The sequence below is a fragment of the Sinohyriopsis cumingii genome, chromosome 10 (genome assembly GCF_028554795.1).
Source record: "Sinohyriopsis cumingii isolate HCF-2022 chromosome 10, ASM2855479v2, whole genome shotgun sequence".
NCBI classification, from domain to species: Eukaryota; Metazoa; Mollusca; class Bivalvia; order Unionida; family Unionidae; genus Sinohyriopsis; species Sinohyriopsis cumingii.
The window spans coordinates 117,398,105-117,470,193 of NC_142970.1; the positions used below are offsets into that span (position 1 = coordinate 117,398,105).

The 72,089-nt window shown below is 38.4% G+C and overlaps 1 protein-coding gene across 2 annotated transcripts; it reads right to left on the bottom strand.

Moving 5' to 3' along the window:
- Positions 1–10,960: 10,960 nt before the first annotated feature.
- Positions 10,961–38,060, bottom strand: LOC149791086 (BTB/POZ domain-containing protein 6-like). 2 transcript variants are annotated; one of them, XM_089973004.1, is made up of 3 exons: positions 37,526–38,060; positions 21,561–21,837; positions 10,961–18,436 (listed from the first exon to the last, which is right to left on the bottom strand). In XM_089973004.1, exons 2-3 carry the CDS (start codon positions 21,803–21,805, stop codon positions 17,431–17,433), a joined length of 1,251 nt encoding a protein of 416 aa, XP_089829130.1. In that variant the 5' UTR covers positions 21,806–21,837; positions 37,526–38,060; the 3' UTR covers positions 10,961–17,430. The 2 variants fall into 2 exon arrangements, with proteins under 2 accessions (XP_089829130.1, XP_089829131.1); XM_089973005.1 differs by lacking the exon at positions 37,526–38,060 and adding an exon at positions 27,676–27,792.
- Positions 38,061–72,089: the final 34,029 nt, after the last annotated feature.

Consider the following 72,089-nt stretch of genomic DNA (forward strand, 5'->3'; position numbering starts at 1 on the left):
TTTCTGTCGTAGACACTATGTAAATCAGGTAATAAGGGGATCAAGACAACTACTGGGCACCCAATTTCCCCTGCGAGCACTGCAAAAATATATATATATATAAAATTGAAGGTCATGGACAACGGTTGCTTGGAATTTTATGTTATAAATTTTTTTAAACATTTTGGAAATTATAAATTTTGAAGTTTAAAATGTTTTACAATTTTCATATACAGGAAAAAATGTTGCGAGATTCTCGCACATTCGTAATGGGTGAAACAAATTCGAAGATTTTGGCGGGAACCCAATGATCACTCAAGCCACTGCTATTTCTGCATGGTGGACCTTTCCACACGTTGGATTGGCAAGAATGCAACTAATATCACGTATCCGGACCTTCCTTCATTCATCGCCCCGGTGCAACACTGCCATGAACTTTCTGTACCAATTCCTCTGGAGAGCATCAAGTCAGAGAACCAGAAAGACGTTGTAGATCCTGATGACAATTTCAGAGGTGGGTTGAGCTGAAGAGAGTTATGGCATCTCTAAAACAAATCGGAAAGGTTCAAGTCTCATTGGTTTAGTTGTCGTTTCTCGAGATTTTATGGGTATTAATCTTAATTTCTTTAATAAGTTGTATCATAATATTCCTCTGCTACTTGTATTGCCGTTAGTGTTGAACTACAATGCCCCCGGTATTCTTCGTCAGGCAATCCAGACGAAATAATCCAAACAGATTTGCGAGATTTAATGTAAAGTATATCGATCCGTTTCTTCATATTTAGAGAGAAGCTTATATGACCCGTCTTCCACGGGCTTGTTGGTGCCTGCTTGACACACTGGTCCACAGCAAAACAAAAGTTGATCTGATCTACAGTTGTTGCTGTGTCTTTGATATCGTTTATTATCACGGCTTGACGTTACATTTCAGTACTGATCTTTGCTAGAAGCCACAATGACATCAGTAATGAAGGTATTCCATGAACATTTACAAAAGTCTAACTCGACAAAACAGGAGGACTGCATGCTATCCTGAACATGGATCAGCTTAAACTTGTCTGCCAATTTTTTCAGTGTCACTGGTTGTGAAAAATTTGACATTTCCTTGCAATGTATTCTGATAATAAATATCAAGACGGTTCCTGATCCCACAATAGTCCCAGACATTCCTCCAAAACATAAACCTAGCAACACAAGTCTGGGGCTACAGTGCTCGAAGAGAATTAGTCCCTGTATTACTAGTAATCAACGGCGATTCTGTGAATGCTAGGATCATAGAACAGGATTTTGCGTAATCCTGGAAAATCGATGATGTGCTTCATTATACTAAAAACTTAATCGCTATTTTGGTTGACCTGAATGAGCTAGAGATGAGCAAGAATTCGTTATCAAACCATATTAAAACTTCCAAAGTACCCCAACTTTCAACACAAAAAAAGGTAAAAGTAAAATGTGGAGTTCCGTTGTACCACTTCCTTCTCCATGCAGCCATATTTCAAACACCAGTTGACGGATGATTACTCAATTTTTTTTTTTTTAATAAAAACAAGAAACATGAACCGTCTACACCGGTAGGATAAAAACAATGAAAGTAGAATTGGGAGATCCATGTTGAACAAAGTTAAATATGTCACTTTTTCCAGTCAACCGTTATCTGTTGACTATCTATTGGATTTTTTTCCTGATAAATATGTTTAGAAATGGAATGTAATTTGAAGTGTGAGTGCTAGTTTTCCTGCTTCTTTCTGCAACTGATTAGTTGCAGCTCGACGTGTTTACCTTTAAGCACAACAATCAAAAGGATCATAGCATAGAGAAGTCAAGATTACCCCCACCCCACCCCCTTACAACCGCCATTTCGTCCTCGCAAACAGACGGAATAGCTATGTTTGAAAGTTTAGAATGGGCTACACCACAAATCTTCGTGAAGCTATTCCGCAGTGTTAAGATAAGTAAAGTACGGTGATCTTTCTTATATTAAATTTTTTGTACAACCAAGACTTGGCAAGAGAATGTATTTAATGTCCGTTGCCTGACTATTTACTGTAAAACATCGTTTATTTTAAAATAATTTATGAAGATATGTAGTTAATTCTATAACAAGTTAAACTTTAAAAAAATGTACTTCAATACCACGTAAACAAATATGGTGTACTGTGATAATGATGATCGAACGTTAGACTCAGTTCTGGGCATTATTCTAAATATAAATGCTTAGCGCTCAGAGTAATTGTCATAGAAAACATAAATGAGAGAGCGAACAAAATAAACACGAAACAAACTGCTATATTTTAAGAACATAATTGATTTAGCAGAAATATTTGTTCAACGTGTGAACATATCGCCATATTGGTTTTATTCCCGATGGTTGTGTAATTCTCTTTGGTTTTGACGTACATTACATTAGCAAATTCGCCATCTATATTTTACTATCAAGTTAATTATGCCGTGGATTATATCCCGGATAATTTATTCCATGTTCGATAACATAACTTTAGTACTAATATCAACTCGAACACTGAAGCAAATATAGGTAAGTACTCAAATAATTAACACAATGAACCAACATTGTTAAGTATTAAGTATGTGTGAAAATGTATATAAGTTTGTTTTATAGTACCTCAGCACAAAGGTAAGACTTGACAAATACTGATTATTTTCTTATCATTCTATTGGCGTGTGTATGCCTTTCCAGACTTGATTTTAACCGCTTGTTTTCAGTGTTTTAAGAGGACTTATCCAAAAAGATTCACTTTCTTATCTGGTTTCCGGAACTTTCAATTGTAAGTTTTTATTTTGCTTCAGCTTTCTGTTCAACGTTTTTGTCAGCCAATCAGATCTGTGAATATTGTTCATAGTGTGCAGTTTTTCTGTTCACCGAGTTATTGAAGCCCGAAAGTCTTACACGTTATGAGATAAATTACATTGTATGTTGACCGCTCCGGTGGCCTAGTGGTTAGAGCGTCCGCCTCGTATGCGGGAGGTCGTGGGTTTCTATCCCCGGCCGAGTCATACCAAAGACTTACAAAAATGGTACTAACAGCTGTTTCGCTTGGCGCTCAGCATTAAGGTGTTAGTGTTACTACTGGTCGGCCTGGTGTCAGGATAATGTGACTGGGTGGAACATCATGCTACATGTCTGCGGCAAGATGCTTCAGTGCTAGACATCACTATAAACTGTCACGCTGCAGACATCGTAGCGATATGACTGAAAAATTGTTAAAGCTACGTTAAAAATCCAAATCACACACACACACACAACCACACACACACACACACATTGCATGTTATTTTGGGACATCGATTTATGTTCATGTTTTCGCTGCCTAAGAACATTTAAATTTAATGACTTGTGTTGATAGTTTCGTAATTTGCCTTTGGAAAAATGAGCATATGCTGATATGATTTTCCTTCACCCAAAGAACATCCATAATGATGATTAGAAGGCCCTTGATAAAGATAAAAGATTTGCAAATTTATATCATTATTTTCATCCGACATGTATACCTAGAGAGTTGAGCTGATTCACTTTTCAGTCGCGTCAGTTTTAAGCCAAGGATAGTCGACACAAAATGTAATACAACATAATCCGTTGACTGGGTCATTATTAACTTGTTTCCTTTTTTTTAAAACTACGTTCCAATCCTTAATTAATTTTGGATCGGATCATACATATTTGGGTAGAACATGTATTTGAATTAATTTTAAAACTGTCCATATACCACATAAATGTATCTAGAATCATTATCAGACCATTTGGAAACTGTCAAAATTTGACCCAGATATATCCAGATCTATTTACAAACACCGTATGGAAGCTACTAAAATAGGACCCAAATGCATCAAGAATATATAATCATATGGAAACGACCAAAATATAACTCATATGAAGCCAAAATCTATACATCTATATTAGTCACATATACTATATGGGAGCTTCCAAAATATGATCCAAATGAAGCAAGAATATATTCATATACACCATATGGAAACTCAAAATATAACTCAAATGAAGCCAGAATCTATTCATATTTATGGAAAGTGCCAAAATATAACCCAAATGGAGCCAAAATTATATTCATATACATGGAATGGAAACTGCTTAAAATATGACCCAAATGAAGTAAGAATATATTCATATAGATCATATGGAAACTGTCAAAATATAACCCAAACGAAGCCATAATCTATTCATATATATGGAAACTGCCAAATTATGACCCAAATGAAGCCAGAATCTATTCGTATATATGGAAACTACCAAAATATAACTCATATAAAGCCAACATCTATACATATATATTATTCACATATACTATATGGGAGCTTCCAAAATATGATCCAAATGAAGCAAGAATATATTCATATACGCCATACGGAAACTGTCAAAATATAACTCAAATGAAGCCAGAATGTATTCATATATATGGAAAGTGCCAAAATATAACCCAAATGAAGCCAAAAACCTATTCATATGTATGGAATGGAAACTGCTTAAAATATGACCCAAATGAAGTAGGAATCTATTCATATACACCATATGGAAACTGCCAAAATATGACCCAAATGGAGCCAGAAATCTATTCATATATATGGAATGGAAACTGCTTAAAATATAACCCAATTGAAGCCAGAATCTATTCATATACATCATATGGAAACTGTCAAAATATAACCCAAATGGAACCAGAATCTATTTATATATATGGAAACTGCCAAAATATAACCCAAAAGAAGCAATAATATATTCATATACACCATATGGAAACTGCCAAAATATGACCCAAATGAATCCAGAATATATTCATATAAATGGAAACTGCTAACATATAACCCAAATGAAGCCATAATCTATTCATATCACCATAAGGAAACTGCCAAAATATAACCCAAATGAAGCCAAAATCTATTCATATACAGCATATGGAAACTGTCAAAACATAACCCAAATGGAGCCAGAATCTATACATATGGAAACTGCCAAAATATAACCCAAATAATGCCAGAATATATTCATATATACGGAAAGTGCCAAAATATAACCCAGAATGAAGCCAGAATCTATTCATATATATGGAAACTGCCAAAATATAACCCAAATGTTGCCAGAATATATTCATATATATGGAAACTGCCAAAATATAACCCAAATGTTGCCAGAATATATTCATATATACGGAATCTGCCAAAATATAACCCAAATGAAGCCAGAATCTATTCATATACAGCATATGGAAACTGTCAAAACATAACCCAAATGGAGCCAGAATCTATACATATGGAAACTGCCAAAATATAACCCAAATAATGCCAGAATATATTCATATATACGGAAAGTGCCAAAATATAACCCAGAATGAAGCCAGAATCTATTCATATATATGGAAACTGCCAAAATATAACCCAAATGTTGCCAGAATATATTCATATATACGGAATCTGCCAAAATATAACCCAAATGAAGCCAGAATCTATTCATATACAGCATATGGAAACTGTCAAAACATAACCCAAATGGAGCCAGAATCTATACATATGGAAACTGCCAAAATATAACCCAAATAATGCCAGAATATATTCATATATACGGAAAGTGCCAAAATATAACCCAGAATGAAGCCAGAATCTATTCATATATATGGAAACTGCCAAAATATAACCCAAATGATGCCAGAATATATTCATATATACGGAATCTGCCAAAATATAACCCAAATTAAGCCAGATTCTCAATCTGATTACAATCAAATCTCCACTGTCCTACATGAATATCCGACATCAGCCGATTTGGGGTCATGTAACCTCTGAATTAGCCAATGGAAATGGAAATTTAAAGAGAATCAATCCTTCGATGCACATTGATGCTGTTCAACCACACTGCTCAGTTTTCCTAGCACAAAGATATTACTTCATCTGATTGGCTGATAAATTTAATGATTATGATAATAACATGTTATCAGAAAATGACCCCTAATCGTTCGCTGTCAGATCAATGGACATTGGAGATCTTTTTTCAATAAGATTGGACATAATCTATTTAAATGCACCAAACAGAAACTACCAAAATGGGACCCAAATGTATCGATAATCTATTCATAAAAACTACGGAACTATGCATAGCTGACCGCTTAAAAATGGACCTATTTCATGGACTGATTTTCTACGAAGAAAAAACATTTACCATACGAGTATTTCATTTAAACACTAAATGAACGTTACATTTATTTAATTTTAAAAGGTATCAGAAACATTATAGCGCGTTTTTTAAAATAAGAAAATGATGCATTTCAATTAGTCATTTATACAGACTGGCGCTTTTGATGTATTATTGGAAAATTAAAAAGTCTCTTGGTTACATCAAAAGTTATAAGTGTGTTTATGTGGGCTTCACATATACTTACGTAATACAAAACTCTGTATTTGGTTATATTTGAGCGTATCTTGATATATTTGGACGTATTTAAGCGAATCACACTCCTGTATTTCAAATGGTAAAATAAAATTCAGAAGTCCGACTGATTATAATGTATCCTTTCCTATGTACTGTATCAGCGATTATTTGGATTGCAACATAAGTTTCAAATACACCAAATTGTGAACATAACATTATGTCTTTCAGTAGCAACTTGGCTAGCTTCTATCTTCATGACTCAGCATGTAAAGATACGATATTTTGCACACCGAAACGGCTAGGTTATTGTCCAACTGTATTCTTCAGTAAAGCCAATGATCATTATGATTGGATTAGTTTTTCAAGCAGCATCCAATCAGATGGTGCAGCGGACTATACTGTTTCCACTAGTTACGAATGCCAAGTTCGAATGTGGAGCACACTGGATGGGCGGGCTTTAAGTAGCAACGTAATTAATTCCATATCACTCAATTTTTTGCTAAAATAATTTGCAATCTAAAACAAAGGAATATAAAAGAACTTTTTCAGCATTGTAATGTCTCTACCTCTCTCTCTCTCATACTGATATATTTGTCTGACATTTCTTTATTTCTGGTGTGTTTGGATGTAGTGTAGGCCACTCTCGCAGATTCACGACATAGTCGTCTCCTAACTGCTGTATAATCCTTTTGACATCCAGAAATACAGCATCTTTAACAGTGAATCTGAACAGTCAATTTATTATGCACTTCAGAATTTTGTTTCTTTTCAGATTCGTGTTTTTTTGCATTTTTTGTTGAAAATTTGCGAGATGAGTTATTATCAATCCAAGTAACTTTTTAAAGATTAACAAAGACATAGGCTTAACAGAAAGGACTTTTGTATCATTGAGCTGCTAGGACAATCTAAAGCAAAAAAGACAAAAAAAAAAAAAAAAAAAAAAAAAAAAAAGAACAACCCATAACCCCCAAAACAAACAGCTTATATCCATAAATTGTTATTTACTTTCATGCTGTATATGATGATACGTTGGTGCATACTGTCCTCAAACCACTCAACGCACAAATTATTTTCTTATTTCACCATGGCACTGTGTACTATATATATATAGTTATGGCGACTCCGCTTGATACATTGACAATAATGCATCGACAGTTCTGTCATTCACTTACACTGGCGATTTTGCACAACAAAATGGCGATACCGTCGAACAAGGTATGCCCTTAGAAATTACAACTATATGCTTCACTACCACCTTACTTCAGCTACCCTCGTGTGGAGGAGTGGGAGACCCAATGAATGCAAAAGACATATGCTTAAATTATTTTTTAATACAAGAATAAGTGTTTGGTTCATAAAATAAATTGAACAGATTACACCTTGAATGTTTTTTCTTATTCTTTTCCATATCTTTTGTAAAGTTAACCTATCGGTCAGTCCAGCTATGAGAACATTAGTGGTTTACCTGTTCATCATTCTATATGGCTGACATTGTGTAAAGTCAGTCAGTCCAGCAATGAGAACGTTATTGGTTTACCTGTTCATCATTCTATATGGCTGATGTTGTGTAAAGTCAGTCAGTACAGCTATGACAACGTTAGTGGTTTGCCTGTTGTCATTCTCTATGGCTGATATTGTGTAAAGTCAGTCAGTCCAGCAATGAGAACGTTAGTGGTTTACCTGTTTATCATTCTATATGGCTGATATTGTGTAAAGTCAGACAGTCCAGCTATGAGAACGTTAGTGGTTTACCTGTTCATCATTCTATATGGCTGATATTGTGTAAACTCAGTCAGTCCAGCAAGGAGAAAGTTAGTGGTTTACCTGTTCTTCATTCTATACAGTTGATGTTGTGTAAAGACAGTCAGTCCAGCTATGAGAACGTTAGTGGTTTACCTGTTCATCATTCTATATGGCTGATATTGTGTCAAGTCAGTCAGTCCAGCAATGAGAACGTTAGTGGTTTACCTGTTCATCATTCTATATGGCTGATATTGTATAAAGTCAGTCAGTCCAGCTATGAGAACGTTAATGGTTTACCTGTTCATCATTCTATATGGCTGATATTGTATAAAGTCAGTCAGTCCAGCTATGAGAACATTAGTGGTTTACCTGTTCATCATTCTATATGGCTGACATTGTGTTTAGTCAGTCAGTCCAGCAATGAGAACATTAGTGGTTTACCTGTCCATCATTCTATATGGCTGATATTGTGTTTAGTCAGTCAGTCCAGCAATGAGAACATTAGTGGTTTACCTGTCCATCATTCTATATGGCTGATATTGTGTTTAGTCAGTCAGTCCAGCAATGAGAACATTAGTGGTTTACCTGTCCATCATTCTATATGGCTGATATTGTGTTTAGTCAGTCAGTCCAGCAATGAGAACATTAGTGGTTTACCTGTCCATCATTCTATATGGCTGATATTGTGTTTAGTCAGTCAGTCCAGCAATGAGAACATTAGTGGTTTAGTTGTCCATCATTCTATATGGCTGATATTGTGTTTAGTCAGTCAGTCCAGCAATGAGAACATTAGTGGTTTAGCTGTCCATCATTCTATATGGCTGATATTGTGTAAAGTCAGTCAGTCCAGCAATGAGAACGTTAGTGGTTTACCTGTTCATCATTCTATATGGCTGATATTGTGTAAAGTCAGTCAGTCCAGCAATGAGAACGTTAGTGGTTTGCCTGTTCATCATTCTATATGGCTGATATTGTGTAAAGTCAGTCAGTCCAGCTATGAGAACGTTAGTGGTTTGCCTGTTCATCATTCTATATGGCTGATATTGTGTAAAGTCAGTCAGTCCAGCTATGAGAACGTTAGTGGTTTACCTGTTCATCATTCTATATGGCTGATATTGTGTAAAGTCAGTCAGTCCAGCAATGAGAACGTTAGTGGTTTGCCTGTTCATCATTCTATATGGCTGATATTGTGTAAAGTCAGTCAGTCCAGCAATGAGAACGTTAGTGGTTTGCCTGTTCATCATTCTATATGGCTGATATTGTGTAAAGTCAGTCAGTCCAGCTATGAGAACGTTAGTGGTTTACCTGTTCATCATTCTATATGGCTGATATTGTGTAAAGTCAGTCAGCCAGCTATGAGAACGTTAGTGGTTTACCTGTTCATCATTCTATATGGCTGACATTGTGTAAAGTCAGTCAGTCCAGCAATGAGAACGTTAGTAGTTTACCTGTTCATAATTCTATATGGCTGACATTGTGTAAAGTCAGTCAGTCCAGCAATGAGAACATTAGTGGTTTAGCTGTTCATCATTCTATATGGCTGATATTGTGTCAAGTCAGTCAGTCCAGCAATGAGAACGTTAGTGGTTTAGCTGTTCATCATTCTATATGGCTGATATTGTGTAAAGTCAGTCAGCCAGCTATGAGAACGTTAGTAGTTTACCTGTTCATCATTCTATATGGCTGATATTGTGTAAAGTCAGTCAGTCCAGCAATGAGAACATTAGTGGTTTGCCTGTTCATCATTCTATATGGCTGACATTGTGTAAAGTCAGTCAGTCCAGCAATGAGAACGTTAGTGGTTTACCTGTTCATCATTCTATATGGCTGACATTGTGTAAAGTCAGTCAGTCCAGCAATGAGAACGTTAGTGGTTTGCCTGTTCATCATTCTATATGGCTGACATTGTGTAAAGTCAGTCAGTCCAGCAATGAGAACATTAGTGGTTTACCTGTTCATCATTCTATATGGCTGACATTGTGTAAAGTCAGTCAGTCCAGCAATGAGAACGTTAGTGGTTTGCCTGTTCATCATTCTATATGGCTGACATTGTGTAAAGTCAGTCAGTCCAGCAATGAGAAAGTTAGTGGTTTACCTGTTCATCATTCTATACAGCTGATGTTGTGTAAAGTCCGTCAGTCCAGCTATGAGAACGTTAGTGGTTTGCCTGTTCATCATTCTATACGGCTGATATTGTGTAAAGTCAGTCACTCCAGCAATGAGAACATTAGTGGTTTACCTGTTCATCATTCTATACAGCTGATGTTGTGTAAAGACAGTCAGTCCAGCAATGAGAATGTTAGTGGTTTGCCTGTTCATCATTCTATACAGCTGATGTTGTGTAAAGTCCGTCAGTCCAGCTATGAGAACGTTAGTGGTTTGCCTGTTCATCATTCTATACGGCTGATATTGTGTAAAGTCAGTCACTCCAGGAACGAGAAAGTTAGTGGTTTACCTGTTCATCATTCTATACTGCTAATATTGTGTAAATTACGCATCTGATTAATAATGAACAAAAATTTATAGAAGTTTATATTTACAGCACAAATGGAAGAAGTAATAAATTTTACGTGAATTTGATGAAAACTGAGATAGAATTTATAGAAAATGTTCAATTTAAAATGTCTAATACCAACTTCGTATGTAAAGTAGCCATTGTTGAATCAGCACTGGGAGTAGTAAAATAAACAAATCTGAAATCATTCATACATTCTGAATCGTTTGAAAATTCTGACAAAGAACACTATTTAAGCCATCTTTACTACGATCCTGAATGTCCTGTTGCTCACACAAATATCAATCCACTATGGAAACAAATTAAATGGGACAGAAACACTATAAAACACATTGCATTGAAGGAATGTTTAATCGAACGATCTATCTGCATATTCCACAAGCAAAATTGTTTCTATACAATGGTATATGTTAGTTGCAAATAACCAGTGGCATGGTTACATTGCTGACATTCAAGCATATGAAAATTAAAGTGATAATTACAAAACACATATTCACAGATAATGTTTCTTCTCAAAATATGTTAGGCATGGCAGTGTGAATACGAAAAAGAGAAATCATATACACAATGCTTTGAGAACAAACTTAAAAGAAATAAAACCTCAACAAATACGTTTGATGAGGGACAAGCTTTTTTCAAGAGAAAAGTTCAGAAATTGCTGGGAACTTTTTAAAAATACTTTTCAAATTACTCAAACAAAACAGCATGTGTACTGTATAGGTTAATAAAGCTATTTATGTGGATGCATTTCCTTACAGATGCATCCAAAATATGGGTTGATGGTTTATACAAGCTATCTTATGGATAAAAAAGCACCAATCACATGTCAGTTGACCCGGCTCCAGTTTAAGTGAGAAAAATACATATAAAACATGCAGTTCATTTTAGTTGGCTATTGGGAAACTGATAAAACTAAAGCTACTAAGTCCATAATTTTGGAAAGCAGTTAGAATTTCAGAATATGCCAACTGTCTATCTTCACTTATTCTGTTAAGTGATTTTAGGTTACAAAACTGGAAGTAAAGGGAGATAATACAGGGGGCCTGTTTTATGACAAAGGGTTATCTATGTATGGCAAAGATCATTATAGAAGTTTAACTGATTTGGAAGATGATAAGAATGTACAATGAACAATGAATTGTGTAATAAAGACGATATGACACATGGTTTTATGGTTAGGAACCAGCAATAAATATGATTATTTCAAATAAAGGGTGGAAGCACTATGTAAGACCCAAACATCATGAAAACTTAGAGTTTTCGAAAGGCAAACATTTTCTATATTGTAACAGATGTAAACAAAATAATGCACTACAACTGATGGGGATGAAATGTACTCCTCATGTGAACTTTTTTTATTGATCAGAAAAGCTGATTTATGTTGTTGTTGTTGTAGGGTTTAACCCCATTTTTCAGCACACGATAGGCTAAACATGGCAGCCAGTATTAATGGTGGAGGAAGAACCCGGGAAAACCCCCAGAAAGAACCACAGACCCATGAGAAGCTACCAGCAAGCTTTCTCACATATCCACATTGGCCGAGCCCGAGACTCGAACCCACGCAGACAGAGGTGAGATGGCAGTGATCCATGATGGATAGTGCTTTAGACTGCTCGGCCACTTGGGGACCCCCAGAAAAGCAGACACAAAGTACATCCAAAAGCATACAGTTAAAGAACCAAATGGTGCCAAGAAAATGTGATAAGGCGAATGCAATGTAGACAATGTCCTCGAATAGTAAGAGATTGAAGGTTCATTCCAAATAAATCTCAAAGAATAAGAAAAAGAAATACAATGTAAAAGACTAAGAAATTTTAAATGATATATAAGGGAATATTTTATACATAACAAACATGCTGAGCAATCATAAGTTTTAAACCTCTTTAAACTTTCAACATCATTCAAAGTAAAGACAATAGCGCTTCACCCAAACACCCTATTTACTGTGTAGAATTGTAAAGAATAAAACCTTCAAACACACAAAAGTAAACCAAAATCAATTAATATAGAAAGAATTTGTACACAGCCTTAGAAGTAAAAACGTGTTCATCTTTCACAGTGTGTAGATATACATCTGCATTTTGTGCATGTGTGTGTGTGTATATATACATATACACTTACACACAGAGGATGAACATTTACTATTAAGTGAATTTAAACTAGTAAATTAAATGTTAATCACCTCCAGCAGGACTGTGTTCGGAAGGAACGTTAGCTGTTACTGATGAGGTACAATTAAGGACCAACGTTAGTTGTTACTGATGAAGTACAATTGAGGAACAACGTTAGCTGTTACTGATGAAGTACAATTGAGGAACAACGTTAGTTATCGATGAAGTACAATTAAGGAAAAACGTTAGCTGTTACCGATGAAGTACCATTATGGAACAACGTTAGCTGTTACTGATGAAGTATGATTAAGGAACAACTTTAGCTGTTACTGATGAAGGACGATTAAGGAACAACGTTAGCTATTACTGATGAAGTAACATTATGGAACAACGTTAGCTGTTACTGATGAAGTACGATTAAGGAACAAAGTTAGCTGTTACTGATGAAGTACCATTAAGGAACGTTAGCTGTTACGGATGAAGTGAAATTAGTAATTGCAAACTACTAAAAAGGCATGATACATTTTATGTTGAAATGTTGAGCAAGATATAAAGACAGAATTATAGGTTCCTTCATTTGCGTGGGAAAATATGAACAAGTTTTTTTGATGGATAACTGCATGAACATGGGAGTGTAGTATATCTATCCGACAATACAAATTCTTATTTTCCCATACAAATGCAGTAACCTTTTTATTATATGCTCATTTTTCTTATTCTACCTAAGTCTTAATTATATAAATAAAATACACTACAAGATACAAAGTAACTGAATGTATTCCGAACTCAATACACAAGCACCGATTCATCATTACACAACAACATTATTAATGTGCACATAACTCTGCCCAGATAAATTTGAACCTAGTCGCACGCTAGACATAACTTTTGAAAGAAAATGGCGTTTTGGTTTACTTAAAATTGAAATTTAGATTCATATTGTGAATGAATATGCAATGCAACAACTTTTCCATTTGATCTGGAATGAAAAGATTTTGGTAACTGTTTCAATTCTATGGACTGGATTCTTCTGTTCAAATTCTACATGAAATACATGGGATTGAAATAGCGAAGGAGAAGCATGTTGACATCTTCAAGTATGTTTCTGTTCATTCACTGAATATTTGAAATCATAATGTGGCAAAAAAATATGAAGTTGTTGTTGTTGTTGTGGGGTTTAACGCCATTTTTCAGCACACGATAGGCTATACATGGTGGCCAGTATTAATGGTGGAGGAAGAACCCGGAAAAACCCCGGAAAGATCCACCAACCCACGAGAAGCTACTGGCAAGCTTTCTCACATACCCACATTAGCCGAATCCGAGACTCGAACCCAGGCAGACAGAGGTGAGATGGCAGTGATCTGTAATGGAGAGCGCTTTAGACCACTCAGCTACTCGGGGCCCCAAAAATATGAAGTCTTTCAACTGCAATTATCAAAAAGATGCAAAGGAATTTAATGTTTATTTCATTTGAGTGCAGTAAGGAGGATCTAACTGCACTTGGAATATAGTCGAAATTACAGTACAATTTCGAAATGACCACTCCGGTGGCCTATTGGTTAGATCATCCGCCTTGGAAGCGGAAGGTCATGGGTTCGATCCCCGGCTGAGTCATAACAAAGACTTAGAAAAATAATACTAACAGTTGCCTCGCTTGGCGCTCAGCATTAAGAGGTTAGTGTTAGGACTGGTCGGCCTGGTTTCAGGAAAATGTGATTGGGTGGGACATCGTGCTACATGTCTGTAGCATGATGCCCCAGTGCCGGACATCACTAAAAACTGTCATACTGCAAACATCGTAGCAATGACTGCAAAATTGTTAAAGCTATGTTAAAAATCCAAATCACACACAACTTCGAAATGTGTAATCAAGCTTGAGAATCCAAGACATGGCTCATGTAATTCGGATTTGCAGAACTAAGAGAGGAAATTCAGGATGTAAAACTAAGTATATTTTAGTTTTATATCAGCTAAAGAAGACAGTTTATGCCTTGCATGTTATTTGTAGGTACCCAGCAATTTTATTAAATCTGGCACCTCTTGCCTAATTCTGAAACAGTGTATCAAAAAAGTTAATGCAGAATGTAGCAAGTCAGATGGTATGCGGCAGTCCATGAAACATCTGCTTTAGTTCATTCAGAAACAAATGTAATCAATCAAAACGGAAACCGCCTACTATATCAGTGTACATGATTTGTTTACAAAAAGTGCTGGCTATCTGTGTCCATTGTTTGTTTACAATAAAAATTAGTTTCTTTATGAGTGCAATATGAAGTTGTGTGCGAGTTTAGTATCGTAAAATACTGAATGATTCTGACAATGCAAAGTTAACAGCAAAAATGAGCTTATAATAATGCTTGATATTGCACATGGCGTGAAATATATTTTCACAACTGAGAAAAAACAGTAAAATGGTAAGAACTTTGACCATTTTTTACCACTCATAACATTTTTAACTATGTTTTATACGAGGACAAAAGCAAAATAGAAATAGTAATATCCAAACCCCTTCTCTGTGCATTGAATTCTCATACTGAATATGAGAACATTAAAAATCATAATTAAAAAGGAAAATAAACAGACCAGTCAATTAGGTATTGTTTCGCAGAATAAAATGACTGGTCCTGGAATACACATGTTGTAATCACTTCTGCCAAGATTTCAAATGCAAACGGATGTTGCAAATTTTGTGTTATTCAGCAAGACTGCAGGCTGTAGCCGAACAATGTACATATAAAGATAAAAAAGACTGTAGTTAGAAACTAGTAGAGGATAAAATTCATTATCAAAACAAAATTTCAACAGTGACTTATGTTTAAATTCATTGATTAAATTGATTATCTAAAAAAGTGAGTTTGACATCATTCCTATTGTTTTATTCACTGGACCGTTCGCACATTATATGATATCTGCACACATGAAAGTGGCATAAATGTACAAAGTAGCCAATTTCTGCTCTTAATTTATGATGCATACTAAAACTGATACCATACATGTACATAATAAATGATGATGCATATGTCCAACAAGAATGGTATAAAGAACTGAAACTATGTTCATGTCAACCAGTTCAATATATACTTACATAACTTTAGTAAAAAAACAAACTGACAAATCAATACTTGACGTGCAAACACCAAAAAGTGTAAGCAAAAATTCATAATACATGCTCTAACTAGATTTAACATAAGAATTTCAAACATGATAAATTAGAACAGCCTTTGATAATATTTTTGTAACTGTTTAAATGAGTACAGATTTTGCTTTGGTAATAGCAACATTGGTATGAAATTTTGTAATAACAGTGTAATGTATCTGAAAAGTATTATTTAAAATATTCAAGAACTGGTTACCTGATTGTCAACCCGACTCAATGTTCAGACGATGAAGAAAAGGAGAAAAGATGATTACAATTTTAACATGGAACAGGACATATTAACATAATAAACACAATATAAATGAATACTAGGAATAGGCAAGGATATAAGAATGCTATTTTTCATAATAGTGTAGATAGGAGTGCAGCTACTTTGATAGCAACTGTTCTGAGGAATGTCATGCATTGGTTTTAAAAAATGGGTTTGGAACAAACTATTTGTATATAAAGCAATCAATAATATGAATATGTAAAATATATGATGACATCTCAACTGAACTACACGAGTACCATGTTCAGGAATTCTCTGATCATCTCAACTCCAATGAACCACATATTCAGTTAACTTCAGAATAAGAACAAATGGCCTACCATTTTTAGACATGTGTATACATGTAAATGATGATGGATCAACCAAAGACACAGTGTATACAAAACCAGCCCACACTAACCAGTACCTCAACTTTTTTTTCAGTAGTATCATCGTTAATGCTACCAGTCAATGCTTCCTAGTCACTGATGAGACAGATGAAATGGAGGAAGCAGTGCATGCGAATTCAGCATTAAGGGAAAATGGGTATCTGGAAGGATTTTTAAAACTACCAGAAAAGTGGATAAAGCACCAAACAAAACCAGAAACAGCCTAAATAGAACCAACATCAGTAATAACATACATCAGTGGTACATCACAAGTCCAACCTAGATTATTCAGACATGGAAACTACGTGTATTGCACTCCATACATCTCTAGAAGACAACAACTTACACATGTGAAGGAAAAGTCTGAATTTTTAAATAAAAGAATTGTGTGGTTTATTATATCAATGCAATTGATGTGAGAAGGATTACATTGGAGGAACAGGAAACAAGAACTAAGGAACACATCAGAAGAGAGTCATCAGTCATACATTGTAACATTATAAGACATTCCATCTTTCATAATTAGACCAAAGTCACCACATCAGAGTACAACTTATGGAAACGGAAGTTGAAGAAAGCAATCAAAATATGACAGTGAGGTCAACACTAAACAGGGAGGAGGGGCTTGAATTACCAGACATCTACACCAGTCTCCTTGTATCACATGACCATTATAAATCACATTATCAACATTACTTACTGATGAAGGCAGTGGGACGTTGCCAAAAACTTTTAATTCATACGATATTTATGCTCCGAGTATAGGAAACTTCCAACAATCAAGTTACATGACATATGATTTATGATGCAATATATTTGCTATGTGACAATAGCTCTTTGCCATATTACATCATACCTATTCGACTGATGTCTGGTCTGTTTACACAATGATCTAACACTTTCTACAATAAATCTCTGATATAAATGATGCTGCTGATGTTATCAGCATCTTAACATTCGTTGCTTTTGCTTGATAATTACTCAATGTTATACTTGGAATACTGCCATCAAATGCAATCACTGCACCCTTGGCCACGACTTCCACAGAGTTATCTTGGTTTGGATAAAGCAAAGCATTTTTTGATAAAGATATGGTCCCATCTTCAAAACTGTACTCCACTGGCTCATCATTCACTGATATATCAAATACGTTGTGGATAATCATGATTTTGAATTTCGTCAGTGTCACCTTATTTGTTACTCGAATGATTAAAGTGCTAACTCCATTCCTAAGGAAATGTCCTCTGCCTGGATTAATTTGCTGGAAGTTTACCATATCACCATCAAGAACAAATTTAAGTTCTGGTGGTATTCGAAGTCTGTTGGGAAAGCCATTTACATCTGTTACGCTGTCATCATCTCCTTCAGGCTGCGTCAAGAACCTTTCAATATGAAACATTTCACACTGATTTAAAATCCTGGTAGGAGCAACAAATTCAGTAATCTCTGTTTCAGTTAGTAATGGGAAACGGATTAAATGTAGTTTCTTTCCTAAAACAATTCGAAGGTTTTCTGGTGTTGCTTCAACATCATTCTCTGCACACTGGTTCTTTGCCCAATTTACTACAGACCGAAACAAATCCACTTCTCTCTGAAAAATTAGGTCATCACGTGGCAATATGATGTCAAGGTTATCACTGCTCAGATTTTGAAAGTCATCTGAGTTCATCACTGCTTCCATATTGTCTGCAATGTACTCAAGACACTTACATCCTAAATCTTCCATGAAATATAGCTGTGCCTGGTTGTACAGAGAGCATGCATTTTCAGGGGAAAGTGATTCCTCCAGATAATGGGAGCATTTTTCTATTAGGTCATTCAGAGAATACTTTTCTGCTGCATACAGCACGTGTAAAACATTTTCATCATGAAGATCAGCAACATCTGTGTACATGTACCTGAAAATGGGACAAAAGAAACATGTCACTCTTTTTAAAAAATCACTGAAACCATTTATTCATCATTCTCACTATGTATATTTAATACTATTATTAGCAGTATTACATGAATTATTATTATTGTTGTTCTTGTTGTTCAACGAGATTTTTCAGCACAAGATAGGCTATACATGGCGGCCAATATAACTGGTGGAGGAAGAACCCTGGAAAACCCAGGGAAGAACCACCAACCCATGAGAAGCTACTGGCAAGCCTTCCCACATACCCACATTGGCCAAATCCTGGACTTGAACCCATGTAGACTCAGGTGAGATGGCAGTGATCCATAACAGTGAGCGCTTTTGACCACTCAGTAACTCGGGGCCCCTATTATTATTATCCTTATTATTATTGTAGTTTTGATTAGTTTTGTAACAGAACACATATTCCAACAAACTATAGTTCACATAGACTGGCATTATTGACATTAAGGTTTGATATGAGAAATATACTAGTAGTATCTGGGTCAACATTATCCAATTACTATGCTGAATTGTGTTAACTTTTGACTAGAGCCAAATGCATATACATTTTTTGAAGAGTTGCCAGAACCAGCCAAACTGGACATTGTGATAGTTATTTGACATTTCTTCATCAATTATGATGAAATAAAAAAATAGTTCTGAATTTCTACAACCACTGTTTTGAGCGATTTTAGGTTAAATGTGACAGAAACCAGCCTGCTGAGCCTCAGTTTTGATTACTGAGAATGGTACCTAAGTAGATGGTAAAACAAAAAAATTTGGATAAATTTACCACCCTTCCTTGTCGTTAATGCAGGAATAAATCACCTCATCGCATAGGGTAAAGCTTATTATCATTTGGAAGAATAAAACAATTTGCAGAATGTCCACAAGAGGATATTCGTATCTAAAACTACATAAAATAGTACAATAAAAATACCATTTAAAATCAACAAATCTTGTTTTCAGTCAGTTTTTAAAGTGTTTCCTCTATATTTCTACTGTCTACTCTTAATTTTTTCATTAAGAAACAGTTGAAAATTTTCTTCTTTTGTTAAAATGTTTAATTCTCATGCTTCTTGATAAGAACTTATTTATCAAAAGGTTGTCTCTTAGTAACATCTGTTCCCAACATCCAGTTTACATTATCTGGCGAGCACAGGAATGAAGCGTCCAGATTTTCTCTTCAAGGCTGGTTCTTGAAAGCATACGTGTTGAAACAGTGGAAGTTTTATTATGATGTCTCTAAACAAATTTAGCATTTCTTCACAGAAACGGAGATTGAAAAAATCGGCAACCGGTATGAACTGATCCAAACTGAAGTGTGCTCAAAGTAGATATAGAGATGTATTATAAAACAATTCTGGCCAGCCATGTGTTTTCCTCATCGAAAGTCATTCCTATGTATACTCCTGAGCAAAGTCGAACCCTCTCAGATACTTATTTCTCAATAGGTCTCCCACATGTCTTCTTAAACCTAGCAGATGAAGAAATTCGGCGAGGCAAAGGGCATACGTCCAATTTTTTTGAGACACAAGGATTCACTTGCACGTGAGCTAAATTTAGATCATGTGCATCTCTGTTATAAGGGAGGAATACAACCATATCTAAATATCCAGGTCACACATCTATGCAGACAATGACACCATTTGTGCATGTGCAGTTGAGGATGCTATAGTTACCCAGAGGTTACTTGTATAGTCAATTTATATCCTAGTTAAGTGTTTCAATTGAGATAGGTTTTCTTATGCTTGCAACCAAAAGTTATCTCCCAGCATTGCATTGGAGTTCTCTATATGAAATTCTAGTAAAAGGGTTCAAAACAGTATAAGCTATACTGAAAATCTGAATCCATATTTGAAGGCTTTAACATTTGTGCTTTAACGTTTCTTGTACCTTTGGGGAGGGTAACTAAACATACTCATTACCATGCAATCAGGATTATAATACTTTGTCAATGAAACCTCCACATATATTAGTCAAAGTGCAAATACATGTATTAGTACTATTTTACAGCTATAATAGTCAACGAATATCATACATTCATAATGAGGATCACAACAGCTTTCTGAAGTATTTCATGCCAGATATGTTTCACCATTGGCAAGATAAATATTTAAATTACCATCATCGAAATGAGATCTTCATTTTTAGACATGAATATATTTTGACCTGTTCATAGCTCAAAGAGTGTGAATATTAAATGAATGAAGAAAAATGAGTATTATATATAAACAAAATTATATCGATAAAAAAGGAAGAGTATTCCAAAATAAAAGCAATCACATGTTTTTATTATAATGGAATTTTGTTGACATTCTTGTACGATATGATATGACATAGACTCATATGAGCTGTACTTAGATCTTTCACTTTTTAGAAACAATATGTAAGAAATTAAATTGTTTCACTAGTTTTTCTTACGAAATTATTTCAAACAAGGACTATTTTGTCAATATTCATCAACTTTTCTCCACTAGGTTAGAGACGTTATATAACAGTAATGCAATATAAGGTTTGGTTGATTTGGGAACTACCTCAGTGCCTAAAATATCCTAATAAACCTGACTGCACCATTTGTGTTTGCACATGCACAGGCTTGTGCCTCGTTTCCTGTGTTGTTTTACTTAAAAAAAATTGATTTTGTTGTTGTAGGGTTTAACGTCATCTTCAGCACACAATAGGCTATACATGGCGGCCAGTATTAATTTTGGAGGAAGAACCCGGGAAAACCCCGGAAAGAACCACCGACCCATGAGAAGCTACTGGCAAGTACAAAATTGAATTTAGCATATTTGAATATTAATGTAATAAAGGAAACCATAATAAAGGTAATGTTCACTCAAACATCGATCAATTTGGTGCTGGTGATCACATAGTAAAAAGTATTTTATTTCCGTTTAAATTCAGATAAAGTATAAATATCCCCCCTCCGCAAAGAATCTTTAATCTTCTCTGCTTTGCTTTTCTTTTAATCACTCATAGATCACCAAAAATAATAAACTCATCTATATGTGCACACAAGCTGACTGATACAATATAGTAAAATCTGGTGTTTTTTTTGAAGCAGATTAAATGTATCCTTAAAATCATACATTTTTGTTAAGACTGAAATATCTTGCCTCAACAGAAGACTAAAGATCTCCATGGAAACATCCTCAATCCTAATTTCATGTGATGACTCAGACAGTCCTCCGTAGAACATGGCCTCAAACACCGGACTCCTTATAGCTAATATTAGGCGATGGGCCGGGAGATATCCTTCACACTGAGGAAACACAAAGTGGACATCAGCAAAGACATCCAACATACAGAGTTGTTCCAAACAGCCCAGGACTGTGTTACCTGCCTTCCAAACACTGGTCATGTCTGCTTTGGGATCTTGCACTCAAGAAACACCTAAAATATTAAAAGTTGCTGAAATGAATTATATGTTTTGTTTTCTTCAAAACTCAAATTTATAAATGTACATAGAAAACAATGCAGTTTAATCAAACTGATTAGAAGCTATACCTTTCTTTCACATTAGGTTTGCACCTGACATATTTATGTGCAAGTCACTGAAATCTGATGACAGTTGGCATCTCATGTGTCAATCGACATGCAATTTAAGCAATAGTTGCTACTGTCTTTCACATCTTGTCATGAAAGGATTAAACTTGTTGACTATATTTGACAATAAAGATGAAATACCCTGCACATAACCATTATGAAGTGATGAATGTTCTTCAAATGTTCATGATCAGTTCATCATTTGAGTTCATGAAACAAATATTCATGAAAGTTCCTCAATTAAGTTCATGAACACTTCAAGAATTTTGATGAATCATGTACTTGATGTTCACGAATATAATGAACCATTATAATTTTAAAAAGTTCTTCAAATGTAACTTTGATGAACGACTATGATATTTTTTGAGAATATTCGGGACAATTCTATACCATTACACTCATGAAATATTCCTGAAAATTAATAATACAAATTTCTTCACAAGATTTATTTCATAAATTAAAGGCACAAAAATTAATCTGTAGAGATTTTTATTCCGATACTCTGAGGTAGTTTTAGATTATAACCTTTGGCAAATATCTTCTGTTGAGCATTAACAAAATATACTTGCTATAAAAGCTTTCAATGACTTTGGTTTACCATCTGCAGATACAGAGATATAAAATTGCAATCCTTTATTTGAAAACACTACATCCATGTATATTAGGCGTTCAAGCAATGAACTGTTGCACACCGTTGATTTTTCACATCAATCAGGAACAAATTTTACACAAATGTCTCCAATGACACAATGTGAGTCCATTTGTACAAGATGTTTTCCAGCAGAAAAATGTCCAATATTAGAATTATTAGTACGATACAGTGACAGAGGAACTGCAAATATCTTTCTGTCCTCTTCAAGCATAACAAAATATTTGACCATAACAGCTTTACCTACATCTGTCAACACAACATTGTAACTTGCAGAATAAAATTGTCTCTCACTGAACACTATTCTAGTGATCTTTTCACATGTGATACATCATTTGTACATAGTGTTGAAACAATGGCAGCTGTGTACTCATCTTCAGACAATATGGTGACAGCACCAGCAAGGTCACAATTATCAGCTTTCTTCAGATCTGTCCAAGTGTTTTTCCTGTTCTTCCTTGAATTTTATTTTGATGCATTACATTGCCTGTTCCGTGCACTGCCTGCAGAATCATGGAATTGGAATCTTCAAACAAAACACAACTCCAACACTAAAGTGGACCCAATTTCCTTACATAGCTGTATAAATGAGATCCTATATTCTGAATATTTAAGCCACATGAGCCATCTGAGTAGAGCTCATAAAACTGTGAATAAAACAAATTCAATAAATTCTAAGCTCTGTGTAGATTATCTTGTGTTTGTATCTCCAACAAGTATATATATATATATATATATATATATATATATATATATATATATATATATATATATATATGTATATAATAAAGCAAAGTGCTCTAAATAAGCATCCTTCAGGATACCAACAAGACAAGGAAGTGCATAATAAAGTAAGCATGCTTGTAATTCTGTAGCTTTATAACTACTGCAATGCTTTTCAAGGTGCCTGGGTAGCCTTTCAATGAATTCAGGAGGCTGAATATTTTTCAGTTGTTTGGATACAAGTTTGAGCATACTGCCTACAAAATAGTCCTTGCATTTAGTTGATGAGAACCATTTGAACATTAATGTTTTGGTAACTCCTAACAGAACACCATGAATATAGCCAGGAGGGATTCCAGTCACAAAATGAAATTCTTCTTTCAACTCTGCCAATCCTGATAATACTTTGAAACCTTTAATACTGTGCCTTTCATCTGAATTTTACATGGCAGACCAGATGCTCCCTTCTGTTCTGAGTAAATACTTTTCCTTTTCTGTTCTGTACAGAAAACACCAACTATATCCTTTACCTTGCCTGGCATACCTGTGTCTTTGCAAGTTATACATTATTTCTGTACAGAAAACACCAACTATATCCTTTACCTTGCCTGGCATACCTGTGTCTTTGCAAGTTATACATTATTCAGCACCATTAAAACAGATCATATTCAAAATCCCTGCCAACAACATTGTTTCACAAGAATTATTTAAAGTCCCTCTTGGACTGTAGGATGGTTTGTGATTTCGTTTCATTAAGCTATACACAGTAGCTTGGTAAGGTTATAAAGAAAGCAAATTAACAAGCAGCCTAAAAGGTGTTTTTTTACCATACAACATTTTCAGTTTAAATATTATTATAATAAAGTTTCTCAAAAAATGTTCAGCTCTACTGGTCAGTGACCAGTAAAACAATTATTAAATGTCATACTGTCCTTCTTCCATCTAATACAAAAAATAATGCCTGGTATATTTGTTTGTAAATGAAAAGAGTTTAGACTGAATGTCCAACTTAATTATTTCATCATTTCCAGCAACTATTCTTGGCCTGTAGATTTGAACCCCCTTTGAATTCATATAATGCTGAAGTAACTGTAAGTTTTAAATTGACTGCATGATATTCTTTATTTATGGTAGGTTTATAAATGTCCAACATTATTTTCAAAATATAACCTGCATTGCTTAGCAGGCAAGGACAGTGTGTCAAATTTAATAAATATCAACTAATGTGTTGTATTTGTTAATTGTAAATTAAAATTCTGTTATTATGTGATCCATTTAATGCATTTCACGTTTTGAAGAGATTGCACTATAGTATTTATTTTGTTTACTTTTTTCTCTCACCTCTTTTAACCAAAACTAGTTGATTTCCTGAAGGTTCAAGCTTCAAATGTACAAATAAATTTTGTATATGCATATTTGTACTTAGATTATTTGGCACCCATATATGCACACACACACTCAAACTGGTATATATGTTTGTAGCTAGAAAATACATCCTTTAGGTCCCACAAACATGTGTTGTTTGTTTCCAATCAGCCAACCATCACAGTTTCTTGCTGCCAACCCTGGAATTTTTTTCCCTCTTGGTAAAAAAATAAAAATTAAAATGTATAAAAAAAATCCTGAAATTGATTTTGCGCATCTAATTGATTAAGTTTTTCCCAGTAAATGAAATGCTTAGTTATCTACCCTTATGAATATGATAAGGTTACAGGTAACTAATTTCTTTTCCATGGACCATAGTATTATTGGGCGATAGATCACATCATAAAAAATTCTAAATATTGTATATACACTTTGATAGAACTACAAGAAGACTTGATTCACCCTTTTAAGATATCAACAATAAATACTGTACATAAACTATGATACAACTTTAGGCCTTGATTCACCCTTTAATGTTATCAGCGCAATAAATATTGTAGATAAACTTTGATACAACTACAGAGAAGCCTTGATTCACCCTTTTATGTTATCATCAATAAATATTGTATATAAACTATGATACAACTACAAGAAGCCTCAATTCACCCTTTTATGTTATCATCAATAAATATTGTATATAAACTTTGATACAACTACAAGAAGCTTTGATTCACCCTTTAATGTTATCATCAATAAATATTGTATATAAACTTTGATACAACTACATGAAGCTTTGATTCACCCTTTAATGTTATCATCAATAAATATTGTAAACTTTGATACAACTTCAAGCCTTGATTCACCCTTTAATGTTATCAACAATAAATAGTGTATATAAACTTTGATACAACTACAAGAAGCCTCGATTCACCCTTTTATGTTATCATCAATAAATATTGTACATAAACTTTGATACAACTACAAGAAGCTTTGATTCACCCTTTAATGTTATCATCAATAAATATTGTATATAAACTTTGATACAACTACAAGAAGCTTTGATTCACCCTTTAATGTTATCATCAATAAATATTGTATATAAACTTTGATACAACTACAAGAAGCTTTGATTCACCCTTTAATGTTATCATCAATAAATATTGTAAACTTTGATACAACTTCAAGCCTTGATTCACCCTTTAATGTTATCAACAATAAATAGTGTATATAAACTTTGATACAACTACAAGAAGCTTTGATTCACCCTTTAATGTTATCATCAATAAATATTGTATATAAACTTTGATACAACCACAAGAAGCTTTGATTCACCCTTTAATGTTATCATCAATAAATATTGTAAACTTTGATACAACTTCAAGCCTTGATTCACCCTTTAATGTTATCAACAATAAATAGTGTATATAAACTTTGATACAACTACAAGAAGCTTTGATTCACCCTTTAATGTTATCATCAATAAATATTGTATATAAACTTTGATACAACCACAAGAAGCTTTGATTCACCCTTTAATGTTATCATCAATAAATATTGTAAACTTTGATACAACTTCAAGCCTTGATTCACCCTTTAATGTTATCAACAATAAATAGTGTATATAAACTTTGATACAACTACAAGAAGCTTTGATTCACCCTTTAATGTTATCATCAATAAATATTGTATATAAACTTTGATACAACCACAAGAAGCTTTGATTCACCCTTTAATGTTATCATCAATAAATACTTCAGATAAACTTTGATACAACTTCAAGCCTTGATTCACCCTTTAATGTTATCAACAATAAATAGTGTATATAAACTTTGATACAACTACAAGAAGCTTTGATTCACCCTTTAATGTTATCATCAATAAATATTGTATATAAACTTTGATACAACCACAAGAAGCTTTGATTCACCCTTTAATGTTATCATCAATAAATACTTCAGATAAACTTTGATACAACTTCAAGCCTTGATTAACCCTTTAATGTTATCAGCAATAAAATATTGTGCTGCTTCTGTTTTTGTTTAACTAAACTGTGGTGTACTGCCAATCAATTAGCCTGTAGAATGGTAATTCTCCATTTTTAGATGTCATGTGGGAAGCATACATTTTTGTCAAAAGTAAAAAAAAAATAAGCATGATTAAACAATTAACATTACACTTTTCATTTAGATTCCTTCTAATTTCATTACCAAGAAATTTGATCTTCTAGTCAATACCTTGCATCAGTACTCACTAATGGCACTCATCTCAAGTTTTCAATGTTACCTTCAGTACACTACTAGATCTAGACATATTCTGCAGATTAAAAGAACTACTGGGGTGTATATGTATACAGCATTAAGTAACACTAATTACCATCCCCCTTTATCATGATATCCAATGTGCTGACCATACTAAGGACTACAGGACTTCCAATGTGCTGACTGTACTAAGGACTACAGGACTTCCAATGTGCTGACCATACTAAGGACTACTGGACTTCCAATGTGCTGACTACTAAGGACTACAGGACTTCCAAAGTGCTGATTGTAATATGGACTATAATACTTTCAATGCGCTGATCATACTATGGACTAACAAAAAAAAAAAACACTAGTCAGAGTGGCCTAATTAGGAGTAAAACCTAGTATTTGTGTAACATGTATTGTGTGAATTATGTATTGTATTGTTTTGTGTATGTATTATGTATTGTCTGTATATTAATGTATTGTGTATTGTGTGTAGTATGTATTATCTGTATATCGTGTACTGTCTGTATATTATGTATTGTATTATGTATTGTGTGTAATATGTATTGTGTATTATGTGTTGTGAGTGTGTAATGTACTGTGTGTGTTATATACTGTTTGTATTATGTATTGTGTGTATTCTGTTTCATCTGTATATTATGTATTGTTTGTATATTATGCATTGTGCGTATTATGTATTACCTGACCGCTAAGGTGGCCTAGTGGTTAGAGCGTCCGCCACAGATGCGGGAGGTCATGGATTCATTCCCTGGTAGAGTCATACCAGAGACTTATAAAAACAGTACAAACAGCTGCCTCGCTTGGCACTCAGCATTAAGAGGCTAGTGTTAGGACTGGTTGGCCTGGTGTCAGGATAATGTGACTGGGTGGGACATCTGCGGCATGATGCCCCAGTGCTAGACATCACTATAAACTGCCACATTGCAGACATTGCAGGGTAATGACTAAAACATTGTTAAAGCTACGTTAAAAATACAGATCACATCACAACACACATGTATTATCTGTATATTATGTATTGTATGTATTATATATTATCTGTATATTATGTATTGTATTATGTACTGTATGTATTATATATTATCTGTATATTATGTATTGTATTATGTACTGTATGTATTATATATTATCTGTATATTATGTATTGTATGTATTAGGTAATGTGTGTGTATTAGGTATTGTGTGTGTATTATGTACTATCTGTATATTATGTATTGTTTGTGTATTATGCATATTATGTATTGTGTGTATATTATGTATTATGTATATTAAGTATTGTATTGAATCTGTACTTTATTAAAATACATGTATTTTTTTAAAAATCCCTACCTACCTACTGGTACCTACCCAAATTTTAAAACCAATAAGAAACACCCTTATGTTTTGCCTAATAGTGACAGATAAATGATTGATTGATTGATTAGTTGATCTTTAACGGCGCATCAGCACTGTTAGGCTATTTAGTGCCAAACAAAGTGTTATTTGTATAATCTTTTAAAACTTATAAAAGGTCCTATATCGAACAGCGATATAAAAGAACTAATGGTTGAAATTAAAAACGGTAAGATGGTAATGGTGCAAAATAAAGCTTCCCGATCAACGGAGATGTAAAAAAGATCAATAGGTATTAAAATGGGACGGTATATATATTGCATAAAACTGCACAAGGTGATAGCATAAAAGTCAGAGTTTAGAATAAATATTTACGGCTTTCAGGAACTCTATAATACGAGTGATGTTTACAGTATCAAAAAGTTCTTTCATGTCATGCACAATGTAATAACGATCGCACGAAGGTTGTAGGTCAAAGCACTCTATCATAAAGTGCTTGACAGTGAATGGTTCATTGCAAGAAACACATTCTGGTGGGTCTTCACCTTTTAGTATGTGGGTGTGGGTGATATAAGTATGACCAATTCGGATTCTTTCAATGACTATCTCCTCCCTACGAATGGTTCTGTAGGAAGGAGTCCATTCTCCTAGAGTTGGCTTGATTGCATGAAGTTTGTTATTCACGGCATCATTCCATGATGCCTGCCACTTCTGACGAAAGAACTTTCTGATACAAGGTTTAAAATCAGTATATGGTATTTTAAAATCAGATGGTTCTTGAGTAAGGGCCATTTTAGCAGCGCGATCTGCTTTTTCGTTACCTTTAATGCCAATGTGGCTAGGTAACCAACGGTATATTATATTGTGGGAGACACTCAGCTCGGTATTTTTGAAGAGTATGTTTTTTAATAATGGGTTCTCCAGTTTTCTATTGTGTAGTGACTGGAATACTGATAGCGAGTCGGAGAAGATGATACTGTTTAAAATATGTTTCTTTTCTATATGTTGCAGAGCAAGGTCTATTGCTCTGATTTCGGCTGTAAAAATTGATGCTCTATTTGGTAAGCGAACTTGCGTTGTGTGATTTCTATAAATTTAGGACGACCTCCCCATCAGCACCCCAGTCAGTGTGCACCACCACCTCAAGCAGGCTAAGTACCCTCAAGCATCCAGCCCCCAAGCTCCTTAGGCGTGGAACAAAGGTCAGCTCTATGTCAAAGATTATACCTAAAAATTTTGTTTACTCAACAACTGGAACAGGTGTTCCATCTAGCGTGAGGCCCGGCCCATCGTGATGTTTTCGTAGCTGACAGAAATGCATGCATACCGTTTTTGATTTCGAGAATTTGAAACCGTTTGCATTGGCCCAATTTTGAATTTTGTTTATATTTTGCTGCAGTTGTCTTTCAACTGTATGCATGTGCTTTGACCGATAACATATTAGAAAATCATCAACGTATAATGAACAATCCACACCAGGAGTCAAACACTTGGCGATGCTATTAATTTTGATGTTAAAGAGCGTCACAGATAAAATACAGCCCTGGGGCACACCCATCTCTTGCTCGTGCAGATCTGAGAGGGTAGAGCCCACTCATACTTTGAATTCTCTGTCTGAGAGATAATTGGATATGAAAGAGGGCAGACGGCCTTTTAGACCTAGATCATTCAGGTCATTTAGTATCCCGTACTTCCATGTCGTGTCATAGGCCTTTTCTAAATCAAAGAAAACCGCTACTAAATGTTCTTTCTTAATAAATGCATCGCGAATAAATGTTTCCAGTCTAACCAGATGATCATTCGTGTTCCGGCCATATCGAAAGCCACTTTGGAAAGGAGATATTAAATTGTTAGTTTCCAAATACCAGACAAGCCGAGAATTGATCATTCGTTCCACTGTTTTGCACACACAGCCTGTGAGTGCAATTGGTCGATAGCTGTTGGGGTCTTCGCTATCTTTACCGGGTTTGGGGACTGGTATTACAGTTGCTTCTTTCCAGATTTTTGGTTCATTACCAGTAATCCATAAATCATTGAAGAGTTTCAAAAGAGATGTCAAAGATGATTCTGGAAGGCGTTTCAAAAACTGGTAATGTATTTCGTCAGGCCCAGCGGAAGTATCATGGGCCTTATCTAAAGCCTCCCTAAGCTCCGATAGTGAGAACAATTGGTTATAACTTTCCGAGTTGTTGGATGTGAATTTTAAACGTGACTTTTCTTTTTGAGTTTTAAGCTTTCGGAAGGCTTCTGAATAATTAGATGATGAGGAATTTTTCGAGAAACTGTCAGCAAGAATATTTGCAATGTCACGTTTTTAACTAAAGTTGTTATTGTTCAGTGTCAGATGTCGGAGAGGGTTTTGTTTTCTCTTTCCGTTTATTTTGCGTATAGTGTCCCAAACTTTCTTAACAGAGGAACGAGAGTTTAAAGAAGAAACATATTTCTTCCATGATGCTCTTTTACTTTCTTTGATTGTGCGGCGAGCTTTGGCCTGGACAATGTGATATATATTTAAGTTTTCGGGCGTTGGGTGATTATTGAATTTTTTTAATGCTTCTTGGCATTGCCGTATGGCTTCCTTACATTCCTTAGTGAGCCAAGGTTTTAGGGTTCTTTTACAGTTTGTTGAGGACTTGGGGATAGATTCTTCTGCAATGTCGGTTAAAATAGATGTAAAATGCTGAATGGGATCGTTAACAATGCAAACTGTATCCTCATTCAGCCTAGTTTTACAGAGTGTTTTGAACTTGGCCCAGTCGGCCTTCTTTAAATTCCATTGTGGAATTACTTCATCAATTGTAGAGTTATGATTTACAAGGGAGATTGGGAAGTGATCGCTGTTGTGAAGGTCATCAGCGACCTTCCATTCATAGTCCAAAAGCAGCGAAGAACAAATTGTCAAATCGATGCATGTGTATGTACCCGTGCCTGGGTGTAAATATGTAGGTGTTTTGGTATTATATAGACACAGATCGTGTCTAGAAATAACGTCTTCAACTTTGTGACCTCTGTCACTTATATGATTCAATCCCCATAAAATGTTAAAGGGCATTAAAATCCCCGAGTAAAATAAATGGCGCGGGAAGCTGTTGAACAAGGTCGTCTAATTCGTTTGGTACTAGGTTAGTGTTTGGTGGTAAGTAAATAGAGAAAAATGTAATCACTCGATGTAGAGAGACGCTTACAGCAATGGCTTGTAAATTGGTGTTTAAATGAATGAAGCTATGAGGAGCTCTGTTGTTCACAACAACAGAAACTCCTCCTAATGCCCTATCAACATTTGGAGAGCAGGTGTTAAACAGGGAGTAGTTTTTAAATGTGATATTGTCCGTATCTTTCAAGAATGTTTCTTGAAGGCATAGTACCGCAGGATCATGTTCGTTTAAAAGCAGGAGAATATCATTGTAATTTGCTTTAAGTCCTCGAAAATTCCATTGTATGATAGCGTTTTTCATTATAAATTTAAATGAAAGATTGTGGAGCTAGGTTAGACCTTTTGCAAAAGGGAATTTGTTTTGTTATTTCTCTGGAGGAAGTACGGGGGTAAATTTTTTGTTTGTAGGTCTGGAGTTCCCTTGGGTGCATGGAGCAGATTCTTCTGCATCCGTGCTCTCGATGTCTCCAAACCTGTTATAAAGTTTGATGGGGTCATCTGACCCCTTTTGTTGCCTGTTTCCATGAGATTTATTTTTGTTTTTTGGTGATTTAGGTTGTTGGGTATTGCTGAATGTAGTTTGTAGATACCGTGTTTCTCTGTGATTGGTAATGAGGGGTGTTTGAGCTTGGTGTTGAATCGGGTGCTTCTGTTTGTGTTTGAGTATCCTTCGTTGTTTTAGGATTGCTCTTCACTACAGCGGAGAAGGATGGGCCAGGATGGGCTGTTTTCGCCTGTACAAGTTTTCTGGCTTCTGGATAGGGAATATTATTTGTGTATTTTACCCTCTGAATTTCCTTCTTCTGTTTCCAGGTATCGCAATCCTTGGAATTTGCGTGGTGCTCTTTTCCACAGTTGACACAATGCGGAGTTGCTCTACAGTCAGCTTCCTGATGAGAATTTTCTCCGCATCGGCCATATATTTGGGTTTTAGAGCAGTGGTCTTCGTGATGGCCGTATTTTTGACATTTATAACATCGAAGGGGGTTTGGAATGTAGATCTCAACCTTCACTTGCAAGAAGCCAACTTTGACCACTTTGGGTACAGTTGGCTTGTTGAAGGTGAGTACAATGGTGTTGGTGTCCTGCAGGTTATTATTACGTTTGATACGTATTCGACGGACTGCAGTGACACCTTCACTTTTCATTCCTTCAATGATATCTGCGTCGGTGACTCCAGCCAAGTCACGACAGCGAATCATGCCTTTGGACGTATTCAGTGTGGTGGAGCGAATGAGGTCACTGGAATATCGAAGAAAGTTTTTATTTTCTTGATATTGTCTGACTGACCTCGTCGCTCACATTCCACGAGAAGGCAACCCGATTTCATTTTCTTGACGCTCTTTGGCGTACCAATCAAACCTGTAATTGTTTTCTCAATCACAAACGGAGAGAGTGAAGCAAGAGATTTTGCGGCATCTTTAGATTGTATTACCATGAAGCGTGGAAATGTATCCACACTACATGGTTCGTCGTCCGAGTCAGATAAAGTTTTCATACGTTTATTTTGATTTTTTTTTGAAATATCCATTTTGGCTAGATTAAAAATTCAGCACCTGTGCTCCCCATCCACCATGGAGCCCAACAAGGGGACACTTTTCAAGTGGCAGGGATATACAGATGCCATACTCAGTTGATAAAATTACCTTTGATTGACCTTGAAGTCGCCAATTTCTAAGGTCGGTAAAGTTACCCCCCGATTGACCCGTTAAGCCACCGCCTTCTAGAAAGTCTTCTAAGACTTGGAAAAGGGAAAGATAAAGGATTAGAATATAGGGGCAACGGTGGTATCAAGAGAGATACAAGGAGAAAGATAAAGGAGGTGAGAGAGTTAATAAAGACTTCCTAGGGCTCGGCGTGACCAGCCGATTTGTCGGAACCGGGCCCATCCCGACCACCCGTCTAAGAGAAGTAGAGGCCAAAGTAGTGTATTGCAGGGAAAGCCTCTGCTCAACTACCAGGATCCTTTCCTCCTCCGACATGGGACGCAACCCACAGCAAACAGGTTGCCTCTACTTAGTCGCCTTTTACGACACGTAGCGAGGCACGTCGAGCCAATTCTACAACCCCGGACACGCAGAGGGAGTGACAGATAAAAGCTTATCATGATCTTTATCTTGGACAGTAACAACTGACTGGCTTTTCATTTTCAATCTGAACCTAAACATCAAAGCTAACACTATAACATGGCCTCTACTTCGTAAAATGTTCATCACAATGCTATGTTTTCAATCTGGCATTACCATCATAATCTAATATTTTTCAATTAAATTCAGTTTCATAAATGAAAAACTTTTAAATTACCATTTCTAAGTTATTTTCCCTGAAAACCTGTAGAACTATACCAAATGACAATTTACTTATGTATTTTACCATACCTACTGTAAGAAATATACCATACAGTTACAGTGTGCAAAATGTAAGGGCAGATACAGTGGCTAGGTGTTTAAGGCTGCATGTTGACTGATTTCATATCAAATAAATAAAATAAGTCGTCACCAGAAATAGAAAAAATTCCATTAGTCTTTTACAAATGATAAAATAATCTTAAACTAGGATAACATTTTCTTTAAAAATATTGCTTTTTGTAACAAATTACCTGCAACAAGTTTAAAATGTAGTGAATTTAATCTAGACTGGAATGATTTGTCAGTCAAATTATCTCCAGTCTGTTACCAATGTATACACATCCCAACATGTAACTAGAAAAACAAGGCTCATAAAAGGTTCACTACAGATCAGGGGTCTCAAATACCTCCTTTGTTACCTCTTCTGACAACCATAGGATACAGCTTGGTGGGCCTCATGTGGCCTGTGGGCAACGTTCCCTCTAAGCAAATGGTAGATGTATGCATTATGCGTGCTGAACTGTGCAAGCATTACAGTGACTTGAGCTAAATCTTCAGATCTTCATTGATTGTGATGCATGGGGATGTCTTGCAATGTGCAGGGATGTCTTTGCAAGTTTTTCTATTATGACTATGCAAGGCCAATTTCACCAGTGTTGATTCAGCAGAAATCAATTACGTTATAGTCTCTGCAAAAATAACTGTTACCAGTAGTCTCTGCAAAAATAACTGTTACCGGTAGTCTCTGCAAAAATAACTGTTATAGTCTCTGCAAAAATAACTGTTACCGGTAGTCTCTGCAAAAATAACTGTTACAGTCTCTCCAAAAATAATTGTTACTGGTAGTCTCTGCAAAAATAACTGTTATAGTCTCTGCAAAAATAATTGTTACTGGCAGTCTGCAAAAATAACTGTCAATGGTAGTCTCTGCAAAAATAACTGATATTGGTAGTCTCTGCAAAAATAACTGCTATGGTCTTTGCAAAAACAACTTTAAGGCAAGTAGTAAATATTAAAGCTGATATCAAAGGTTGTTTCAAAGCATATTTTCATTATCATGTTACCAATTTGAATAATTTCTGTCTTATATTCTCTCAGTACTAAATTAATATACTACCTAGGTGGCAGGGGTCAGTTTTGTAACTTGGCCTTGGGTAGATTTCTTAACTTGTAGCTATGATGTCATTTTTTAAAGTTACTGTTTAATAGTTAAATATATGGATATACTTCTCATAGTCACTTCACAGTATATAGCCAATGAAATACTCATAGTGGGCTAGGAAGCAGAGGTAGCAACCTATAGCAGTAACAAGTGAAGTGAAATATCTTAAAAATTGCATGAATGGAAACTATTTTGAAATGCATTCTGGTATTAGCTACATGATGTTTTTCAGAAGTATCACCCAGGAAAGGGTTACGCTGCTCTGTTAACATTATTTGCTGTCAAAAATGGCAGGTATAAATTTGGAGTTGGGGTGCATACACTTTTTATTCTATGAACTTCCATGGAATTGTGAGGTCAAGTGAATGATATTCTTATCTTCTGCTTTATTACACCTATCCCAAAAATATTTTTTTTTGTGTGCGGCATTTAACGTGTGCATACAAACTGTCTCTTGCACCCTTAAATACTTCTGTAAAGCTCTGCCATGGTAGCGCATGTCCTCGAAAACAGGTAACTGCTTGTGATTGCTGATTCGAAGATAAATGTCCCCAATGTAAAGTTTGTTTAAAAATGATCAGCAATTTAAAATTCTTATTTAATGCCTGCTTATCTTGTGATTTATGTGATGAACAATAAAATCTTTATTTTGATTCAAAATAAAAAGAATCCTGCCAGAGGTGTATTGTAATGACATAATTTAAGTACACGTATTGGTACACAATCGCATAGAAATCACAAGGGAGGCTACTCTGTTATGACCAACGACACATCAATAAAAATGCTTATCACTCCTTAATAAACAAGCAGTGCACCAGCTTAATTCATACCAGGTTGATGAAAAAAAAAAATCAAATCTTCCACATGTCTTGGCGGCATTAATGAATATGTAAAAAGACCAGCCTGTTTTTTTTATATATTGCTCTGAATATCAATTAGAATGAATGGTACTGAAACCGTTCATGCATGAAATTAATTATAACTTGTTTTGAGAAGCAAATATTCTTGCATGTTGTACCATAATAGTTAGGTATAGGGCATTAAAACTGAAGTATCAGTTTTTGCACACAAACCAAGCTATTTTTCAATGGAGATGCATCCAAGAATAATAAAAATAAGTTTCAACTGTCTCTGTGATGCAGCTCGGGGTGATTTTAGGACATGAAAGAGTGTGTGTGTGTTGGGGGGGAATTTTTTCAAAACGCATTTTTGTCAATTTTCAGAAGAACATGGTCCCACTTAATTTCATGGAAATGAACAGTCTATAACTCTTTATAGGGCCAAGAAACATGTTTATAGCTTCAGTTTTAATTAGGACAAACAATGAAAGCTATAGCAAGTCAGATTTGTCATCAGCCTGATGAGGAATGATGAGGAATGTGTATACCCTTTTTCCGACCCAATATTTATGTTCATGAAATCTAACACAACTGTTAGACCTTCATAATCGTTACAACTGTTTCATATGTTTGTATAAATTATTTCAACAGAATATAGCCATGCTTAATGAATACTAAACTTCAGAAATAAAAAATATTTGTAAAGGGGCCATAGTAAGAGGAAATAACTCAGTCTGCCTTTTCCCATTACCAACAATGCAATAAAGTAAGCTATTGGCAAAATATTGAGAAAAAAAACCTTCTTAGCAGGTGGCACATCAAACTTTCTCTACTGAAGGTTTCTAGTAGAGAAGAATATGAAATATATGAAACAAACCCAAATCGTCGTTTACACCATTCTAGGTTATTTATCTCCAAATTATCTATTATTTTGAATAGAGCTCTCTAGGACTAAATTCATACAGGTATAATGTTGCCACGACACCGATCAGTTAAATAAATTGAATACATACATTTCAAAAGAAACATGCACAATATTTTGTTTATCTGAATGAATATATATATATATATATATATATATATATATATATATATATATATATATGAAATAACCTCAAAAAATTATCTTATTAAATGAGTTTCACACATCTCCGTTGACCGACAATGGGGTCAATGCGCTTAATATTTGAGGGACAACTTGGCCGATGCACCGGTCATTGCAGTTATGGCTGGAAATGCCATATAGGACTCCTGAATTTGAGGCTTCGGACTCAGAAATATGAAATATACATGGATACATTCAAAAGGGTTGGCAGTTTAAGACCTACTGCGTTTATGATTAGTATTTCCTCTTAATGAATGGAAATAAAAAAAATGAAAATTTTCAAAGCTTCGAAAAAACTTTTCTTTTTTACAACCACGGGCCGTTTAGTGCCATAAACATGTATCCGGGTGGTTATTGTGTTGTGTTCAACGCTTTTACATTCCAAAATGCCAAATGTATCTCAAAATAATCCGTACAAGCAGACCACTGTTATGGAACCTAAGCGGCCACAGAAAACGTTAAGCCAGAAATAGTTATGCCCCCCTGACAGCCCTATGTCTCTAACAGTTATCTATGCTATACCTACCCACACTATGTTCATTAGCCCTTAACGAATATATTGTTCAAACAGCGTGAAATTAAAACACTTACGTGTACTTATGCAGACTGATGAATGACTTTATCTTGTTCGTATCAAATCAACTCAAACGAATATCCTTCCTCAAAAGTTGAAACAACCGTCTCATCGGTTCAATGTTGATTACGTCACCGAACCAGTCTGAACAGTACATACTTTGAGATTAATTGTTGTCAAACAGGTTTTGTCCCGGATGATGTAATTCAAATCGCGTGGGATGACAAAATACCAAAGTTATTCCTTAATTTTCTTCATATTATATAAAACATAAATGGGTCAATATAACATTGTCAACTTTGCATCTAACTGCACAGTGCTTATGTGCGTATTTATGCTTTTTTTGAAAGAAGGCATGAATACGTAGGAAGGTGTGTGTGATTTTGATTTTCAACGTGGCTTTCACAAGTTTTCAGTCATATCGCTACGATATCTGCAGTGTAGCAGTTTATAGTCATATTGAGCAATGGGGCATCATGCCGCAGACATGCAGCATGATGTCTCACCTAGTCAAATTATCCTGACACCAGTCATACAGTCCCAACACTAACCTCTTTATGCTGAGCGCCTAGCGAGGCATCTGTTAGTACCATTTTGATTAATCTTTGGTACGACATGACTGTGATTCGAACCCGCGGCCTCCCTCATCCGAGGCGGACACTGTAACCACTAAGCTACCGGAACGGTGTAAGTCGGAATGTAAGAAGTTAGTAGTTATTTCTTCAAGCATTTAATCTCAAAGCCTTATCATGTCAATTTGATAAAGCACTAGTAGTAAAGGGGGATACATTAGCGACAATGGGAATTAACATTACAGACCCCCCTGGGACAGATTAGCGACAAGGGAAATTTAACATGGAGAAAAATCGTGGGTCAGATTAGCGACAAGGGAAATTAACATGGGAATAAATCGTGGGTCACTCTAGCGACAAGGGGAATTTAACATGGAACTATAGTGTGGGTCTGTCTAGCGACAAGGGAAAATTAACATGGGAATAGGGGACTGTATAGCGTCAAAGGAATTTAAACAGGGTGGGTCTGTCTAGCGACAAGGGGAAATTAACATGGGGAATAGAGTTTGGGCTTTTGGGATTTTTTTTTTAAATTTAAATTTAAATTTAAATTTAAAAAAAGGGGTAGGCAATGGAAAGGCTATCTCTTTTCGAGAAATATGGGGGCCCTGAAAAGGGCCTTTGGATTTATGTTAATATGCCCTTAACATAAAGGGCATCTGTGGCATCTTCTTGTCCTCAAGCTGCGTCTTACAGCAGGGCCATACATCAGAGTCCTCTTGAGGCAACCTTGTCTCTCTATGTAGACTCTTCGTATCCACAAACTGCTGGTGGTCCTGTGGACAACGGTCCACTTGGATCGGACATACATGAGCATGTCCGTCCTGAACATCATTGAAGACACGAAGGTGGAAGATTCAACGTCAGTCCACATCTTGCGGCTACGAGAATAGCTGAGTGAGTGATTGCACTGAACTGCGCTTATTTATAGGTACAGGTAGGATTGAAACGGATTGAGTTCATTCACCAATCCAAACACGCGTTACAAAATTCAGTCAGCCCGCATCCAATCCGAAGAGAGCAGTCTGTGACGTCACGTAGTCAATATAGATTTCCTAGCGCTTGTGTGCAGTCAATCTATGCGACAGTGATTCAACATGACGGAAACTCAGAAAACGATCCATTGGGGTGCACCAGCAGGGGAGACCGCCCAAGGGAACCCGGACTTACTTTCAGAAGAGGTACATTGGGATTTTGTGGATTTTCTTACCTCGCAAGAATTTGTTCCGGAACCTTCGTTACCATCTTCATTACCGCAAGTGGAGAATTTTAGACAGAGACAGAAAGAAGAATTGGAGAAATTTATGCAACGACAAAAGGAAGCGGAACAAGCTTTTCTCCTACAGCAACAGCAACAGCAAGAAGAAGAGGTAAGAAAAAAACAACAGCAACAACAGCAAGAAGTAGCAGCAAAGAAACAAGAGGGTGAAAATCAAACGGCTACGGTACTGTTGGACATTTTAGCGGAGTTAAGAAGTCTGAAACAAATGTATCAGACTTCTTTATCACGACCGAAGAGAATACGACCTTCCCGAGCTAAACACGCCAACCCTGTGACTAAGCCTATCGTACCACCCTTAGTGATTTCAACCCAATCATCAGAAGTAGGCCTTGGCCGTGGCAAAGGCTTAAGGCAGTTAAAGTTGATTGGTTAAACTCACCCCTACACCAAAATAAAAAGGCCCTTTTCAGGGCCACCCACATTTCTCGAAAAGAAATACAATTTCAATTTGCCAATCACTCAAAAATAAACTCCACCCATTTTACCTTATAGTACGTGTCTGTGTATGAGTGCGTGAGTGTAGCTTCTTATTTTAAAATCAAAACTCAAAGACACTTACCTTATATCATTCATGTATTCTTTTATCCATTTTTTTACAATCCAATTCACAATTCACCACAGAACACTTTAATTAAAAGTTCATTGACTTCTTCTTTCTCCTTGTTTAGTCTCTCTGTTTTTTGAATTTCTTCACCGTTTTTTCCTCATTTTCTTCCCTTCTTCTTTTCTTCTCCTGTTTCTTTGCTTCTTTTAAATAGAATTGTCTTCTTTCTTCCTCTTCTTCCTCTGAAGAATCCCTCTCTTCTTTCGAAGAATCCCTCTCTTCTTCTGAAGAATCCTTCTTTTCTTCTGACTCCTCTTGTTTCTTTTTTGGGCAATCTGGAGACCAATGTCCTTTTTCTTGACAATAATAACAGGTATCTTGACTTTTGTCTTATTTAGCCCCTGTTTTTTTTCTTTTTTGACGGTCTGGACACTCTGAAGACCAATGCCCTTTCTTCTGACAGATATAGCAAGTATCTTGACTTTTATCTCGAAAGGAAGGAGAGTAGTCCGTCGGCTGGTCTGAAGAGAATTTTCTAATGACCCCTCGCAAAGCTCTGACGAAACGTTCCATCTGGGTAGTCTCTTCCATCGTTGTGCTCGGCTTGAGAGTGAAATGAATAGTGAAAGGACAAGACACACACCCTTTTTATATACGCTGGTTTGCCAAGACTATAAATTAGTCCATGGTGTTTAAACTTGAGTCATTTGACGTTTTGCACTCAAGATGAAACGATCCCATTCATTCGAGAAGAAAGAAGAAGAAGAAGAAAGTAAGAGGCAGAAACGTGATCTATCTCCTCGTACCAGGGCTGAAATCTTGGCACAAATTCATGCCAGTGATTTTGAAGAGGACATGAGTGAACCAGAATCCGAACCCTCTAAACCAAGTTCACCACCCTTAGTCAACCCTGAAAAGTACTATTCCATTCGAGAGACGGAAAAGCGCTCCTCTAGAAAATTTAGAACCACGGCTTACACCTACACGGTGAAGTTTAAAGATTTCAAGGCCGACGTACCCTTGGAGAAAGCAGAAGGGTTTATCACCGAGATGTGGGATTCTTTGCTCACCGCACTCAAGCGACAATGTCAAGCCAAAGAAGACGATCGCTTGACACTATCGATAGATCACGACGGTTTGAAATCCCCTGTTTGGATCGAGTTTAGCAGACCCGCAGAACTGACCCCTTCCAAAGTCATGGACAAGATTCAACACGTACAACAATCTAATGACCAGTTTGACATCACCGATGGTAAAGCCACACTGAAAATGGCCCACGTCTCTCCTCCTCAAGGAACTGGATGCAAAAAGATGTTATTGGTGGACGACCTTCGCAACACCAAAAAGAGTCTCGTCCGAATTAACAACCCTCAAGACCAGATGTGTTTAGCCCGTGCCATCGTGGTGGGACGAACCTATGCCAACAAGAACGACACGGTAGAATGGAAAAGAACCTGGAAAACTATTCAACGATGCGATCGAGCCAAACAACGAAATGAAGCAGAACTCCTGTTGCAACAAGCCGGACTGTCCAAAGACACACCCTGTGGCATTCCTGAGATGCAAAAATTGCAAGATGCCCTAGCTCCACGCTACACCTTGAAAGTGCACCCTCAAGAAATGCGCGGGTCTCTGTTGTTTCGAGGCCAAGACTTTAAGGACGGAAAATACATTCATGTCTATCATCACGATGACCATTTCGATACCATTACCAGTATCACTGGATTCCTGGGATACGGTTATTACTGTGAGAAATGTGACCATGGTTATAACAATCGAGAGCAACACAAGCATTGTGGATTGAAATGTTCAGGATGTTTGGCCTCTTCACCCTGTCTGAGCGAAGAACCAGTGCCTTGTTCAACTTGTCTGCGCACATTTGTCAGCCCTACCTGTTACCAACAACATCTGAAAACGCAAGGTTCACAGAAGAAATGTGCTTGTCAACTCCTGAGATTGTGCTCTACGTGTGAACAAGTCATACGTGCCAATAATACCAAGGCACACGTATGTTCAGGAAAGAAAAAATTTCACATTTGTCACCACATCGTGGACTTGGAACACCAATGCTACGTGCAAAAATACCAACCCCCACCAGAGAAAGAGGACGGTCACAAGAAGAAAGGCAATTTCATCTTTTTCGATTTCGAATGCATGCAAGAAACTGGCATTCACATTCCTAATTTCTGCGTGGCTCATCGAGCGTGCGAGAAGTGTATTCAAGAACCTATCTTCAGTCATTGCCCTCACTGCAGCAAGATTCCTGGAGGACGTGAAAAAATCTTTCGGGGACCAAACACGTTAGCCGATTTTGCCCAATGGGTCTTAGACCCCATCGACAAGACGTGGAGCCAAGAGGACATCGAACGTTACGGAGATTGTCATCGTCATGCCACGGTGATGGCTCACAATTTCTCCGGATATGATGGACAGTTTCTTCTCAGATACTATACGGAACAAGGCACCGAACGTCCTAAAGTGACTTTGAACGGAGCCAAAATCATTTTCATGCAAGTGGGACAAGTACAGTTTAAAGATTCGATGAGTTACTTGGCCATGCCTTTGAGCCGAATGCCTAAAACGTTTGGAATGACAGAAATGGCTAAAGGGTACTTTCCACACTTTTTCAATACGGAAGCCAATCAACACGCCGTTCTACCCCATTTGCCTGAGGCTCACTATTACGACCCCGACAACATGCGTACCGAACAACGAGAAGCTTTCTACGCTTGGTACCAGGCTCACGCCTCCGACCCTTTCGACTTTCAGGAAGAAATGCTAAAGTATTGTCGTTCCGACGTGGACATTTTACGGCGTTGCTGTGGAAAATTTCGAGAACTGTTCATGGAACACGGAGGGGTCGATCCTTTGAAAGAAGCTTGCACCATTGCCAAAGCGTGTTCCTTAGTGTACCGCCAACGATTCATGCCTGAAACACCGTGGCTGTCATCAGTCCTCAAACGACCCACTATGTCAAGCGTCAATACTCGGTCAAAGCCCTACGTTGGTTACATTACTTGTGCGACAAGGAAGACAAATGGATTCAGCATGCCCGCAACGGAGGAGGCGAAAAGACCATCGGAACGTATTCGGTCGATGGCTGGGACTTAGAAAACCCCAAGATCGTGTACGAGTTTAACGGTTGCTTATTTCACGGATGTCCCGTCTGCTACCCTGACCGTGACACTAAAAATCAGTTTTTGCAACGAACCATGGAAGACTTGTACCAGGACACTTGTCAGCGACGCCTAAAGTTAGAACAGCAAGGATACCAAGTGGTGGAAATGTGGGAACACGAGTACGATCACCGTTTGAAAACCGATCCCGAGTTTAAACGCCTCGTGGAAAGTTACCAGTTCATGGACCCGCTGAACCCGAGGGATAGTTTGTACGGAGGAAGGACCAATGCCACCTGTTTGATGTACCAAGCCAACGAAGAGAAAGGAGAAGAAATCAAATACTTGGACGTGTGTTCGCTGTATCCCTACGTGTGCAAATATTGTCGCTTTCCTGTAGGGCACCCGCAATTGTTGACGGAACACATCGACCTGAAAAACATTCGACAATACGACGGCTTGATCAAGTGCAAAGTTTTGCCTCCCACGAACCTATACCATCCCGTCTTACCTCACCATTGTCAAGGCAAACTGATGTTTCCCTTGTGCCGTACTTGTGCCGAAACGTGCAACCAGGACCAACCTTGCCATCACAGCCAGGAAGAACGTGCCTTGACGGGAACCTGGGTCAGCGTGGAATTATTCAAAGCTCTGGACATGGGATACCAACTGTTAGAAGTGTACGAAATTTGCCACTTTCCCAAGACACAACAGTACCACAGGGGTGACCCTACTCAGAAAGGCATTTTCGCCGACTACGTGGATGCCTTTTTGAAACTGAAGCAAGAAGCCAGCGGCTATCCTTCCTGGTGTCACACTCCTGAAGACCAAATACAATTCAAAGAGAAATACTATGCACAAGAAGGCATCTCTTTAGACCACATCGAAAAAAACGAAGGCAGGCGATCGTTTGCCAAAGTGATGTTAAATTGCTTGTGGGGTAAAATGGCACAACGACCGTGTTTACCCAAGACGGAATATTTGACAGAACCTTCCCGCTACTTCCAGATGATTCACGACAAAACCAAATACATGAAACACGTGGACGTCGTTCGAGAGGATTTGATCTTGGTCAATTACGAAGAAGATCTGGACTTTGTACAAGACGACCCTTTTGGAAATGTCATCATTGCGGCTTACGTGACAGCTCATGCTCGCTTAAAATTGTACGAAGCTTTAGAACTGTTAGAAGAACGCGTCCTGTACTTTGACACGGACAGTTGCATTTACATCCATCACCCGATTCAACAGCACCCTGACATCGAAGGAGACCGTTTAGGAGCCTGGACAGACGAGCATCCCGACGACAAGATTCTAAGTTTCGTCAGTGGCGGTCCCAAAAATTACGGCTACGAATACCGGGACAAACAAGGAGAAGTGCACACGACGTGCAAAGTGAAAGGACTGACTCTGAATCATCGTACCAGTCGAGTGGTCAACTTTGGGGTGTTGAAAGAAGCCTTGCAATCGGGAGAGGATGGAAACTTTAAAGTGACCACCTATCAACCGAACAAGATTGTACGTTTACCCACTCACCACATCGTCAGTCGACCCTTGGAAAAAGTCTATCAAATTGTATACCAGAAGCGAGTGCGACTTCCCAATCACTTCACCTTACCGTACGGTCACGTCGGTATTGGTCTGTATATGAAAAGGAACCCTAGGCAAGATCGATAGTTCATTGTTCATTGAAGTAACTTACCATGTCGTTGACGAAGAAGAAACCAGATTGGTTAGGAGTCAAATGTTGGACATCACCGAGACCAGGGTTTTGAGGCTTGGACACAAGAGGTGGCTCAGTATGCACGAGAGTTATTCAAGGAAAAAAGTTACTTTTCAACCTGTGTTAGTGACGGTGCCAGAAGAACCCGTCACCCAGGACAGGACTGTCGTGGACAGGCCTGAAAGACCCTTTCGGGAGGACACTTGTGTGACCTTACCCCTACTGTAGAACTGGTTAGAACTTTACCCAAAACATGTTGTACAGACACTTGTGTTTATTCCACGTTCATGGTTATCATGTGCCTTTTATTCTTGTACTTAAGCCTTTGGCTTTTATGCATTTTTGTCTTTCGTATTCATGTTTGAAAAAAAAAATTCAATAAACGTATTCTGAAAAAGTATATAAACTCTTGTCTTGTTTGTTTTTTTCGTGTCACAAGTGACATTTCTCACACCATGGTTACCTCTGCTGTCTCTGCTCCCTCTTCCTCTACTGTCAAAGTCATCGACGAACACTTAGATCGTGCCAGTTGGGAGGCTTTGTATCTTCGCCATCCCTTTAACATGCTCATTGCTGGACCTAGCGGTTCAGGCAAAACCGAATTCGTCAAACGTTTGATCGAACATAAACATCATTTGATCGATCGACCCCCTCAACGAATCGTGTGGTGTTACAAAGAGTGGCAATCGGCGTACAGCCTCTTGCGATAAAGTCAAGGCGATTCCATCGTGTTTGTGGAAGGCATTCCTAAAGAAGACGACGGCATCGCCTCTGACTCCCGTCTAACCCATTTGGTCATTTTCGACGACATGTTAGGAGAAGACGAAGAAGAAATTAAACTGTGGTTCACGCGCAAAGGGCATCACCGTAATGCCAGTGTCGTTTACATCACCCAAAATTTGTTTCAACAAAGTAAAGCCCATCGCACCATCAGTCTCAATGCGCATTACGTGGTCTTGTTTAAAAGCCCTCGAGATAAATCGCAAGTGCAAGTCTTAGCCAAACAGTTAGGAACGCCTTGGCTGACTCAGGCGTACGACGATGCCACTCAAACTCCACACGCCTATTTACTCGTCGATTTGAAACCTACGACTCCCGAGGATTTGCGATTTCGTACCCACTTGTTTCACCACTGGTGCCAAGACGGAGGGCCTGTCCTGTACACGTCTCCGTCCTCGACTTCATTTCACTCCCCATAAAAAAATCTATAAAAACCTCAGACCCTTTTTCGTCTGTCTCACTCTCAGTGCGAACATGACGTCCCTTCAGTCGCATCTTCCCGTCAAATTGATTCGTGCCTTGTACGGCATCAGTCGAGAAAAAGATCCACAAACACGAGCTCGTGTCTTAGAAGCTAGTCTCAAAGAAGTCTTACGATGGTTCACGGTGACGGCACGTCAATTACTCCAAGGAATCATTCAGATTCCTCATCAAACCCAACGCTTTTTCGATCGAAACAAAGTCGCTTTGGTCCAACTGGCCGATCCCCGCATCGACACTCAAACCAAAAAACAAATCATTTTGAAACCTGGAGGGAGCGGTACTCTAGGAGGGGTCATCATTCGCTCACTTTTAAGATGGGATCCTAATGCCCCCAAAGTTATCCCCAAGACAAAAGTCCAAGGAAGCCCCAAGAAGAAAAAGAAAAAGACCAGGTCCCCAAGAAGAATAACTTCTCCAGTGGCAGGACCCTCCTCTGACCAGACACCACCACCCCGGAAAAAGAAAAGAAGCCCCCAGAAAAAGAAACAGAGAAAAAGTCCCCAGAAAAAGAAAAGTCCACAGAAGAAAACTAGTCGCAAGAGAGGCACCTCGGCCAGGACGCAACCTTACACTCGCAAACCACGACCTGCCACAGCGGTGACTGCGTCTCCGGCATCCTCACGTTTGTCCACTTCTCCGTTAATGACACCAGGAACTGAAGAGTACTTGGAGACGTTGATCACACCAAGAACTTCTCCGTTGATGACCCCCAAAAGAACTTCCCCAGTGGCAGGACCCTCCAATTTAGCGGCAGTGGCTGCTGCTCACAAAGTACCTTCTCCCAAAATCAAAGTCCATGAAAGATCGGGCATGTTACAAAGTTTACTGGATTTGTCCAAACAAGAACTGGCTCGATTTAGTCCGTTGCGTACCCCTGCACGACGTGTCATGCCTGTCCTCAAACTAATACGACGTCAAGACAATCAGTGGCGACGCGTTCCAGTATAAAAAAGACCTGTGACCAAGTCGGATATCAGTGTTTTTTGGTGCTCCTGAAGACTCAAAGATGTCACCCTCCAGAAAACCCCAAGGAAAGAAAAGGAAAGGATTGCCACCACGTTTAGCCAAACATGGGGACATGTTATCTGTCCTGTCCAAAGCTTCTCCACCCCTACGAAAAAAACTCATTCAAACGGCCTCCAAAGAGGTCATCGATACCGTGTGCGAATGTTGTTTGAACGTTTTGAAAGGCACGATCCCTTTGTCCAAACACCAGAAACAATGCTTAAGCAAGCATCGTCACGTTCTTCGCCAAATGGTTCGAAAGAAAATTCCCATTCGTCAAAAAAAGAAGATGTTAGTGCAACGTGGAGGTATTTTACCTCTCTTGTTAGGCCCCATACTGAAAGGAGTCTTGGGAACCATGTTGGGAGGACTGGTGGGAGCAAGATAAAAAGGCCTCGGAAGTTCCAAGATCTCAGAATCGACCCCTGACAACCCCATGGAAGGACGAAAACTAGCTTTAGTACCTTACAAACGATGGATGGAATACCATCAGTGGCAAGAACAACACACCCCGCATTTACCTCCCAATCCCCATTTGAGCGAGATGTCCCAGTTACAACACGAATTGCAGTCCTTGATGGATCGCCAAGATTTGTCCGAAACAGAAAAATCGCAAAAGTACGGTCAACTCTTGCAACGACTGCAACTCTTTCACCAGAAAGCTTTAGACGAAACAGCTCTACCCACTCTGAAAGATTTTAAGACCTTGATGAAAAGTCCAGCACCATCACCAGTACCAGTACCAGTACCAGTACCACCAGTACCCGTGACCAAGACGGAAATAGGAGAAGAAGAGGAAGGGTTTCAAACTCCACCAGAAAAAGTACGCAAGTTAACAACACCACCTACCTCCAGAACTGGATGGATTAAAAAGATGATGGCCACCCCTTCTTCCTCACAAGAGAAAAAGAAAGTGAAGACAGAAGTGAAGACAGAAGTGAAACAAGAACCGATATCCCCCGCTCAGACATCCTTCTCCTCTTCGACACCTATTGCTGGCCGCACACGCAAAGCATTACAATCCAAGAAAATACCCCAAGAGAAAAAGAGTAGCATCCTCAAAGAGTGGGTGTCTTATTAACACACCAACCAACACAAAAAAAATGGAAAAAGTCTTAGCCAGCATTTACTACGATCCCTCCCATCCTGCAGGTTACGCAGGAGTTCAAAATTGTATCGTGCTGCCAAAACGCGACTGAAAAGTCTCCGTTTACCTCTAGTGCAACGATGGTTACAAGAACAAGCTACCTACACTTTACACAAACCCATTCGACGCAAGTTTGCCAGAAGTCGCACCCGAGTGGAAGGCATCGATCATCAATGGCAAGCCGATTTAGCCGACGTCTCTCATTTGGCCAGCTACAATCGTGGCTACAAATATTTGTTTTGTGTCATCGACGTCTTCTCCAAATTTGCCTGGGTCGTGCCCTTGACTTCCAAATCGAGCAGCGAGTTAGTGCGAGCCCTGCAACGGGTGTTGAAACAAAGCGGTCGTCACCCTCTTAGATGGCAAACGGACAAAGGCACCGAATTTCTGAACCAAGCTTTCCAAAAAGAATTAAAGAAACGTGACATTCATTTTTTTACCACCGAGAATCCCGAAACCAAAGCCAGCATCGTGGAACGTTTTCAACGCACTTTGAAAGAACGCATGTGGAAATATTTTACGCATCACCACACTCTGAAGTACATCGACATCTTACCGCACCTGGTGCAAGCGTACAACCAATCTTACCATCGAAGCATCGGACGTGCCCCGCAAGACGTGACTCCCGACAACGAAGTGCTGGTGTTTGTGCGCCTGTTTGGTACGTCCCCGACGAGGGCTGTCCCCAAGAAAAGTGGAGAGTTGGCCGTAGGAGATTGGGTGCGCATTGGCAAAACCAAACGCACTTTCGACAAAGGTTACTTACCTAACTGGACGACCGAATTGTTTCGCGTCACTGGACGAGTGCATGGCCGTCATCCTGCCGTCTATAAATTGGAAGACATGAACGGAGAAGTGCTCAAAGGAACGTTTTATTTGCCCGAGTTACAACGTGTCACCAAAAAAGAAGACGACGTGTACGACATCGAAAGCATTCTCGAACGCAGAACCCGTAAAGTGGGCAAACGACGTGTCAAAGAAGTCAAAGTACGTTGGAAAGGATATCCACCCAGTTTCGATTCTTGGATCGACGCTTCGCAAGTCATCGACTATAAAAAGAAGTGACCATCATGCCCTTTCACACAGCAGACGCAGCTACGTCGACCACTCCTCCTTCACCTAGTTCTTCTGTGCAAGATTTACAAAAACAACCCTTGTGGGTGTGGTGTGGAGAACGTGTGCCTAAAACGCAAATCGTCTTTTTCTGCCAAATCTTCGTGGTGTATTGTGTCATCGGGGCAGCCATTGCCAATTTGAGTTTGCAACAAGGAGACAAACAATTGTGGACCATTTTATTGAGCAGTTGCATCGGTTACCTGCTTCCTAATCCCTCCCTGAAATTCACCTCGAACGGGAACCCCGGGAACCTTGTGTCCAGTGCCAGTGCCAGTCACCACTTCAATCACAACCAGAACCCCATTTTGGGCGGAGACACGCCTCTGACGTCCACTAACCCCTCGGACAGCCACAGAACTCTGGAATTATGAGTCACCAAAACCAATTTTACTTAACCTTACCCAGTGACAGTTCCATGGAGGTGTTTCCCAAGAACACGTTGTGCTGTTACACGGCCAAATTACCTCAAGCCATCCAGTTAGATCACGAAGCCCATTGGGAAGTGGCTTTAGTAGAAATGATTCACCCGACCCAAGTCCTCAATGTCCTTCCCAATCAAAATTTTTTTGATGTGGAAGTTCATGACGAGCAAATGCAACAGTGGATGGATAGCAATGTCAAATATGACAAGAAAACCCGTACACAAAAGTACACCACCTATCACTTGTTCATTCCCCCAGGCTATTATTTTAGTGGTCAACATTTGGTCAGCACCATAACCTCCAGGTTTAATGTCGTGTTTCTGAAAGCTTTGGAGCATGTCAACAAAAATGTCACCATGGAGTACCGCAAAGCAGCTCGTCGCTTCTTGATGAAATTTGAACGGAGTAAAATCCTGTCCATTTTATTTTGTCCTGAATTGTATGACATGTTGGGCGGAGACATGGACATGAGAAAGACCATGATCAAGAAAAACGAATTACCCATCGTTTACGACAACGAGTCTTTTAGCAAGTTATTTCGTGCCCCGGTAGAACTGAACCAAGGACTGAATTTGATGTTCGTGTATTCCGATGTGGTGGAGTACAACGTGGTGGGACACACCTCCGTACCGTTACTGCGTGTCATTCCTTTCAAAGTGGATTCTGCCACGAACACTGACGAGGAAGGTGGAAACACTTACCACGTCCACCGCGAATTTGTCCATCCTCACTATTTGCCTGTCAGTAAGTCGTATTTGGACACGGTCAACATTGCTATAAAAGGAGATCTGGGACAAAATATTCCATTCACCAAAGGAAAAGTCACGGTGAAACTCCATTTTCGAAAACGGTTCTCTCACGACTCTTAAGTCATGTATCCAGTGTATCGAGGGGTTGCTCGACAGCGAGGACACGGCTTAGGAGACATGTTAAAATCGGCCTTTCGTTCGGTGGCCCCGGTGTTGAAACCGATGGTGACACGCGGATTGCACGCCTTGAAAGATGCGGCACTGACGCAAGGCAAAGAATTTCTCCAAAATGTCATCATCGACAAACAAAACCCTAAAGAAGCCTTCATGAGGGCAGGCAAAAATGTCTTGCTGCAAACGGGAAAAGACATTTTAGGCCAACGAGAAACACCTATAAATGCCCTGCACGCTACCGAGTCAGGCATTCAGCAAGGACAAGGCAGAAAGAGACGACGAAGAAAACACCCTTTCACCAGACTTCAAGCGAGAAAGGCCAAGAAAAGAAGAACCGTTCGAGACTTAGACGTTTTCGATTATTGAGAAAAGAGACAAAAAAAAAATGATGCACCGAGAATCTTGCGCTTGTTCCAAGACGGAACTAGATCTGTTTGCCATGCCCCCCACGATGATGACGATGCAAGAATCCCAGTGGGTGGAATTTCACCCCGTCTCCTCACTGACCGATTCCGCTCCCATCGAGTTTGAAATCAAAGGACAGCCCGAAGATTACATCGATCTGAATAGCAGTTACTTGTACCTGAAAGTCAAAATTCTAGATAAGACTGGAGGTGCTATAGACGATGAAGCAGTAGCTCCCGTCAACAATTTCATGCATTCCTTGTTCAGTGGAGTGGACTTGTACTTGAATAACAAACTGGTCAGTAGCAGCATGGATACTTACCCTTATCGTGCCTACCTGGAAAATCTCTTGACGTACGGAATAGATGCCAAGAACACTCATCTCAATGCCTGTGTGGTATGGGAAGCTGACGAACCTACCAAGTTTGAAATATTGGAAACTGATGAAAAGAAAGACAACAATGATGGATTTGTAGAACGAAGAAAGAGAATCACGGGAGCCGACACAAGTTTAGAACTGATGGATCGTTTGCATTTGGACATGTGGTTGCAAGAAAAGTATTTGCTGAACGGGGTGGATGTCCGCCTGAGACTGAATCGTAGCAGTGCCGCTTTCCATTTTATGGCTGATAGTGACGGTTACAAAACCAAAATCCTAGAAGCCAGACTCTACGTACGCCGTGTGGAAGTGTTACCTAAAGTGGGAAACGACATCAGTCAGACGTTGAGCAGAACGACTGCCAAGTATCCCATACGACGCGTGGAAGTGAAAACCTTCACCATTCCCAAGGGACAGCGATCCATGATCGAAGATCATCTGTTCCAAGGACAGTTACCCAAACGTTTGATCGTTGGTATCGTCGAGAATACAGCCTTCAACGGAGCTGCCGAAAAAAATCCTTTCTACTTTCAACACTTTGGCGTGTCCAAAATCGAAGTCAGTCGCGATGGCAAGACCTTGTGTACCCGACCTTTCGAACCTGACTTTACCAAGAAGAATTACTTGAGATCGTACTTGTCCCTGTACGAAGGCACCGGACAGTTAGGAACCAATACCAGTCACGGTATTACGTACGAGGATTATGCAGGAGGCTACGCTTTGTGGGCTTTCGATTTCACTCCAGACCAAGGCAGCGACGAGGGACATTTCCACCCTATAAAATCCGGCCAGATTCGTGTGGAAATTCAGTTTAAAGACCGAGACCCTGATGAAACGGTGAACGTCATCCTGTATGCAGAATTCGATAATACCATAGAAATCAACAGTTTGAGAGAAGTCATCCTAGATTACTAGAAACCATGGAAGACTGTTATCCCTCTTTACCTAGTGGAGAAACGTTTAGTGTTGGATTATTGTTAAAAAATGTTAGAGTTCTTGTTGTTTAGTGTTAAGTGATTTTTGAATAAAAAAATGTTGTGTTTTGAAAAAAATTGTTTGATGTTATATTGTTGGATTATTGTTAAAAATGTTAGAGTTGTTGTTTAGTGTTAAGTGATTTTTGAATAAAAAATGTTGTGTTTTGAAAAAAATGCCTTTGTCTTTTGTTTAGCTATAAGAATGTTGGATTGATGCTCTTTCATTTCTTACTATCCCTCTCATGACACTCACTAAACGTTGCGACTCAAAAACCGTATGGGGATGTTTTCCTTCACGTCCGCGCTTTGACTTTAAGAACCGGGTTGTTTCCAGTCTAACCATCCATTGTCGACTCATCCTCCTAAGAAGATGTGCTCCAAACTAGCTAAACTCAACGAAGCTTACGTAAATTTGCATAGGGTCAGACACAGTCTGATACCGAAGCCAGAAGAAATAGAGAATGTGAGAATGTTAAAAATCACTGAAGACCTGATAGAAGAGCTCTGCAGAGAAGAAATGAACAGGGAAAAAGAAGAATGGACAGAGAAGTACAGACTTCAGAGACAGCAGCAACAACAACAACAACAAGAGCAGCAGCAGCAGCAACCTGAACCTGACAGAGGCTTTGTCGATTGCCGTATCGACACCAAAGAGTTCTTCTTTTCTTTCCGAAGAAGCAGACCTATCGCCAGAAAGTCTATCCTCAGAGGACATCGCATTCTTAGAAACTAAAAAAAGAATGCCATAGCAAACAAAAAAAAAAAACAGCCCTTTTCAGGGCTACCCCAATACTCTAGAAAAGAAATAACGATCGATTTGCCAATGTGTGTAGGTAGAATAGTGTGAAAATAAACACTAACTCTTTTTTAAAAAATGTGAGGGTATGTGTTTGTGTGTTAGTAAGTGCTTAAGTAAGTTGGTATGAATAGTAGATTAAAATCATGTTTTTTTTTTTTTTTGTTTTTTTTTTTGGTGTTTGAGGTGTATATTTGGAGTTAGATTGGATTGCTTTGCGTATGTGGATAGTCTAATGAAGTGATTTATAAAAAATTTTAAAATAGTGATGGGTAGCATAAAAAAGTGAGTGAGTGTTTCTTTTAGGTCCGCGCGTTGTTGTTTTTGGTCATGATGTAGGTAACATCAATTTTATGTTTTTAGGGGGATGTTTTCCTTCACGTCCGCGCTTTCACTATAAATTGAAACTCGCTGGGCAGTCTAGCTACCCTTGTTGATTGATCAACACCAAAAATGAACACGAGACTGTCTAAACTGTTGGAACTTCATGTGCATCTGGAATATGCCAGGCGCCTGTTGAATGAACTGGCCGCGGAAGCCATTGTGGAGGAGGGAAGGATAAGAGAGGAGGAGGAAAGAAGAAAAAAAGAAGAGGAGGAGAGAAGATATAAAGAAGAAGAAGAGGAAAGAAGATACAAAGAGGAGGAGAGAAGAAAAAAAGAAGAGGAGGAGGAGGAGAAGGAAAAGAAGAGAAGAAGAATAAATTTCAGAATCCCAGAGAGCGAAAATTGGGATTCTGAAGCGACATATCCTGCCTCTGCTCTCTCCCCAAAAAAAGTAAAAAGTAACTGGGGGATAAGATGTGTATGTGGCGCCAGGCCTGGAAGGTGCCACCATTAACCAGGTGTCCATGAAGTTCCAAAAAAAAACAGCCCTTTTCAGGGCTACCCAATACTCTAGAAAAGAAATAACGATCGATTTGCCAATGTGTAGGTAGAGTAGTGTGAATATAAACACTAACTCTTTTCTAAGATAGTGTGAGGGTATGTGTTTGTGTGTTGGTGCTTGTAAGAGCTCAGGTATGTTTGTGTGAATAGTAGATTATGGGTTTCTTTATTGTTTCTTAGCGTATGTGGAGAGTATAGTTTGGGTTTTGTAAGCGCTCACGTACGATTGTGAGGATAGTAGATTATGGATTTTGTTTATTGTTTCTTAGCGTATGTGTTTGTGTGTTTGTGTTTGTACCCGCTCACGTACGATTGTGTGGATAGTAGATTATGGATTTGTTTATTGTTTCTTAGCGTATGTGGAGAGTATAGTTTGGGTTTTATTATATGAAATGAAAAAGTAGGGGGATGTTTTCCTTCACGTCCGCGCGTTGTTTGGTCATGATCTAGGTAAGATCAATTTTACGTTTTAGGGGGATGTTTTCCTTCACGTACGCGCTTTAAGTATAAGAACCCACAGTATTCGTCGTTCAAACCATTCTGCAAAGAATAAAAAAAGAAGATGGCTTCTAACCAAATGGACAAAATACAAACATTACAAGACGTTTTAGACAACTTAGGAATGATGGAGCAGATGTTGATAAGACTGGTTGAAGACCATTATTCCTATAGTCCCCATCGTGTAAAGATGGAAATTAATAACTTAAAAAGGTAAAGGACAAGATTAGTGGTGTCATGAAAGAGATAAAGGAGGAGAAGGAGGATGAAGAGGAAAGAATAAGAATAAGCAAATGGAACGAAAAGATTGAAAAAGAAGAAGAAAATGAGAAGAGGAAGAAAGAAGAGGAGGAAGAGAAGAAGAAAGAAGAGCAGGAGAAAAAGAAAGAGAAGAAGAGAAAGAGTGTTGGAGATAAAATAAGAACTTGGTGGAGAAAAAGAAGAAATTAGAAGCAGAAGAAGAAGAAGAAAACCCAAAGGCCCTTTTCAGGGCCAGCCATATTTCTCGAAAAGAGATAGCCTTTCCATTGCCTACCCCTTTTTTTAAATTTAAATTTAAATTTAAATTTAAAAAAAAAATCCCAAAAGCCCAAACTCTATTCCCCATGTTAATTTCCCCTTGTCGCTAGACAGACCCACCCTGTTTAAATTCCTTTGACGCTATACAGTCCCCTATTCCCATGTTAATTTTCCCTTGTCGCTAGACAGACCCACACTATAGTTCCATGTTAAATTCCCCTTGTCGCTAGAGTGACCCACGATTTATTCCCATGTTAATTTCCCTCGTCGCTAATCTGACCCACGATTTTTCTCCATGTTAAATTTCCCTTGTCGCTAATCTGTCCCAGGGGGGTCTGTAATGTTAATTCCCATTGTCGCTAATGTATCCCCCTTTACTACTAGCACTTTATAATTGTACCCCTCTTTAGAAACACGCAAATACTTCAGTGATTTAAAAGTGATATTATGACAAAGCAACTCATTTTGAATATTGTTCGAATTATTACTCTGGAAACCACACAAAGAGTACAATTTTTTATTCGTATCGTAATGAACGTGTAGCATCCAAATTCTTGCCCTTTAACGATTCAAAATTCTTTAAGAGTCTCACCACAAATGAAAAGCCCCATTAGGACTCTTGGATATAGGGGCCCCGAGTGGCCGAGTGGTCTAAAGCGCTCTCCGTTACGGATCACTGCCATCTCACCTCTGTCTGCCTGGGTTCGAGTCTCGGATTCAGCCAATGCGGGTATGTGAGAAAGCATGCCAGTAGCTTCTCGTGGGTCGGTGGTTCTCTCCGGGGTTTTCCCGGGTTCTTCCTCCACCATTAATACTGGCCGCCATGAGTAGTAAGGTGGGCCACTATACGTACAATGGAAATTAGCATTACGGAGACCCCTGGGTGAATATACGTACAATGGAAATTTAACATGGCGAAAAATCGTGGGTTAATATACGTACAAGGGGAATTAACATGGGAAAAACATTGTGGGCCGATATACGTACAAGGGGAATTTAACATGGGGAATAGAGTTTGGGGGTTGTTTAGGGACAAAGGGGAATTGAATATGGGATTTTTATTTTTTTAAAATTTTTTTTAAAAAGGGGTAGGCAATGGAAAGGCTATCTCTTTTCGAGAAATATGGCTGGCCCTGAAAAGGGCCTTTGGGTTTATGTTAATGTATTCATTAACATAAATGGTACCGCATTGGTCTTCTTCTTGTCCTTAGGCTACGTCTCACTGTTGGTCCGTAAATCAGCACTCTTTTCAGGCATCCTTGTCTTTCTACGTAGATCCTACGTATCCACAGGCTGGTGTTTGTCCTGTGGACAACGGTCCACTTGGATCGGACATACATGAGCATGTCCGTCCGGAACATCATGGAAGACACAAGCGTAGAAGATTGCACATCGGTCCACATCTTGAAGCGACGAGAACAAGTGAATCAATGCAGTGAACTGCGCTTATTTATAGGTACAGGAAGGATTGAAACGGATTGAATTCATTCACCAATCCGAACACGCGTTACAAAATTCAGTCAGCTCGCATCCAATCCGAAGAGAGCAGTCTGTGACGTCACGTGGTCTATATAGATTCGTTAGCGCTTGTGTGCAGTCAATCTATGCGACAGTGATTCAACATGACGGAAACTCAGAAAACGATCCATTGGGGTGCACCAGCAGGGGAGACTTCCCAAGGGAACCCGGACTTACTTTCAGAAGAGGTACATTGGGATTTTGTGGATTTTCTTACCTCGCAAGAATTTGTTCCGGAACCTTCGTTACCTTCTTCATTACCGCAAGTGGAGAATTTTAGACAGAGACAGAAAGAAGAATTGGAGAAATTTATGCAACGACAAAAGGAAGCGGAACAAGCTTTTCTCCTACAGCAACAGCAACAGCAAGAAGAAGAGGTAAGAAAAAAACAACAGCAACAACAGCAAGAAGAAGTAGCAGCAAAGAAACAAGAGGGTGAAAATCAAACGGCTACGGTACTGTTGGACATTTTAGCGGAGTTAAGAAGTCTGAAACAAATGTATCAGACTTCTTTATCACGACCGAAGAGAATACGACCTTCCCGAGCTAAACACGCCAACCCTGTGATTAAGCCTGTCGTACCACCCTTAGTAATTTCAACCCAATCATCAGAAGTAGGCCTTGGCCGTGGCAAAGGCTTAAGGCAGTTAAAGTTGATTGGTTAAACTCACCCTTACACCAAAATAAAAAGGCCCTTTTCAGGGTCACCCACATTTCTCGAAAAGAAATACAATTTCAATTTGCCAATAACTCAAAAATAAACCCCACAGCAGCAGGGAAGTTCTACAGACCAGACGGTTCCGCCAAAATAAAGTTTCCTACGAGAACTTTCTCCGTAGAAGCCTCAGAAAGCAGAAATAAAGCTTCCCACGAAAATTAATTTGCGTAAATTCATCCCCGAGTGCAATTTTTGTGTGCAAATTCAATGATTCTGGACAAGGAAAAAACGAAGATTTTTTTTTGGGGGGGGAAATTTATTTGGATTTGGCTGCTGATCCTAATTTTACCTCGCTTTAAAACAATATAGTTGAAAATAATATGAGTCGGAAAGCTAGTAGAGTTGGAGAGCCTCATTCTGCCAGATTAGCGCGAGAAGAGTTAGCGGCAGTAAAGAAACTCATCCCGGCAAAACAATTATTTAAGAAAAAAGTTCGTGATTACGAAGATTCTCAATATCATTTTGGTGAGATATCGTCAAAGTTGTTGAGTCCAGTCACTGGAGCAATCGAACAAGTCGCATACGGTGACAAAAAGGAAGATAAGGAACTTAGGAAGCGCGGGCTTATTCCCATGACGAGAGACATCGAGGAACACACTCGATTAGTACCGGGTCAGCTTGAGCAAATTCATCAAGGACAAGAACAAACGCGTCAAGAAAAAGCACAAGCACGAGTGCGAGCACAAACACAAAAGCTACAGGGACAAATACAGCAGGCACGAACACAAGCGCGAGTACAAGCACAAACACAAGCGCTGCGAGAACAATTGCAGCAAGCACAAGCACAATTGCCTCAAGAACAACCACAGCAAGAAGAAGAAGAAGAAGAGGAGGAGAAAGGTGATAGAGAACCTCGGGAAGTAATAAAAGATAAATTTACCGATGATGGTTGGAAAACAATAGAAAAACAATTCGAAATATCTGGCAAAAATATTGATGAACTTGGTGCATTTGCTGAGGATTCCTTTAGTTTTAGATCGAAATTTTTAACGAGTGACGGATTAAAAAAAATTAAATCGCGAGATGCTTGGTTCAGGAATATATACCGAGCTAAACTTAATATAGAGAAAATATCTCCTGGTGACCAAATTTTTCATCGATTTCAACAATCTGCACGGGATAGATTCACGCATAATATTAGTCAACCTCGGAGGGTGGAAGAAAAACCTGAATCTTCGAAACCAAAGAAAATACCCCAAATAAAATCCTCTGATACATCTCAGGTACTTCCTCCAACAGATAAGGGAACCAATATCTCAGGAACTTTTCCACGCACACATTTCGACGAAAGTTCCTCCGATTTTTTCAACAAGGGCGAGGATATTTTAATCGATATTGCCAGATTTGGCTTCGATGATAGAGGTAAATATTTGAAGTCGGGACGCGTTAATAAATTTACTAAAGAAAATTGGGCTCCCGCGGTATATTTTGCTTCAAAGAAAAAATCCGTCAATCTTGATGACCCGGGTTACCAAGATTTTATCAAAAAAATAATACAAAAAAGGGAAGAAGAAAAAGAAAAAGAAGAAGAGGAGGACGTGTTATCGGAGTGGTTTAGTGAACCATCAACACCAGAACCAAAGTCAGGAAGCGGATATACCATTTGCCCTGACAGTGTTGTCAACGACGTGTCTCGCCTCGAGGTATTAATCGGAGGAAAACGAGCTGGAAATAACTCTCGCGAAGTAATTAACGAAGCCTCAGATATTTGTCAGCGATTATTCCGCGGTGGCATCATCAATTCTCACATTTACAAAGAACTTGTCGATGAGCTCATCGATTAAAACAACATAATTGAAATAACATGATTGTTCACAAACATCAGCGCAGACCCAAACAGGTCCGCATAGTAAACTCTAGATTGCCCGTGTACAAATATATACACGGCAATGGATTCGGTGATATCATTGGAAGTCTCGTTACGCGAATAATACCTAAAATTGGACCCGTGGTCAAACAGTTCGGGTTAAAAGCAATAGGAAAGATTGGCGAGACTGCTCTCTCTGGTATCGGTAATTTGGCCAGCAAGGGCTTCAATGTTGTCAAAAGTAAAATATTAAATTTAATGCGCAAAAAACAACCCGTCAAATTACCTAGCACCAGAGAAATGCCACCCGAAGTCAGTAAAGCCATAAACGACGCAGCAAATAAAAAAATAAATGATCTCGCAAAGGAAGTTGCTAAGACAAATATAGCGCAGGAAGTTGCTAAGACAAATCTCGCAAATGAAGTTGCTAATACAAGTTTTATTTCAGGCAGTGGTCTTCGTTTTAGATGATATTCTTAATAATAAATGTTCGCACAAGTGTCAAATGAAGTATTTGACATGGACGAGCCTGTAGGTAGGGACACATCCGTGCGAGATTTCCAGTATTTCTCGTACGATGCAGTTGAACCAAATACACCTAATCGCTTGGAAATTCAAGTTCACGATACAACAAGATATTTTCTTCCATCTGAGGCATATATCGAAGTTATTGGGGAAGTTGTTAAAACGGATGGTACCAATTATGGGGCAGATTTTAGAGTCGGATTCGTCAATAACGGTATTATGGCATTATTCAAGAGCGCCACTTACATGATCGACGGAAGAGAGATTGAGTCAATTACTAATGATATTGACTTAGCAACAACGATAATAGGCCTAGCTAGATACTCGGATGATTTTACTAGATCAGCTGGCCCTAGTATGATGTTTGCCAAGGATAATACTAATCGTCCCGAAAGTAGGCCGTTCCTTATCAGACAACCCAACGATCGCGCCAATCCTGCTGTTCCCGCTGGTATCGAAGATATGATCATTAAACCTTATCCTGATTATAATCTCGGATTTACCACGCGAAAGTCCATGCTATCACCAGGTAACAGAAGATTCGCTTGTGCTATCCCGTTATCCCATATATTCGGATTTTGCAGACATTTCAGGAAAATTATCTACGGAGCAAAACACACCGTAACATTTGTCAGAAAGGAAAATAGCAACGATGCTATCTGGCGAGAAGGTGCCGTCGATTACGCTACTGGCGTGATAGGTCCCAATGATGCCGCGAATAATAACGGCATAGTAAGATTACTAAAATTTACCTTGTGGATGCCAGCGATAACCCCGTCAATAATCGAAGAAGAAAAATTATTGTCATTTATGAACCAAGGCGGTAAATCTGTCATGTCATGGCTGACAACAACAACAGATTCCACAACTACCAATATTAATGGTGATTTTACCTGGCGTATTGCATCGCAGCAAGGTACCTCCGCACCTAGGCATATCTTTATCGCGTTTTTGCGTGCCAATAGGTATCATCAATTATACAGTCATATGATATTTGATCACATTGGAGCAACAAATGTATCACTGAGAATAAACGGCCAACAAGAACCATCCGAGGAAATATCAATTGATTTTGAAAATCATTCGACGGCTCGTGCGTATCATCGCTTGTTAAGTTTCATGGGTCGCGATCAAAATATCGATACGGGATTGCAAATATCGCAGCTAGATTTTAATACTCATTATCCTATCTATTACTTTTCCCTGGAGCATCTCGACCTGGTAAAACAATCCGTCGTTGATATCCATTTCAAAGCCAGAATTAACACAGCTGGACTTAATCACAAAGTGATCGCGGTAATTCTCAGCGATAGAACAATGATCTTGGAAGGCATCAGTGGCAGAATGAGAATCATCGACGCTCCTGTCGAGAAAATGTAACTTTAAAATCAAAGATTTCTAAATTTAGATTAAGCGATTATTAATATGCCATACGAACACGTCAGTGTAACTCTGACCCCGGGTCAGATAAAAAAACTCCAATCAGCGATATCAAAGCGATGCGGTATGAAATTAACACTGAAAAACGATCAAATTCATGGTGGACCTAACAAACTATCGCTAACTAAAGGCCAGCGTGAACGTTTTTCCAAGGCTAAATCAGTAAATTCCGGCGTTCATGTGAGCCTTTCCATAGGCGCCATCAGAGATATGGTCAAAACAGGCGGATTTCTTCCTCTATTGGGGCTAGTGAAAATGGCTCTTCCGGCGATTGGAAAGGCATTCGGATTAGGCGCGCTCGGAGGGATAGGTTCCCAAATAGGTTCCGCATTAACAAGTAAAATTACCGGAGGGAGATACGGTAAAAAAAAGGGGAACGGCCTTTATCTAAGACGCCCCCCATACGGATCCGGCCTAAGATTAGCACGGCCTATTCAAATTTAGATCTAATCAACGAAGCAAAGAATAAAAAAATAAAATTTTTCAGAGGCGTATTTATGCGGGATCAACTACCAGAAAAACCAAACCCTACCGAGACAGGAATAATAAATCTAGACTTAAATACCGGCCCTGGCACGCATTGGGTTGCCTACGCGATTAATCCTCGCGAAGTTATTTACTTTGACTCGTACGGATTAGCGCCACCAAACGAATTTATCAACTACGTGTCTTCGCTGAGACTTCCGGTTTGGTATTCGACTCTTCCAACACAAACATTAGCGGATCCACCGATATGCGGCTCGGAGTCAATTAATGTTCTTGACGCAATTTCAAAATCATCCGACCCTTATAACAAAATTTTATTTGAATATACCGTAGATAAATATCATGGTTGACATTTACGGTAGATCCCTCTACAGGAAGGAAAAAGCAGAAGTGACTGACGTTGATCTATCAAAATTCGCAACCAAGAGTGATATTAACAATCTCCTATCGCTGTCAGAGGTGGACCCTGGCGAAGTTGCTGTTTTTCAAAATACCGAAGGGCGATTACACACCAGCAATGTCAAAATAGCTGATATAATCAAGCGAGAAGAATATAATGATCATATCAGTCAATTTACTCGCCAATCGGAGATGGTATTAAAATCTATAGCTGATATTACCGATCTATTAGCGGTATTGCCACTAAAGGCTAATATCACAGATGTGGAAAAATCCGACAGGGAACTATCAGCAACGTTGCTTCTAAAGGTCGATAAAGCATTACACGACGATTTTCAGGACAGAGTGACAAAAAGATTTAACAAGCTAACTAACGATCTTAAAAAACTCGAGGAGGTATCAAAAAATCTCAATAAAAAACTCGACGAGGATATAAAAAAATTCATCGATACCTCCTCAACTACACACGGCGATCTCATCGAGAAAACAAAGAAAATAAACGAAGATATCGCCCAAATCAACAAAGATATTGAATCGGCACGTGCATTAATATTTCAAAAAGCCGATAGAACATCACATAACGATCTCAGCGAGAAAGTAAAATCCATCAACGAGGAAATTACCAAAATAAATACCGCGATGGGTCAGAAAATCGATAGAACATCACATAACGATCTCAGCGAGAAAACGAAAAAAATAAACGAAGATATCGCCCAAATCAACAAAGATATTGAATCGGCACGTGCATTAATATTTCAAAAAGCCGATAGAACATCACATAACGATCTTACCGAGAAAACAAGAAAAATCAACGAGGATATCGCACAAATCAACAAAGATATTGAAGCGGCACGTGCATTAATATTTCAAAAAGCCGATAGAACATCACATAACGACCTCAGCGAGAAAACAAAGAAAATCAACGAGGAAATTACCAAAATAAATACCGCGATGGGTCAGAAAATCGATAAAACATCAATCGACGACCTCAGCGAGAAAACAAAGAAAATAAACGAAGATATCGCCCAAATCAACAAAGATATTGAATCGGCACGTGCATTAATATTTCAAAAAGCCGATAAAACATCAATCGACGACCTCAGCGAGAAAACAAAGAAAATAAACGAAGATATCGCCCAAATCAACAAAGATATTGAATCGGCACGTGCATTAATATTTCAAAAAGCCGATAGAACATCACATAACGATCTCAGCGAGAAAACAAGAAAAATCGACGAGGATATTACTAAAATCAGCGTAGATATTGACGTAATGCGTGAATTAGTAAGTCAAAAAGTTGATAAAACATCACACGACGAGAAAACAAAATCCATCAACGATGATATTAACGCGGTACGCGCATTAATATTTCAAAAAGCCGATAGAACATCACATAACGACCTCAGCGAGAAAACAAGAATAATCGACGAGGATATTACTAAAATTAACGATGATATTAACGCGGTACGCGCATTAGCGAATGAAAAAGTCGACGGATTCGTTTACCTCGGTGAAATATCAAAATTGAGCGGGGATCTTATCAATGCGACTAAAAAAATTAACGATATTAACACAAAAATATCACCGTTGGATATTCCAAAATTAGCGCGTATTTCGATACCAGCGGAGGTAGAAACAAAAAATCTTCCCTGTTATGTACCATTTGTGCTGAAGACACAAAATATTACCTGGACACCCGATAATAATTCTTTTAACTTTACCGCGCCAATTCAGGGTATATATCGAGTATATCTTATTACGGGGTCAACAAAGTTTAACGTGACGGTCGATCGCCATGAAATTTATGAATACTATCCTGGATTTTTCGTTATTTCCATGGATAAAAATAACACTGAAACTTTTAAACTAACGCCACCGGATAGAACCAACATGGGACCAGTGTATTATTTTATAATTTTCGAATATTTATCTGATTGGGACATAACTGGCAACCACGAGCCGGTCAAAGTTGCCGAGATAGAGAATCCCCAACCAATTGACTAGATAAATAACTAATAAATGACCGCATCGGATTACCGTTATAATCAGGCGCGATCATGGCAGGATTCGCTAAAAAAACTCCTCGACGAGTATCAAACAAAAATAAAGAAATATCAGCGTAGATTAGTTATCATTGACGTCGCCGTGTACACGGTATCCGCGGTAGTCGCTGGTGCTGGAATAATTTTATCCGCGGTAACAACAATCGCGCCGATCGTAGCAACGATAATAATCTCGTCAACAACGACAATCGCTGGTGTTCTCAATATCGTAGCGAAAAAGATATCCTCGTGCACGAGTGAAAAGTTATCATTGTACAAAAACAAATTATCCCAGGTCAACGACGCGTATTCGAAATTATCATCGCTTCTTTCTGAGAGTCTCAACGACGGCGTTATTTCCGATCCAGAATTTTCGGCAATGATCAGTATTTACTCCGAGATTGAACAAATGAATATCAATAATGTCCGAACTAGCCCAGATCGTGACAAACACGACACCGCCGACAACAACGTTAATATCGTTAAGTTCAACCAATCCAGAATTTAGCATTAATTTTCCAACACCAATCAGCGTCAATGAAATTGCGTTAACACAATTGCGTGTCTACAACAGTTGGCCTAATGTTAGATCGAAATCATTTGGCAGATTATTATCAAATAATTCGCTTGTTTTTGTCAACAAAAACAAACCCGATGGAACACCTGATTGGATCGTCGTTGGCATACCAACAGGCAGTTACGAAATTGAGCAACTAGGTAAGGAATTTACCACCAGAATATCAAATATAACCGGCGATGCTACTCCGGGAATAAAAATATCTGCGCATGAACCAACACTGTCATCGATGATAGAAGTGAAATCACCATATATCGTTGATATTTACCAATCGTCGATTAGGTCCATATTAGGTTGGCCTGAAATCGCACCTCTAGCAAAACCAAAAAAATCAGATTTTATTATTCCAGGTTGGTACGAGGAAGCTCCTCCAGAACTACCGGAACCAAAAAAAGAAGATTTTACCACCGACGAAGGATGGTATGGAGATATCAAACACAAACCTCTGATCGATAGCGCCATCAACCTCATGAATAACCACAAATTTAACCTGGTAATATTCGCTTTTACTTTTATTAACGAAAGAATTCTCTCGTGGTTGCCTCTTCCTAAAATTCCCCCCGGTGTGAAAATCTTCGACGCTACCCACATTAAGATAATAGCTCCCATAGAAGGCATCTCGATAAGAAGAACCCTCGACGAATTTAATCAAGAACATAAATTACATTTAAATTTATTGCGGGAATCCTTTCATGAATGCATCTTAAATAAATCAGGCTCATGTAGCGAAATTATCGGACGCGTGAAAATTTTAAATAAACTCGCGAATGATGTTGAATATTATCACAACATGTTTATTCAGGCGATAGTCGACGATATATCAATTGCCGATTATGTTCTTCCTATTAGCAAATTCGAGTTGATCAGAAATTCAGGAGAAAAACAAAAATTCATGAGAGTATTTGGTTTAACCGAGGAAACGCTACCAAATTTCAAATTTCCCGATTATGATGTTGATAAAATGAGAAAATCTGTTACTGATACCATCGATGATTTATTTCCGAAGTTACATGCCGCGTGGACTAAAAAAATACAATCAGAATCGATTCTCAAACACAATAACGATCCCGCCGGGCAAGGGCGGCATATCTCGCCAGGTATCGTTAACATAACGGAAGTTATCGCGATTTATCTTCACGCGGATGTTGTCGAAGGCAGCTACAATGTTGATTCGTCAGAGTCAAATCAAGCGCAGCAGGGTTTTATCTTGTATTCGTTTTCACCTAGCGCCTCTCCGGGTTATTTGATAATAAAAGAACCAGTAAATCCGTTTGACCTGCGATGCCACAATCGGTTGTTGTCAAGGATAAATTTCAAACTGACGGACCAGAAAGGAAATTTGCTTGATATCCGCGGGGAAACTGTTAGTATCAATCTGCTGGTGAAATCGTGAGAATCTGTACACCAGGGAAAAATAAAATAAAATCCAGGGAAATTTTCAAATCGTGAGAATCTGTCTGCCAGGGAAAAACGGGCCAAAAAAATAAATAAACTCCAGGGAAATTTTCAAAATTGGAAGATTTTTTAATTTTTTTTTTTTTTTTGTGGAATTTCTTCAGGAAGATATTTCCTTGGCCTTGCTCTCATCGACTAGCTTTTTCAACTGCCTGACGCGCGAGCTTGTAATTTTTCTTGATTCATATTCGTCGGATAAAATCAATCTAGCTTTTTCAACCAGCGTCGATAATTTAACAAAATCCTCAATTTGATCATCGCTGACTGTAGCTAACGATTGATACATCGCAATTTGGATTTTCTTTATTAATTTGTATTCGGATGGTAGCGTGTATTTATATTCAAGTTTCCCCTGAACAATCGTCTCGAATTCGGATCGAATTTTATTCGTGTCCAACTCCGAGGGAAGATTTATTTTTTTCCTTAGATCATCGATGGCTTCGATGATGTTATTTATGTTTTTTTCATTCATGTTATATTAATTTTGTAATATTCAATTAATTTTCTTCGGATATTATCGGAATATAGTAAAATTCGATCCACTCGCCAAATCGATAGGAAAATGCTGCGTTAGTTATTTTTTCTGCCGCGAATTTCACCGATGCTGGATTAATACTGAAATATTTTGCGGCGGCGGTCATCGACGTGAATATAATTTCTTCATTTGTCTCTTTATTTATCGATTTGACCGCCTTAGCTGATCGTGCGCCACCGGTATTACCAAATTTTGAATTTTCACTCGGAGTTACCGAGCGAAGATTGGATAGTTTGTTGTTAAGTTTATTTCCATCGATATGGTCGATAACAAGGCCAATTTTGATGAGTCCATGGAAACACTCGAACACAAATTTATGAAGAAAATAATTTATCCCACTAAAATTATGCGATAGATAACCCGAATTGCAAACTCTACCAACATTTTTCCCCGTTCTGATATGCCTAACGATACCATCCGATGATGCCTCGTATCCCTCGATGGTTGGATGCGATCTAAATTCGTGCGTGATTGTCATTGCAGGAATCGTCGATTTCATTTCCATATACAATATTCCATTTGTTTAAATCATAATTTGCCTTGAATCGATTAATATAATCTTCTTCGCATGTTATCACCGAGGAAGATTTCTTTTTGTAATATCTGAGCAATTCCCGATAATTTTTCCCTCCACAAGCCAGACACAATCGAGTCTTTCCTCGCGTGCCAACTTGACAAACTAAACACCGTTGTGGTCCTTTACTGCCTCGTCGAATTGCATATATATGAGCGCCACAATAATCGCCTCTGCAGGATTTGTCGCATGATTTTGTTGATCCGATTGGTATCCATTTGCACTGCATATTATAATTTAAATATTTGTCTAAAATATAATAATGGATACATTTGATCTTGATGAGGCAGAATATATCATTCCTGAGGTCGATCGCGCCAAAAAAGAATTTTTCGATGATGGGGGGATTCATGTTTGGTCGACATGGAAAACTAACGCTGTTGATGCTACGATGAATCTGGAACGGGCCAAGAAGATAATCGAGCATATAAAAAACTCGCATTCCGAGGAGCGATTTATCTTTGGAATAAAATTCATCGCACAAATGCCTGACGACACTTGGATTATTCGCGATAAACGAGATCCTGTGCGTGGCGGTAAGAAAAATGTTGTTCTTGATAAAAATTCGAAGCCAGGATTATTATTGGGAATTGACGGTCCTTATTATGCCAGGGCATACCCATCTAGCGCTGTTGTTTATGGAATTTATCGGCTAAATAATAATCCCGACATGAAAAATCTACCTGCGATGAAAGAATCACCGATGATAAATTGCGTTGCCGATCGCGTTATCGAGCATATGAAAAACGCTCGTCGTGGATCTGGTCTGACTCAGTTGAGGTTGGATAAAATTAACGCGTGGGCGAAGACAGTTGTTGATGGCGCATCGATTGACGATGTTGCTGTGTTGAGCAAGAAACTTAAATTTCCTATCACGGTGAAAACTTTATCGGGAGAAATATTATACTCGTCTCCGTATAGATCTCGAGGAGTACCAATCGAAATTATTGATCATAATTCACATGCGTGGTCTCAGTCGGTAATGATATTCCCGCGAGATCGGGTTGTTAAATTTTATCCCGTGGAATTTTCCACGGCAGATAGTAAATCTGCGGATGGCGCAAAAGACAATTCCGATGCCATGTTCAGATATATCAAAATATTAGCCGCATCTGATCCGATATCGGTTTGGTTATTCTCGAGCGAAGAAAAATATGATCAATTTATATTGCCGCGAGGGGATATTTATCGAGATGAAAAATTACATGAATCGATGAGAAATATCGCGGTGAAATATTCGTCAAATCCTGATCAGTTATTAACGAATTGTTTTACTGTTCCATCTGTTGCCGCTCACGCTGCCAGAGAAAGAAATTCGTGGAAACCTACAAGGAATGAATTTCTCACTGATATTCAACTTAGTTGTATCGAGTACGGCCATGGCGGATTGTGGAATACCAAATATTATTTCGAAGACATGATCTCCGTTGACATGAGCGCGTGCTATCCTGGAAGTTTCCTCGGATATGGTGATTGTGCAGATTATTTTGCTAAATTTGGCCATCCCACCAACGAAATGACAAGGGTAGCAATTAACGGGCCGTTGCCTGATTTTGTCATGACCGGATTCGCTTATGTTACTTCATTCGAGTTTGCTGAAAATTTACATAAAATTTGTTATATTTGGTTTGGTCGGCATTTATCGCAGCGTCGTTGGGTCCCTACGGTGTTGTTGAGATATATGCTGGATTCGTCAATGTTAGTATCGTTGACGGTTAGCGAGGCAATTATATCATACAGGAAACAAACTGAAGTGTGGTTGCCGACGGATTGTGAAAACGCGAAGGATATCGGAAGAAAAATAATTGGCAAATTTACTCAAGGAGGATCCGTTGATCATAAACACCGACACGCTAGGTTGTTTATCAACGATGCCGAGATGGACTTTATTATAGCCGATACGGTATCGCGAGGGATATTCTGTAACAGAGAGAATATTATTATTGATGGAGTAAAGTTGGGTACCGTAATTAGCTATCTCGATGGAGAATCAGCGCAGTATACGCATTTGAGATCATCGATGCTCGCTTATGTGAGTATAAATTTACTGTCGATGATAAATAAATTTTCTGATATCGCGGTAAGGGTCGCAACGGATTCGTTTTATATCGATAAGAAATATCAGTATAGGCTGGATAATTTAATCGCCGATGGTTCTTGGGGAACTTGGAGGATAAAAAACGAGGATATTCTAGATTATTGTGAGGACGCCGATGTCGAAGATTGCGATAAATTTCATCGAGATAAATTTGAGGAAATATCGACGGCTGCATCTGCATTTGACCCGATTTCACGTAGTAAATTCGTTTACCTAAATGGTCCTGGTGGTAGCGGTAAAACAACGCGAGCGATAAATTTATTTGCGAAATCTGATATGATCGTGTTGACTCCAACTCACAGATTAGCGCGAGAAATAAGGCAACGCGGCGTTGATTCTTGTACGTATCACAGTTATTTCAAATACAGCGGTGGATTATGGGATTCGGCTCGCATGGGAAATAAATATATCAATAGAATTATAATATTTGATGAAATTTGCACAGTAAATTTAGTTGTATTAAAATCGTTCCTGATCTGGCTGGAGGAGAAAAATACCGCCGTGATAATGTGCGGAGATCATGGCCAGCCTGATCCTATTGATGGTGAATCTCCTCACGAATGGCTCAGGAATTTCGTTGACTATTACGAGGAAATCGACGCTGATTATAGATCCGATGATATTTTACTGACCGAATTTAAGAAAATAATTCGATTACAACCGAATAAAATTCAATGCGATGTGATGAGAAGAATAATCGACGAGACTCCGATGGATATTTTTCTAAATTTATGGCGTCCCAATCATCTGATTGTTGCTAGTAGGAAAATTGTTCGCGATGTTATTCAGGAAATGTTATTCAAGCTGCATTGCGAGAAATTTACAACATTGCAGGTACCGTTATGTTACAGGCCCGCTGATACCAGGAAACAAAATATCAGTGTTACTTTACCCTGCGGAGAGGAAAAGATCTTGGTACTGAACGATATTATTCTTGTTGATATTAATCTTGTTAATGACGCGATAAACGCAGAAAGATCGCCATGGAAATTAGGCTACGCAACAACGATACACTCATCGCAGGGATTAACCGTGGATGGTCAGGTTTGGATCGTCGATGATAGAATTTCCTGGTCAAATTTAGTGTATTTAGCCGTGTCGAGAGTAAGAAAATTATCTCAGTTAGGTAGAATTCGGTTTCACATTAATGACGCCGGCGGTAGTTGAGTATCTTTCGGTATTATTTGTAATTCCTCCTTGGTAAATCCGCGTTGTGGCGCTAGCGAATCTAGGAAATAAATTGCTGGTCTTCCTGATGATCTTGTTACGGCTGATATTTTATGTGTCGTAACGCTCCAATTTGGATCGGTTGCTCTTTTTCTTCCTCCTTCGGCCTCGCCTTCTTTATATAAATACCGGACCGTGACGCTACCTAGCACAGGCGGAATTGTGGAATCTCGCTTTAGGGGTATATTCGATTTTGTAATTGCAATTGCGGGTTTCATTGCTATTGTTCGAGTTACTTCGTTATTTAACGCGTTAATCACATGAGGCAATCTTGATACCCAATCATGAGATCGATTATCTTGGATGAATTCGCGCGCGTACTGATATCCGAATAATCGTTCTGCAAGAGTTTTATTGAATCTCTCAACGATAGCTTGATTGTGATGAACACCTACAATACCGCGACGGATTTTAACATTATTCTTTTTCATCAGTGAAGTAACCGCGCCAAGAAATTCTCGACCTGGATCAACCTGGAGAAGCTTCGGCCATGTTAATGGAGATCGTGAATAAATTTCGCTAAACGCCTTAGCGATCTCCGTTGCTGTTTTATTCGATAACGGTTCCGCTTCTTTATACCTGCTGGCGATATCAACGACTGTCAAGACATATTTATATGTGACGGTATCGTAAGGAAGAAACATTAAATCAGCCTGATGGACTTCATTAGGGACACTGACGGTGAAACTTGCATATGGTATTTTCTTAGGCGGAGGAAGATATATTTGCCAGACTGCCTGTTTCGATAACCACGATTCAGCGGTGGATTGTTTTACTTTAGCGGCTTTAGCGAGTTTGGCAATTGCTGATTTTCCTCGCCAGAATCCTCGCGGAGAATAATATATCTGCTCCATTATTATTTACCAGCACCGAATACTAATTTACCTTTCATTGCGCCTTTTATCAACCAAGTTGCCAATTTTTCTTTGAAACTTTTGTCAGGAATCGCGTCTATTGCATGAATTAGCCTAATATCAGCGAGATGTCTTTGTTGTAAATCCCCGCTACGATACGCAAGATCGTGATAGTAACACGCGTTATCGATGGCGTTTACTGGATCTTCGCCGGGATTTGGTTGATTATTATCGTTGAGTCTTATATCGAGCCTTGTGCCGGGTCCGCAGTAATTGTATCCTGGCAGATGTTTCTCTCCGGGATATTTCGCCCAGGGCAACCCGGGTAGATTTTTCATGGAGGCGGTAATGTCTCCTCCGGTTCTTCTATTTTTTTTTTTACAAATCTGAACTTGCGCGTCTTGCAAACTTCGCATTCTCCTGCAATTGCGTTCCTGTTATTGCGTGTGACGATTTCGATTGGATTTATCGTAGCTGTGCGCGTGCGACACTTAACACAATATAGATTCATATATTCTAGTAACATGAATGTAATTGATTTTTCAGCCACGAAGCGACGCGAGCAGGTGAAACACAACGCGGTGTTACCAAATTCGATAAGGATGATAATTATTGGCCCGTCTGGTTCTGGAAAGACGCAGCTGTTGCTAAATTTGATAATGCGATGGCTAAAATGGGATAAGTTGTATTTGGTTGCACCGTCCGTTGATGATCAGCGATGTTATCAAGTACTAAAGGAATTTAGCGACAAT

Bases quoted from the DNA above. Each gene is read 5' to 3' on its own strand.
- LOC149791086 (XM_089973004.1), bottom strand. From the start codon at position 21,805: ATGACCAGTGTTTGGAAGGCAGGTAACACAGTCCTGGGCTGTTTGGAA. The intron at 18,437-21,560 runs GCAAGATATTTC...TCCCATTTTCAG, and splicing joins ATCTTTAGTCTTCTGTTGAG to GTACATGTACACAGATGTTG.